At 37.3% G+C, this 72,089-nt stretch overlaps 1 protein-coding gene across 3 annotated transcripts; it reads left to right on the forward strand.

Moving 5' to 3' along the window:
* Positions 1–14,690: 14,690 nt before the first annotated feature.
* Positions 14,691–33,233, forward strand: RFC3 (replication factor C subunit 3). 3 transcript variants are annotated; one of them, XM_047723132.1, is made up of 9 exons: positions 14,691–14,857; positions 17,429–17,566; positions 20,309–20,376; positions 22,539–22,636; positions 26,029–26,210; positions 27,337–27,473; positions 27,572–27,670; positions 31,398–31,467; positions 32,932–33,233. In XM_047723132.1, the coding sequence occupies exons 1-9, from the start codon at positions 14,771–14,773 to the stop codon at positions 33,121–33,123; spliced, it is 1,071 nt and encodes a 356-aa protein (XP_047579088.1). In that variant the 5' UTR covers positions 14,691–14,770; the 3' UTR covers positions 33,124–33,233. The 3 variants fall into 3 exon arrangements, with proteins under 3 accessions (XP_047579088.1, XP_047579089.1, XP_047579090.1); XM_047723133.1 differs by having other exon boundaries at positions 32,918–33,123; XM_047723134.1 differs by lacking the exons at positions 31,398–31,467; positions 32,932–33,233 and adding an exon at positions 29,410–30,519.
* Positions 33,234–72,089: the final 38,856 nt, after the last annotated feature.

Below are 72,089 nucleotides of genomic sequence, written 5' to 3' on the forward strand. Positions count from 1 at the left end.
GAATTTGTACTGATAGTTTACAAAGTCAAAGAAAAAATAATAATTTTAAAACATGCTTTTATACCAACAAATCAATATAATACATACAGTTACAGTTAGCACCTGTAAACCTATTAATGCACAGGAATATACACACATCTGTACACACAGCATATGTGGTATGTTTACATAAGGGCATGAAATATGCAACTTTGCACACAAGAACTATAAATTCTGTATGCATAGAACAGTAATTCTGAACTAACCTATCTTAATTGAGATATAGGTTAGTGTTTCTCAAACTTTAATGTATATGAAATTTCCCTGGGGCTCTCATTAAAATGTAGACCAGAAGCACTAGAGTGGGGCCTGTGAGTCCACATTTCTAACAACTTCCCAGATGGTACAGATTGCTGCTGGTTTGGGTCCCACCCTCTGAGTTGCAAGGACAGAGTGAAGCCTGCATGTATCTTAGGAAAACGCCTCTATCTTGATACAGGTACAGTCCTCTTCTATTTCCTTTTTTTTTTTTTTTTTTGGATTATGCAATTTATACACAGTCACAAATATTTGGTGATGCAGAGGTTGGCTGTGTGTTCTTTATGTCCCTTTCTCTTACACTGGAACATGTAGCTGGGCTATTTTCCCAGTTTCCATTTATTTGAGTTAGATAAGGCTAGATCACTAAGTCTAGCCAATGGGAGTGCTATATCCTACTCCCAGTTCCAGTGCTGACATGCTTTCAGCTGTGATTCTATGTGCCCTTTTTCTTTCCATCAGCTTGATTCAGACAAGCCCGGCGACCTTGGAAGCCAGCTGGAGAAGATAGCGGAGACAAAAAATGGCAGGAGTTTGTGACCTGTATTGCTTCTTGGAGGAGTCTGTTTTGGGATCATTCATTTTTACCCTTCAATAAATGAGAAATAAAGTTGTAGAATTTTTGAACAATTATACATTTGGGGGGTTCTGTTTCTACAGTGAACTTCCTACTCTACTTAAAGCAGTGGTAATTTTGTAATCTGGTAGAAAGATACCATGATATTGGTGCAAGGTTGGTATTGTTTGGGACTGGCTCAGGGTTTTCACATTTTTTTGCAGGGGGTGTTTATAAATTCCTATTAAACTAAGTTTCTTTTTATTTATATACCCATGGTCACAGGTGAGTGAACAAGGCTAATTATATGCCATAAAAACCATGTTCTAATTTGAATAGTAAATGTTTTGTTTAGAATTTATTTAGAATTTTTTTAAAAAAACATTATTTAGAATGTGTCTAGTTTCACCAGTGAAATGCAGCACAGAAATTGCATGAACAATTTTTTGTTATAATAGTTAATAACAAAATTATAAGTAAGTTCAAGATATTAATGGTTCTTAGGAAAATACCTAAAAATAGATGTGCCCTTAAAGCCATGAGTAAACAGAACTGCTTTTTGAGACTCTGTTTCTAATGAATAATATTCAAAAGCACTATAAGAAAGGACATAGTGATTCAAAATTTCCTTTGTGGTAAGTAGTTCCTACAAAATCATTCCTAAATTTGAAGGTAGGAGGAATATAGCAGAATATTTAGCAAGAAAGCACCAGGGACATAAAAGAAGTATGAGGAATACAAGGAAAATCAATAGGGTTCTGTTAGAAGTCATTATTAATCCTTTGCATTTTCACTTGTATAATCAGTTGTTCATAATAAAAGCCATTTATATTTCATAAGATTATAACTATTGGCTACAATATATATTGTCCATCATTTAAAATAAATGAAACTAAAGAGATTTCTGAGCCTTTTCATTCCAGAAATGAAACAGAGAATTGATTTCTATATAACAGATTACTGTGTAAATAAATTACTAAATGGTCAGATGTGCTTTGCTTTCCATCTCTGAGCATGATTTGTGGATAAGCTGTTGTTTGTAGGAAAATGTGAGTAGTCTTCAAAAGTGGAAAATATAAATGAATGGTATTTTCTTATACATTGTTGTGAATGAAAACAAGCAAATCTCCTTTAACTTGTGAAACCATAGAGATAGCCTTGCAGATACCAGTTATCAGCTGCAGGCAATCCAGAAGTACCAAAAAGCAGGGAGTGTTTGCATCCGGGAAGTCAGAAAGGAATCCTCCCTTCACCTTTCATTTAACTGTTCCAAGGTTTGCCTGCCCCAAAGGTTTCCCTCCAGTATCAAACACGGGGTAATAAATCAATACATCAAGGGGGAAATAAATCAAATACGGCTTGATTTGAACTTTGGTTCTTTCTGAGAAGGTTTGAGCAAAGTGTTCCAAGGTCTAAGCCAAGTTTGCAAGGCAAGGAGTGCGGGCTGAGTCTGGCCTGCAGATGAACTCTGTAGGCGGACACTGTATCATAGCTTTTCTCAGGAGATTGGGAAAATAAAAATCTGGACTCAGACTTTTCTCAAAACGTACGGAATTCTATCTCCAGTGGGCTGGGTCCTGTTTGGGGGCTTCAAGTGATGCCAAGGGGCCACTACCCCATTTTGATGAGGACAGACTTCCTGTGTTCTCTTCTGTTTTGCTCTCCCAAAGCCTGGGATATGTATTTGCCTGTCTGCCCCCTGTTGGCATTTCTATTTGTAACTGCTGTGTAGAGAAATGCGGATGGGGCCATAGGGATATGAAGAAACAGAGCAAGTTTTGAAACCTCCACAACTTAGATCTTTATCCAAGAGGGGAAAAAAAAAACAAAAACAGGAATTGATGGTGCTAGTACCACTTCAAAACAAAGGTATTTTTATTTTTTTTTTTTATTAACATATAATGTATTATTTGCCCCAGGGGTACAGGTCTGTGAATCATCAGGCTTACACAATTCACAGCACTCACCATAGCACATACCTTTCCCAATGTCCATAACCCAGCCACTCTATCCCTACTCCCCCACCCCCAGCAACCCTCAGTTTGTTGCGTGAGATTAAGAGTCTCTTATGGTTTGTCTCCTTCCTGATTCCATCTTGTTTCATTTTTTAAAACAAAGGCATTTTTTTTTATAATGGACTGGATGGATCATTCATAGCAGCTGAACAAAAATATTTTTAAAAAACTTTAAAAAAAAAAAACCTTTTTAGTTTGCTGATATTCCTTGACATATCCATCTCCTTTGGGTTTTCTTTTAAAGTGAGCTAGATAAGGAATACTGAAACAAAGAAATAACACCTGTTAACTTAGCATAAATGTTTTTCTTTCTACCTACACTATGTGTCAAGGGCTTTCCGTCTCATTCAGTTAACAATGTACAAATTGAAGGAAGTATACTTCCATCTTTAAATTAATGAACTTGAAGTTTTTGTGATGAATCTCTAAATTCTTTTTAGGGGAAGGGACAGAGGGGGAGAGAGAGAGAATCTTAAAACAGGCTCTACACCCAGCACAGAGCCAGATGCAAGGCTCAATCTCACAACCCTGAGATCATGACCTGAGCTGAATCAAGAGTCAGATGCTATTTTTAAAAAAATATTGTATTCATTTATTTACTAGAGTGAGTGAGAGAGAGAGAGAGAGAGAGCACGCACAAGCAGGGAGAGTGGCAGACAGAGGTATAGGGAGAAGCAGACTCCCCGCTGAGCAGAGAGCTCCATGCAGGTTTCCATCCCAGGACCTTGAGATCATGACCTGACCTGAAGGCAGATGCTTAACCGACTGAGCCACCCAGCTGCCCTCCCACCCCCTGATAAATCTCTAAATTCTTAATAAAGTGTAGAAATCTTAAGAGAATGAATATCTAACAGTTTTATGACCTTTCTAAACTCTATATAATATCTTACTGTCAAAATATCTGCATTTAGGTTTACATTTCACGTATTTGAATCATCTAAGCTGTCTTCTTCCTATCTCTCTGTTTTTGTTAATGGCACTATGCCTAGTGCTTCTTAAAATGATAGTGTGGCAGCCCCAAGAAGGAAAAAAAAATTAAGTCTTCCAAATGAAAGTTAAGGTGTGGATACAGAATACATAGGTATTGAATATTTCATGTACTTTTCTTAACTCTGACCATCTAAGAACAACTGGGAACTGTTAAAGGAAGTTTTCAACTTTTAATGTTTGTGGTTTCTGCTCCTGGGCTCCCAGAGAAGCGATGCTTTAACATTTATCAAGGTCAAAATGACTCAGCAAAACCTCAAAGCAAGGGGCTCTATTTCTGTCCCAAGCACACATTGTACATCTGCTTCGTTTAAGAAAATAACCAAAAAGGAGGATTCTGAACACAGAGGACAAGAAAAAGTAAGAAACTTCTCTGGTTCCCATAAGATTAAAGTCATGCAGTGCTGCATGTAATAGGAATTTAAGGTCTGCAACTTTCTGAAATGTTCTTTGTCTAATAATTTGTACTTTTTTGTGTTAAAAAAATATATAACCTTACACCAAATATTCTCTTTCTGGAGCACTCTCTTCCTTGTGAAGATTGTGTATCCCAGGCAGCTGTCTTAACCTGGGCTTGGATGAAACTCTATTCTCTCTCTCTCTCTTTTTTTTTTTTTTTGAAATTCTGAAATATTTGTTCATTTTTTGTCAACAGAATCATGACACCTTAAAAAAGCAACAACATTTTTTTTTTGTATGGCAGGACAAATGAGATTAACCCTAAGTCACACTGGTGAGTATAGAAAAGTATGATGAAACCACTGTTTATAAATTTCTTGGCTTTTTTTACTTAGTTTTTCCTTCTCCTTGGCCTTTTATTTCAAAAGAAAAAACAAACAAAATCCCAAACAATACAAAAATGCAACAGCAATGATTTCCTTCAGTATGGCCTTTCCAGCCACAGACTCTTGGTGTTCTAGTCAAAGCCTGCTTATGACTGGTCTTCTGAGAAGATTTGATTCAATTTGAGGAAATTTCAGACTACTGTTAGCCTTAAAAACTCTGCCTCAGAAGAACAGCACCTCCTAACAGAAGTAGTGATTCCCTCCCATTTTTGAAAGAGAGGATTACCAAGATTTTATCTTATTTGTTTTTTTTTTAAATATGTTATTTATTTATTTGACACAGAGAGAGAGACAGCAAGAGAGGAACACAAGCAGGGGGAGCAGGAGAGGAAGAAGCAGGCTCCCAGCTGAGCAGGGAGCCTGATGTGGGGCTCGATCCTAGGACCCTGGGATCATGAAGCTGAGCCGAAGGCAACTGCTTAATGACTGAGCCACCCAGTCAAGCCAATTACTAAGATTTTAGATTAGCCACACTCTTGACCCTTCCAAGTGTTTACTCTCATTGTTTGCTGTTTTGTTTCTAAATGGCTGATATATTGATGATTTGTCTATTTATTTATGCACACTCTGCCATGTCTGAAAAGATTTAAGATTGTTAGACACATAACTTTTAGCAAAATAAATCTGCTTTTTAAAAGACATTATTTATTTATTTGACAGATGGGGGCAGAGAGAGAGAGAGAGAGAGAGCACAAGCAGGAGGAATGGGAGAAGGGGAAGAGCAGGGAACCTGGTACAGGACTCAATCCCAGGACCCTGGGATCATGACTAGAGCTGAAGGAAGACGCATAACTGACTGAGCCACCCAGGCACCCGATTAGCAAAATAAATCTGAAAACAGATGAAAAATGATGTAATTCGGTATCCAAAGTAGGAACGTAAGAAGAGAAAGCGTATAGCACAAGCATGCGGAAAGCTTTGATGGGCTGGCCAGAGTTGCGCAGCTCACTCACTGTTCTCTACCATCCATCAGGAGAGAGGGACACGGACAGCTATAGAACTCACTTGCCACTGTTTATTGCCACAGACAGAGGTACTACAAGAGACAGTTGGTGAACAAAATGTTAATGATTGAAATGTTGCTACCTTCAAGGAAGAGGTTGAAACAAAGGATTAGAAAGAGGTCCTGGGTTATTTCCATCTTTCAGTTATTCATGCTCTTTCTGCCCTGCGGAAACCATGGGAAACTGAAAGCAAGCTGTCCCTTTCCTAGACTGGAGCAGTCAATGACAGCAGGCTCCGCAGCAGACCCCAGAAGTTTAAACTAAAAGGTAAACCATTTCTGCTCAACCTAGCTGTTCTGGAGTTCAGGACAGGATCCTTTTCAGCCTAAATAAAGCCTAGCATTGTGTTTCCTGCATCACGGCTCTGGAGGACCCAAAATGAGGTCTTTTCCCTCTTCTATGACAGAGCCGCATTGCCCTGGGGGGTCTTCCTCCAAAGGGAAATGTGACAGTCAGGAAAAAAATCTCGCCCTATTAACATTAATGCATTAATAGCCTATATTCAAGATACTCGAATGCCACTGACTTGTTTCCAAGAACTGCAATGTTTTACAGAGTCCCTTTCCTACATCCTATACTTCTGGCTGTTGTAGACCTTGACATGTGTTGTATTTCATGTTGGTAATAAGCTGTTGTCAAGACTGAGCTAAGCTGATGAGATCTGAGCTGCCAGATGTTAGGGTCATCCATTAGGACAGTAACCCAAAAGGAAAGTAACCATTGAGGCTTTGATCATTGTGGTAGCATAAGTAAGAAACTAAACAGGAGAAAGCTCTGCCTTTCTTTTCCCCATCCACAATGTTTTATTTTCCCTTGTGAAATGCTGCTGGATGGGAGTCCTGTGGATCAGGCAGATGAGGGGGTTGTCTCCTTGCCAGGGGACCCCTATATAAGAGGTTCCTGATACGGATGATATATGGAAATCATCAAACAAATGGGGTAATGAGTTGCTGTGATTACAGGAAAAGTTTAGAATGTTGCTAAAATTATCTAGTTAATAAAAGTGTCTACAATGATGATTACTTTCTAAGAGAAAAAAACCAAGCTCTGTTTTTGAAAACAAAGTTGCCATGAAGTGATCTAGTCATAGATGGACATCAAGATCGTGCTACAGCATCATCTCTGCATCCCATTTGTGAAAAACCATTACCCACTGATATCGTTATTCCACTCTGTAGAAACATTTCAAGAAATGGGAAGTTGAGGAATTGCTAAATATCATTTCAAAAAAGAGGAGATTGACACAAAAGTGCAAGGACCTAAAGTGTTGGGGCTTGCAGAGCATGTAGAGGTTACCCCATGCAGCCTTTCACTTTGTGGATGAGTGCATTCAAGCCTGGAGAAAGCGATCTGCCCAAAGAGAAACAAGACTCCAGGTTGGGGCGGTGGTGGCGGGGGGAGGGGGGGCGGCTAGCAGAGAACTGTCCATCACAGCAAAATCCCTGGGAAAACAGCTCAGGGTTTTAGAATTGTAGAATGTTGTCCTTGGGAAGAACCAGCTTCATCCTGTTGCAGACCAGGGAGGTAACTAAAGGAAACTCAGGATATAGACCAAAAAAAAAAAAAAAAAAAAAAAGCTACAAGGGTCACTAAGCGCAGTCTCTTCATTGGCCTGTTCCGCCATACCTCCTGCCTTTCTCCTTCATGTTTATTCTTCTTGGGCCAACAAGTTTTGCAGTAGGACCCTGAAACTTGCCTATTCAGGGCCTATGCAATTTTTGATCCTTTCTTCCCTTTCTGGCTGATTCCAACTGTAGCTTCATCCTAAGTGTTACTCTTGCATAGAAACCTTTCCTGACTGATGTGCTTAGGTGGATCTCCCTAGAAAATCCTGCTTTTTAAACTTTTTTTAAAAAAAGATTTTACTTATTTATTTATGTATTTATTTATTTAGGGCATGAGCTGGGGGCTGCAGGGGGTAGAAGCAGAAGGAGAGGGAGAGAGAGGATCTCAAGCCGACTCCACACTGAGCATGGAGCCTGAGGCCGGGCTTGATCTCACAACCCTCAGATCATGACCTGAGCCAAAATCAAGAGTCAGACTCTTAACTGACTGAGCTACCCAAGTGCCCCTAGAAATCCCATTTAAAGCTAGTTTTGAAATAAACAATTTAATATGTGTGGCAGTAGAGACCAGTATATTCTTTAGGCTCACTTTGTATTAATCACTGAATTGTTTACTAATTTTTACTTTTATCAAAGGACATAGTAAGAAAAGTCAGAAGGTTCTACAAAGTTTGGTATGAAAAGTGGCATCCCCTATCCCTGGTCTCTGCCTCACCAATTGATTTCTGCTTCCTAAGGAAAACTCTTTCAACTCTTTTAGCGTGTGTGTGTGTGTGTGTGTGTGTGTATTAGTATTAACTCCATATTTTTTTTTTTAAGATTTTATTTATTTATTGGACAGAGAGAGAGAGATTACAAGTAGGCAGGGAGGCAGGCAGAGAGCAGGGGGAGGCAGTCTCCCCGCCGAGCAGAGAGCCTGATGCTGGGCTCGATCCCAGGACCCCGAGATCATGACCTGACCCGAAGGCAGAGGCTTTAACCCACTGAGCTACCCAGACATCCCTTAACTCCATATTTCTTGATAACATACTTACCCTGAATTTTTCTTGATTTTGAAAAGATAGACTTTGATTGACTACTATGGAAAATGAAGTCTGATCTCTTTTAACACCAGTCCCCTCTCTGGCACTTCCCAGTGCATTTAGAGCATAGTTTCTGGTAAGGTAAACATATGGTGCTTATGTTATTTTGATTCTATATGTGTTGTTTATAGTTCAACCGCAAGCTATAATGTTATCACATTTTCTTTCTTAGACACTATATATCTTTTTATATAATTTTTATATTTCTCACTATTAGCAATTGTCTTGCTTTCTCTTTGGCTTAGTTTTTAATGTACCTACTGCTAACTTACCCCCCAATTCTCTTGCACGTGTGTAAACCTCATTTCAATATGTGTGAGCACATCAGATATTAATTTCATATTCTGAAGATAGTTGTCCTCCTCTCCTGTTCTAGCCTAACGCACTCACTTTCCAAGCTTGTCTGTCACTGTTGCCCGGAGTTTTCCCACATGGGGACCCTGGAATGTCCCCTTGTTCTGCTCCACAATGGGATCTCCTGTTTTCAAGGTCTCTTTCTCAGAGGTTACAGATTGATCAATTTTGAAACATCACATTAAAGTATTATCAGTTACAAGAACCACAGAGCCTCAAAGGACTAAAGGTCCTTTCTTTTTATATCAGACATTTAATCATATTTTGTGTTTTTAAATTTGTAATTGGTTTCTGATGCCATTTCATGTAAAATAAATTCTCCCTTTTAACATCAATGAGTGACTATTTTCAGTTCTAATATATTACCTTTCAAGAAAGCAACAAGGACAACTGAAGAGGTGTTATATATATATATCATAGTTAAATCATGCAGAAGAAAGTGCTTTTTTGCTTTTGTGATTATTGCTGCATATATAAAGGCTTGAGTAAAATGGGTGACAGGTTTATAATGTGCTCAGGTGGAAAAAATATATTTTATGATTTCCAAGACCAAGAAGATGAATCTGCAATGTTCAAATATAGCCTTAAATGCTTGTAACTAATAATCTTAACCAAGATTTTGTGTGTGTGTGTGAAGTGAACAAGCTGATTCTAAAATGTATATGAAAATGCAGAGGATAAAGACTGGCAAAGGCAACCTTGGATAAGAACATAGACCAATCACCAGAAATAAAGACCTATTATAAAACTATAATAAGCAAAACAGTGTGGTATCTCTGCCTGGATAGACAAATAGACCAAACTAACAGAATACAGAGTTCAGAAACAAATACACACACACATGGTCACCTGGCTTACGACAAGGTGATCCTAGAGTGGAGAAAATTCTTTTCAATAAATAGTGCTGGTGTATGGCACCTGGGTGGCTCAGCTGGTGAGGCGTCCAACTCTTAATTTTGGCTTATGAGATGGAGCCCCAAGTCAGGTTCCATGCTAAATGCAGAGTCTGCTTGAAATTCTCCCTCTTCCTCTGCCCCTCCCCGACTCTTCCTCTCTAAAATAAATAAATAAATCTTTGAAAAAACTAGTTTTGATGTAATTGAATTTCCACATGGGAAAAAAATGTATCTTGAAACTTAGGTCATACACCACACACACACAATACACATACATTTCAGTGGATTTTAAATCTACATGTGAGAATGAAACAACAATAAAGCTTAAAAAAACCCGCAGGAAAACATTTTCATGAGTTTAGAGTTGACAAAGATTTTTTTAAAACCATATGCCCTGGACTACACTAAAATTAAGAATTTCTGTTTATCGGGGCGCCTGGGTGGCTCAGTGGGTTAAGCCGCTGCCTTCGGCTCAGGTCATGATCCCAGGTCCTGGGTTCGAGCCCCACATCGGGCTTTCTGCTCAGCAGGGAGCCTGCTTCCTCCTCTCTCTCTGCCTGCCTCTCTGCCTACTTGTGATTTCTCTCTGTCAAATAAATAAATAAAATCTTTAAAAAAAAAAAAAGAATTTCTGTTTATCAAAATAAACCATCAAGAGAGTTCAAAGTCAAACCACACATAGGAAAGAGATATTTACAATATATATGTTTGAAAAACAAATCAATAAGAGATTAAAAATGGCAAAAAGATTGGAATAGGAACTTTACAAGGGAATAATCTGATCACCAGTACACACATGGTAAGATTCCCAACATCATTAATTATTAGGATGGTTAAAAACATGATGAGATTTCTCTACAAACCCACCAGAATGGCTAAAATTAAAAGGCCTGTGGTTGGTGAGGATGTGGAGAAAATGTAACCCTTGTGCATCATTGGTGGGAACATGAAATTGTGAAGCTGCCATAGAAAACAGTTGTTTTCTGTTGTTACTCAAAAAAATCAAACATAGAATTACCATGGAATGCAATTACATTTTGAGTATAGAACTGAAAGCAGGAGCCTAAGCAGATATTTGTATACAAATGTTCCTGGCAGCATTATTCACAAAATCCAAAAGATGGAGACGATCCAAATATCTTTTGATGGATAAATGGAGGAATAAAATATGGTATAAACTTACAACGGAATATTATTCAGCCTTAAAAAGAATTACAGTCTGTTACATGCTACAATACAGATGAACCCTAAAGACAAGACAGTGAGTGAAATAAGCCAGATACAAAAGGACAAATATTATATGATTCCACTCTGTAAGGTACCTAGAATTGCCAAACTTATGGAGATGAGAAAGAATGGTGGTTTCCAGGGCCTGGGGGTTATCAGCATCAGGAGCTACTATTTAGGGGTGCCTGGATGGCTCAGTAGGTTGGGCCCCTGCCTTTGGCTTGGGGCCATGATCTCAGGGTCCTGGGATCGAGCCCCACATCAGGCTCTTTGCTCAGCAGGGAGCCTGCTTCCCCCTCTCTCTCTGCCTGCCTCTCTGCCTACTTGTGATCTCTCTCTCTGTCAAATAAATAAATAAAATCCTGAAAAAAAGGAGCTACTATTTAATAGGTGCAGAGTTCTAGTTTGGCAGGATGGAAAGTTCTGGAGATGGATGGTGGCAATGGTTGCACAATGATGTGAATGTGCTTAATGATAATGAACTGTACACTTAAAAAGGGCTCAAATGATACATGTTATGCCATGAATATTTACCACAATAAAAAAAAGAAACTTATTGAAGAAGATGGGAAACATCTAACTTTCAGTTTTTGATGATGGGTACGTAAATTGGTGTAAGTATTTTGGAAAACTCCTGTCAGTATTTACTAAAGCTAAATATATGCTTGCCTTATCACCTAGGAATGTCTTTCCTAGATGTGTCTTTCCAGTGGAAATTTTTACCTGTCTCAAAAATATATACAAGAAAATGGGGCTCCTGAGTGGCTCAGTTGGTTAAGATCTGCCTCTGTCTCAGGTCATGAACCCAGGGTCCTGGAATCCAGCACTGTATTGGGCTCCCTGCTCTGTGGAGAGCCTTCTTCTCCTCCTCTCTCTGTCTGCTGCTCTCCCTGCTTGTGCTTCTCTCTGTCAAATAAATAAATAAATAAATAAATAAAATCTTAAAAATGTATATATACAAGAATATTCAACAGAATTATTCTTACTAGACAAAACTTGGAAACACCCCAAATGTCCATCAACAATACAACAAATTGGAAGTTTTAAACTATATTGTTCTCAAGTTATCTCTATACTTACTTATTTTATAGAAAGATAAATTTTATATTATTGTCACAAAAAATGTGACACTATGTGAAGTTCCTGTGAGAAACCTCTGTTCAAAACTCTTTCCAGCTTACTATTGAATGCTATTTCTAAAGTGCAGAGAGGGATCTACACATTGGCCCTTCCCCAAATGGAGAAACCGAATTATAACTGGACACTATCACTGACAATTTCAAAGAATAAATTGTAAGAAAAAAGGACCAGAACACTCCCTCATCTTAAAATGTGCTGTCTGTAAAGGAAGGTCCAAATCTTCTCAGACATATGTAAGAGAAAACTCATAAAAGTTTGTGAAGTCAGTGATTTTTTTTTTTAGAGGAAGTAACATTACATACACTCTTTGACTAGTCTCTAGGCCTCTTGAGATCATGATGTATCTGCTTTGATACTTCTCTTTAAAGAAGCCAAATTAGATCCAGCCTATAGAAAGGCCTTGATTCTGGCAGGAACCAATTATAGGTTTGCCATAGAGTGGTACGTTGGGATAAACTGCCAAGGGTTAGGAGCAGCTCAATCTTTGATCTTGAGGGTCTTCAGAAATTTAGGTTGGTTCTGCTTATCCCTGGGTTACAGGGTACAAGACGACAGCTTTATCGTTTTTGTTTAGATGAGCTCAGTACAAATTTAACCTTGGTGTGTTCTTAATCATCTCTGTATTCATGCCCCCTCATCCTGTTTCACCTTAGGTATTTTTCTCATTAAAACATAAACACTAATTATTGAGTAACTTTTATGTGGTTGCTACTTACATTACCTTACTTAATCCTCAAATGAACTATGTAAAGCAGGTTTCATCAACCCCATTTTAGGGCTGAGGAAGCTGAGTCATCTAGTGATTGGGGCTATTAGCTGGCCACTGCTTAACATGCATAACCACTTCTCTGAACACTTCTTTCATTTTCTGACTCTCTCCTGAGGATCCTATTTTCCTCTGGAGCCATCTCTCACTTCCCATATATTCAAGAATCTGGAGTAGGATTGCCAGATAAAATACAGGACACCCAATTAGACTGTAATTTCAGATAAACATTGAATATTTTTTGTATAAGTATGCCCATGCAATGCTTACAGTAATATTTAGTAATATACTAATTTAGTATATTTATTACTAAATTTAGTAATATTTAGTAACATCCTAAATATTACTGTAGGTAATCCTAAAAAGTTATCGGAAATTCAAATTTAACTAGGCTTCTTATATTTTTATTTGTGGAATCCAACAACCCTAGGGGAGCTAGGGTCTTTCTTATGTTTTGTTTGTCCCCTCCACACCATTTCTCCTTCTTTAGAACCTCTGGCAACTTTGAAACACATGTCTACATGTCTTCAGACTCCACACTCTACTACCTTTCATAGTAGTAGAAGTTGTCTGTCATACTCAGGGTCATTGTCAATTCATTGATCATTTTAGTAGTTCAGTTTCTTTTTATTGGTTTTACTGGTTCACTTTCTTCCTCTGAAGAATTATTTCCATCATTATTTTTTTCAGGTTCCATTACCCACATAGATGACAATTCAATACCTTTGCTTTTGATTTCCTTTACCTTCTCATTTCAAACATTTTTCTCCCCCTCTATCCCAATTCAACAGGGGAATAGCATAGGGAATGTGGAAGGTTTTGTAGTATTAAATAGGGCTAGGGAAGCCTCATTGAAGAGAAGACTCTGAGCAAACACACTGAAAGAAGCGAGGGACCCAGCTCTATTGACACATGGACAGAAGTGGTCCAGGAAGAGGTAATGGAAGTGCAAAGGTCCTGAGATAGAAGTACCCTAAGCTTGTTTCAGAAAGTTTCTTGAGAATAAGAACTATATCTTAGAGTTCTTGGTGCTGCTGATTGTTCAGTAATATCTTGCCCATAGGAATAACTCAGAAAATATGATGACTCAAAGAGCACAATAAATTCTGGTTTAATAAAAGAATTAAAGGGGGTACTCTGATAGTTATAAAACATATTTTGAAATCAATGACTGTCTGTAATTACTTGAGATCCAATGACAGTTTTCTGAATAGTATGTAAAATAAGACCATAACTTAAATAACGAATTAATTTTATGTACAACTAGGAGAGTGCATCTAAGAGGTGCAGTTTGAGGGGCACAATTCAAGTTTTATAAAGGCAGAATATTTCCCCAAGGACTTCATATTATTCTTATTTTAATCAGAAGGGTGTTTAAACATTTTGGACTTAGAATAGCATACTAACCTCATATTGTCTCTCCTATGGGCCACATTTTTGTAGTTTTTCATGACCTTTTGGTTCTCTTGCTTTCAACACAGTAAGACTCTTGAAGAATGGAAGTAAGGAAAGATAGTGACGATTAGATTTTATTTTTAGTAGTTTATTTAAAAAGCTTTATGAGAGCCTGTCCAGTGAGAAATGCCCCAAGTCGTATATATTCTAGAGCCAAGGACAGCGCTGCGCTCAACACAGTAGATATTTTGCAGGTTTCTGCAGAACGAATGAGTGAATGAACGAATTAACAAAAGAAATTAATCGAGGAACGTGGCTTCTTTGAGGTACTTGCATTTGAAATCGGGAATATCAGAGCCAAATTTCCAATTTTGTGTAGTACTCTCTGCGCTATCATTGGAAGTGAGAGCAACAAAAATGACTACATAAACAATGAACATCAATAATTAGGTGGTGCCAACACTGCGGCTAATATTGTCCCCATCCAGCTTCCGTAGTAGACCTTAAGTCGCGTACGCGACAGGGCCGGTAGTGACGTCACGAGATTTGGAATTCGCGGGAGAACACATCTCCGCTTCCGGACCGAGAGATCGCCCGCGCGCGGGACTTTCAAGCGTCAAACCCCGGGAGTCCCAGCTGTCATGAGCCTCTGGGTGGACAAATACCGGCCCAGCTCGTTGGGACGACTGGACTATCACAAGGAGCAGGCGGCCCAGCTGCGCAACCTGGTGGGTCTGCGGGAGGGGGGCGGGGAGAGCGGGGAGAAGGTAGGCCCCAGCTCGGGAGTTTCGCTCCCCTAGGGAGAGGTGCATCGTCCACCCTCTTCGGAAGGTGCTGTGAAAAATGAAACAGAGAAGGGGGAAAGAGTGTGGAGGGCGGGGGCAGTGCTTATAAACATGGAAGGCCCTCTTGAGAACTGTCCTCTGAGAACTAAGGTCTGACAGACCCTAAGTGAGAAAACCTCCAGTAGAGAAATATGAGGGAAGAGTGGAGCAGGTAAAGAACAGCGAGTGCAAACTCCTTGAGGCAGGAGTGTGCCCGGCCGGTTCTAGGAACCTCAAGAACGCCACTGTAGCTGGATAGTAATAGGCCGGGGTTGGGGGAGCGGGGAGCGTAGTAGGAAATCTTGCGGGTGTGTAGCGGGACCAGGGAGGTGCAGATCCTGTAAATCCTCGTAGGGTGAGATAGGGAGCCATTGGAAGGTTTTGGCTAGAGAAGTGACATCATCTGACTTTACTTTTTAACAGGTTTACTTAAAATTTCTTGGTGTCATTGCCCTTATTTACAAAAAGGAAGGTATTTACTAATTTCGGAGGTAATTTCTAATTCTAAAATAGGTTGTATTAGGTCGTCCTTGTGTTTAATTCCTTATGGAACATTTTTTTTTTCTTTTCTCCAACCTGATGTGTATTTTCTTGTTGTAGTTGGTAAAAGTGTCTAATAGCAATGTTTTCCGAAACAGGGAAAATGCCTCCCTTTTTTCCAGGTGCATTGTGGTGATTTTCCTCATCTTTTAGTGTATGGACCATCAGGGGCTGGAAAAAAGACAAGAATTATGTGTATTCTACTGAATCTTTCAGGAAATGTAGAAGGAAGAAGGGTCTTGAGAAAAATCTGGTATCTGTGGAAGCTATTTATCCCGTCCTTTTAAGAATCTAATAGTACTGTATGCTAACAGAAGTGTTTTGCTCAGATCTGTTTCTTCAATACCCACCTTCTTTTAGAGTTAACTATTTTTCAAAAATGAGAAATAATAATAATTTTAAAAAACCATCCATCCTTATATGAAAGTCATTAGAAAAATGATAATGTGAGATCGAGGGGCTTTTTTTTTAATGGTATTCCATCTATACTAATTTAAAATCTATTACAGCTATATACTTCATGTTTAGACAAATTGTGTTTTCTCAAAGTAGCTTTCATTTTGATTTTCTTAGTCATAGGATACATTTTCTATTCTATGACCATCTTTTTGTTGAATTTGGAGTAAATATTTTGGACAAAAATTTAATATAATGGTCTTGTGTGTGATAGATTTGCCTTTAAAAAATGTTCACCCATTATACTGTTGAATCTGCAACTTACTGAAACTGTGAAGTCTTTATTTTGGCTAGATTGAGTTTAAAAAGCAGAGGCAGCAGTACTTGTGAAGCACCTGCTATTTTCCATGCACTGTTTGGGATGAATAGTTCCTTTCCTTGAAACTTTTCAGTGGTAGAGACAGATCAGTTTACAAAGTATTAAAATTTATTGCAATAGTCACTTCTGTTAAGGTACTTATTTTATTTTTTCTATAATGCTTACATAGAAGCTTTTGCTCCATAAGATATTATGTCCTTGAAGTTGTGGTTTGTATTTTCATCATTTTTATACCCTTCATAGCACTCATTCTCAGGCCTGACTGATCATCAAAGTCACCTGGGAAGCTGTTTAAGTGCACACAGTCTTGTAGTCTGTTGCAGTACTGTCAATGCCCTACTCCATCCCATTGCTCTTAACTTGTGAGTGCACACAGACCGACTTCCAGCTTCCTGGATCTGTGTGTCCTGAAGGCTTTTTTTTTTTTTTTTTTTTTTTGCTGACATCCCTAAGCAGACTTGAAATGCCTGGGAAATAATTGTCCTCCCTTAATCCCAACCACTTTCCCAAGCAAGCTTCATCAAGAGACTGATGAGAAATAGAATATCATGCTCCAGCTTCCCCACCTCTTGGATGGGTTAACACTGTGGTGTTTTTTTCACACTGGCTTTAAGAGTATCCCCAGCAGAAGTCAACCCGATGCCCAGAGTGGTATTTAAGCAGATGATACACTTATTGGCTGCCTTCCTGACCTTGCTTTGCTTCCCTTTTCCCCTACAAAGTTTTCCTTTACCTCTCAAATAAACCAGATACACTTAGTTCTTATAAGAGGGACTGTAGAAGCCCAAACTAAGACAGGCATCTGTCTCAGAGTTACTGAATTATAATCTCACGGATAGAGTGTGGTATTTAGTCTTTTATTTTAAAAAATTCTCTAGGAGATTTTAACAGACTTGGTTTGGAAGTTTTTGCTTTCTAGCACATGGTGTGTTATCTTGCATGTACTATGCTTAGTATTTAATTATATAAAATTAATGCCAGGGGAATAATCAACATTTCAGTTAATTTTAAAAAGTCTCAGTTTATATATACTCATACATATATATTTTTAAGTATCTCCACCTCAGAGGTGGAGACACAAAATATTTGATACCTAAAAAGTAGTTTAATTCTATCTAGAGTAGTCGTTTGACCAGGGAAAATGCCTCCCTTTTTTCCAGGTGCAGTGTGGTGATTTTCCTCATCTCTTAGTGTATGGACCATCAGGGGCTGGAAAAAAGACAAGAATTATGTGTATTCTACGTGAACTTTATGGTGTTGGAGTGGAAAAATTAAGAATTGAACATCAGACCATCACAGTAAGCATTTTACTTTGAGACCTCTAAATAACAGGGATTTTTCAGTCCTCATCATACATATTCCTGTGGCCCCAGCCATTGTTGCTCATGTGTGTTTAAGAATTTTACAGATAACCCAGGTACACAGGATTGAGAACTACTGATGTATAGACCTAATTATTAAAACCAGACCAGAGTCAGATATAATAAAGAGAAAATATGAGCAACAGGAGATTTTTGGGTAAAATGTAGGTGGTGGGATTCCTTTTAGATTATCTAGTGAATAATAGTACCTCAGCTGGAACTGGAACTCAAGTCTCTAAATTCATTGTTCTGAGAGCAGTAGTGGGTTTGGAAAGGGAGTGATTTTGAAAAAAATTTTAAATACGGAATCAGGCAACTTGGTAGAGATTGGGCAGCTGACTGTTTAGAAAAGGAGGCATGAAGCTCTGGGATGTTCAGAGAATTTCTGTGATGTTGCCCTTTGCCCTTGGCTGAGCTTTCCAGCCTCATACCATGCAGTGCATTTTCATACTCCTTATAGACAGTGTTTAAGATTTAGCTGAAATACCTCCGCTCGTTGTGCCCCCAATCCCTTTAGAATTAATTTTTCCTTCTACCATCCATAGTTTATACTTTTTAGAGTACTTACTTTGTTTGGCCTTGATTACAGTTTTTCTTTTTTATTTTGACAAGATATTATTTGTTTTGAAGTTATGTAGGGAACATGTGCGGTTCATTTTTATATCCTTCATAGGCCGTGGTGTAGCATCTTGTACATATTAGGCACTGAAAAAAAAGTATGCTGAGTGACTGGATGATAAGTAGTACTATTAATAGAATCTTTGGGAAGACAAATGGATTTTAGGCTACTGTTTATGAACTTGTATTTAGACACATTGAGTTTGAGGTGCTGGTGGTACACACTGGAGGGAATTCTTAAAAAGTGTGCAGGGACAAATTTAACAAGAAGAGTGTAGATTTGTGGGAAGAAAACTAATATTTTATAAAAGGACAAAAAACAAGAGCTAATCAAATGGAAAGTTGCAGCAAGTGCTCAGAGGCTTAATACTTTAAAATCTTTTCTATCCAAGTTACAGTATAAATTTCAATGAAATTATAGTAAATTATAGTTAAAATCCAACATTTTTTTAGTTGTAGGAAATGATCTTAAAGTACATATGGAAGAATACATTTCTGAGGCTAGCTAAAATACAAAAAAGATTTGTGAAGTGGGACTTGTATTATGAGATCTTAAATCCTATTGTAAGGCTACTGTAATCAAAACAATATTGTATTGGCTTGGGAATAGAGAATTCAATCAGTAGAACTTATTAGAGAGGCCCAAAATATGGTAGCTGCTTCAAATCAGTGTTAAAAGCATGAGTCAGCAAGATGTGCCAGCATAACTAGTTATCTACCCTGAAGAAAATAAAGTTGAATCCCTATGATTCATAATTTGTGAAAATGTGAAAATGAATTTCATATGAATTAAAGTCTTAAATGTTAAAATGAAATACTTAATTACTTAAGTGAATAGCCTATGGTCAGGAATACTTTTTTTTTTAATACCTATTAATAAAAACATGGAAGTGATAGAAAAAAATATGTGCCTTTATATATATGTATATATATATATATATATACACACACACACACATATATGTGCTTATATATATATGTGAAATTTACAAGTTTGTATGACAGAAGATAACATAAAATAAGTAGAAAAATGAAAAATGAAAAATTGTCAAAAAATATTTGAAAGGAACAAGTTAGATAAAAGATTTTACAAATTAACAATGGAAAGACAAATAACCTAGTAGAAAACTGAATGAAAGTCTCAAGAGAGAAATATAAGCAACCAATAAACATATGTAAAGATGTTTGACATTCGTGATAGTTGAAGAGAAACAAGTGAGTCTATTAGGAAAGTGGCAGAAACTGAGGACGTTATGTAAAACCTGCAGGCGGGGAATGTGGGGGGAAGAGTATTTGTTGCCAATGGAAAACTGGCATTTGTTAGTTTTTTGTTTTTTTGAAAACAGTCTGGTTATACATACACACATACACATAAAACATTAGAAAACATATCCCCTTCAATCCAGCAAATTCCTTTTTGGGAATCTGTTACACAGAAATCAAGTCAGTACATTAGACATATGTAGAAGGATATTAATTGTGGGATTGTTTGAGATGTCAAAAAGCAAGAAACAAACACTCATCGGTACGACTGTCTCTGGGACATCGAAGTTACAGGCTGATAAGCAACTACCCTATATCAGTGTCAGAGGGTAATTGCCTAGGTGTTAACTAAGAAAAGTAAAACAGATATGATTGCTTCTTTTTTTTATAACTCTTTTTTACAAGAAACATTGACACTATAGAAATATATAAAAATGTATAAAATATAAAAAGTATATATAAATATACATATATATGTTATGGTAAAGTCTGAACAGACATATGCAGACTGTTGACAGTGATGATCTGCTCATAATGGAATGGTTTGTAGATATCTGGAGGTAGAGGGAAAAAAATAATCATAGTAAGAACAGGATGTGTGATGTGATCCAGTTTATATAGAAACGTGTTTATTTGCACATTGAGAAAAGAATGAAGTTAAAATATTAGTGGTGGTTATCTAAAGTTTTTTTTTAATAAAACATAAATTGTTTATTTTTTAAAAAACAATGAAATACGGAAAAGAGGAGAAATGGCCAGTAAATAAACATTAAAAACATCTATTTTCTTTGTCTGCAGACTCCATCTAAAAAGAAAATTGAAATTAGCACTATTGCAAGCAATTATCACCTTGAAGTTAATCCCAGGTAAGGCTACTATATAGAAATGAAGCCTTTTTTTTTTTTTAAGAGTAGAACCCATTCTTGAAATAGAATCATATATGGAAGCACAGTATATACACAAAGGTAATGCTGCTCAATGTGAAATAGCCTAGAAGCTTTCTGCTTCTCCCTTTGTCTTTGATTCCTGAGTCAAATAATTTTAATAATTAAATTTTCTTGCTCTACAGACTTAAATTCTATTAAATTTTAATAATTAATATACTCTGTTTTATAAGAGTACATTTCATAGTCACTAAATTTTTGTTATATTGACTAATTCAGAACGGATGAGCAAAGTAAAGTATGTCTAAAAAGTTTGTAATGTGAGTGAATATTTCAGAATGTGAATTTGGGTTATAATTTTTTTTTTTGCCACTCCTTTGTTTCATATTCTTGATTAGAGTGTGTTATAATAGTCTAACAACCAATGTCTCTACTATTTATCATGAGTAATTAAGATTAGGATCCTGTTGGAAGGCACATTGAAAGCTCATAAAGTACTGCTTAATACTGTAGAAGTGAATGTATTAGGAACAAAGTTGGGTAAAGCTTCAGGGTTGTCCAGTGCCTGATAATGTTTTTTAAGGAGTACAGAATCAAGGACATCTTCAGGCAAAGGCAGTGTTTTTGGGCAATGGAACAGATATGAGGATGAACATCCATTTTAAAACTGAATGGATCAGGAAGAGTATAGTTAAAAGTTAATGTGTATTCAGTAGCAGGCACTGTGTGAGCAGCTTTACATGAATTATTGTATTTAGTCATTAAAACAACCCTAACAGATAGGTGTTATTATTTTCCTCATGTATGTCCAAGAAAATTAAGAGAACTGAGATTTGGTTGGAAAGGGTCTAACCTGAAAATTAGAAGAAAATGTTAATTCCATAGACAGAAAAATGTTTTGGATTCTTGACTAGGGAGTAATCATAAAAGAGACATTCCAGGTGTAGTGATCTAATAGTGAATTGAGAAAGATTTGATGGCTGTTTGGGAAAATAAACTAAAGCTGATTGTTTTGCTCTGTTTCTCATTGTGAGTTCCTCAGTAGGAAGAACAGTCAATTAGAGATGGAGCGGATTGTTTTTCAGGGGTTTGAAATCGACAGCCTAAATTAACTAGGTGACTTATGTTGGTTTGTGAGTTGCGTGACTTTAAGTGCCAAAGTAATAATGTGAGTATAAATGACAGATAATGCTTATAATTAGTAGCTTACAGAGTTCTGACTATCTTAAATTCCATTTGCTTATCCCATCCTCTTGCTAAGACCCTAAATCAGCTCCATGCTAGTGTTGGGAACAGACTTGTCTAGGCTGGTATTTTATTATTGGGGGGATGAAGAAAAGGAATGGAGATTAACATTCCTTTTCAGAGTTATTTTTACATTTTGAGTCACTGCAAGTAATTAAGAAACTTAAGGATTAGTTATTGCTCTTTTTAAGTTACAGTAAACTTGATAAAAGAACATGTTTAGTGTTTTCAGTGTCACTTACCAAATTGTAATTGAATATTAGAATATGTTGTATTTTATTTTATTTTTTTAAAGATTTTATTTATTCATTTGACAATAAAATAAAGATTTTATTTATTCATAGGCAGGCAGAGAGAAAAGAAGGGAAGCAGGCTCCCTGCTGAGCAGAAAGCCCGATGTGGGGCTCCATCCCAGGACCCTGAGATCACGACCTGAGCCGAAGGCAAAGGCTTTAACCCATTGAGCCACCCAGGCGCCCCAGAATATATTGTATTTTAATGACCCTTAAAATATTTCCCTTTGAAAGTTTTGTGAATGTAATTAGGTATGAGTGTTTTTGGGTTTTTTTTTATAAGATTTTATTTATTTATTTGACAGAGAGAGAGAGAGAGATCACAAGTAGGCAAAGAGGCAGGCAGAGAGAGAAGAAGAGAAGCAGGCTCCCTGCTGAGCAGAGAGCCTGACTCGGGGCTGCATCCCAGGACCCTGAGATCATGACCTGAGCCGAAGGCAGAGGCTTAACCCACTGAGCCACTCAGGCGCCCATGTATGAGTAGTTTTGATTAAAATTTAAATAAACTCTCTTCAGTGTTTTTCTTACAATAACAGATTAAGAATAAGAGCATAATATTTTCTAAATAGTTACATCTATATTTACAATTATTTTTGTTTTCTGTAGTGATGCTGGAAATAGTGACCGGGTAGTAATTCAGGAGATGTTGAAAACAGTGGCACAATCACAGCAACTTGAAACGAACTCTCAAAGAGATTTTAAAGGTATGTGATAAACAGATTTCTTTTAAGGCAGACAAGAAATTGTACACAGTGAGTGTAAGAGAAAATGTAGTGGGAAACATAAATTCCATCTATTTAGCAAATACATTATTAATCTCCTATTCTATGGCAAACATTATGCTTTGTTATTTTTGGATATAAAAGTGAATAAGAGAGGCATGATCTCTGCTCATGAAAGTGTGTAGCCTAATGGAATTGAATTTTGGTGGAGAGAGGATTGTTTGTACCACCTGTTTGTTATTTTAGAACTAGATGAATAATGAAAAAATACTTAAAATAAGAAATAACATTTATTTATTTATTTATTTTTTAAGATTTTATTTATTTTATTTGACAGAGATTACAAGTAGGCAGAGAGGCAGGCAGAGAGAGAGAGAGAGGAGGAAGCCGGCTCCCCACTGAGCTAAGAGCCCAATGCGGGGCTTGATCCCAGGACCCTGGGATCATGACCTGAGCCGAAGGCAGAGGCTTTAACCCACTGAGCCACCCAGGCGCCCCAAGAAATAACATTTAAAAATAACTGTTCCTAGGATCAAAGTTATATGTTCATTATCAAATATTTAGAAGAATGTAATTTTATAATTATAATTTTACTGTCCAGAGATTATCATTGACATTTTTGTCATTACCTTCCCATATTATTTATATGCATATATATGTGTACATTCTCATAGAAGATTTTGTGATGATAAAAATGCCAGCATTTAATGCTTTTGATATATTTTGTCAAATTCTTCGTCCGAAAGGTAGACTTATCCTACCACCAGAAGTATTTGGGAGTGCCCATTATTCCCTGACGTTTATCACCATTGTGTTTAATTAGTTTTAATCTTTGTCATTTTGAGTGGAGAAAATAGTTTGTGTTTATTTTTTCTTTAGTTAGTGTGATATTTTTTTCTTTTATTCATTGCTTCTTTTACTGTTTTGTGAATTGTCTGTGAATATTTCAGCCTATTTCTTACCTTTCCTCCTTAGTTCACTGTATTTCAGAATAATTTTACATGATTACAAAAATTTTACAATTTTACATTTACAAAATAATTTTACATTTTGATTTCTTTGTTTATTTGAGAGAGAGAGAGAGAAAGAGTGAGTGTGGGGAGGGGCGGAGGGAGAGAATCTCCAAGCAGACTCCCCTCTGAGCTTGGAGCCTCAGTGTGGAGCCTGTTCTCAGGGCTCAGTCCCAAGACCCTCAGATCATGATCTGAGCCGAAATCAAGAATTAGCCGCTTAACTGACTGAGTCACCTAGGTGCCCCTTGTCTGTTTGTTTTTTTGCCACTATAAATGGAGTCTTCATATATTCTTTCTAGGTTTTATGTTTGTATGTGATAGCTATTGATGTTTGTGTTTTAATTTTATACATTACTATGTTATTACATTCTTTTATTGTTTGTAATAGCCTTTCCATTGTTTCTTTTGAATTTTCAGGTGTGTGTGTGTATTTATATCAATCTGTGAGTAATAGAGATGAATTTTCCCCTTGTTTCTAGTTTGTATGGCTTTAAACACTTTTTCTCTAACCTAATTGTATTTGCCGGCACCTCCAATACAGTGTTCACTAGTACTAAAGGTAGTAGATGTCCTTGTCATGACTCTGGAAGGAGAGCCTTAGAGTTTCCCCATTTAGTCATTTAGTTGCTGGGTTTTGGCCCGAGTTGTATCTATTTGATCATAAGAAAGTAAGCATCGGTTCATATTTTGAGGGTTTCTAACATAAATGTGTGTTAAATTTTTTCAAATGCTTGCTTCTGCATCTGTGAATGAGGTTTTAAGATTTTTCTTCTTAGCTGTATTGGTATTGTAGATTATATTGGGTCTTCTAGTGAAACTGCTTTGTATTTCTAGAGTAAATCTCACTTGGTCATGATGTGTTAATTTTTTAAATATGCTGCTATTTTCTGCCTACCAAGGACTTATTTTTATATCATTTGGTTTGTAGTGCTATCTTTGGTAGATTTTGGGATCAATCTCTTATTTCTCTTTTCCCTGTTCTGTTCCATTTGGATTTCTATCTCCAGAATTTCTCCTCATTTTGAAAGATTGTCTTGGAATGGAGCTTCATTTTATTATTTTCAGTTTACTGCTCTGTCAAACCTTGTTGCATCCAGATTCCTTTGCTCTGACCCATAAATTGGACCCCATAGGTGCTGTTTATTTCACAGTGTGCTCTTGTGGGTGATTTGGGGTTCTGTACCCGAGGCTGTAAAAACCTAGTACATCCCTACCACACCCTCCCACACATAGTTCCTTGTTCTCACTTGCTCATATTCAGGGTTTTTAGGTAAAACCTCTCACTTTGTTTTGATATAAATGTTACCGATGAGTCTTTGGTCTTGAAATCTCTGTTTTTATGGGGGAGAGACAGATGTATACTGCTACCACTACCATCTTCTAGAAGTAACAGAGTATGATGAAAATTCAGGAGCACCTGGATGGCTCAGTTGCTTAAGCATCTGCCTTCCACTCAGGTCATGATCCTGGGGTACTGGGATAGAGCCCGTGTTGGGCTCCCTGCTCAGTGGGGAGTCTGCTTCTCTCTCTGCCCCTCTCCCTGAGAACATATGCACATATGCTTGTACGTATGCTCTCTCTCTCTCTCTCTCTCAAATAAATAAATAAAATCTTTAAAAAAAAGAAAAGGAAAAATACAATAGTTGGACTCAGTTCTTACCTACAACAACTTAAAGCTGGTCCTTTATTATGGCCAGGTGGAATCTTACTGTGTATGTGACCAGATATCTTTATTCCTTATTGACTATGTCTCTTTCATCAGTATTTTCCAAAGTACATTTCTAGGAATGATAAGATTTAAATTGTTCCACAAAATGGTGCTCCTGTGATAAAATATTTTGTGGAAATGCAGCACAGTATCTCCCTGTATTGGTGATTTTTAGTTCATAGAAATATAATAAATGCTGCAGTGAATTCTACAAAAAAGTAACATCTTTAACTTCATTTAGCCTAGTGTTTCTTAGGTTTGTTTTATTGAATTTAAAAAAAATTTTTTTTTTAAGATTTTATTTATTTGACAGAGAGACACAGCAAGAGAGGGAACATAAGCAGGGGGATTGGGAGAGGGAGAAAGCAGGCTTCCCACCGAACGGGGAGCCTGATGCGGGGCTCAATCCCAGGATCCTAGGACTTGAGCCGAAGGCAGATGCTTAACACTGAGCCACCCTGGCACCCTGACTGGAATTTTTAAAATAAAAATTGAATAAATTATTCCCACCATACCTGAGACTTTTATATGTCCTTGCCCAAGGAAAGAGTAGTATATCAAACTTATTATTTAGGATTTCACTCTAAATAATGAAGAGAAAGAGAAAGAGATAGATACTCAAGTTAAAGTTTGTTTTGTTTCTCCTCGACTAGTGGTATTATTGACAGAGGTTGACAAACTCACCAAAGACGCTCAACATGCCTTGCGCAGGACCATGGAAAAGTATATGTCCACTTGCAGATTGATCTTGTGTTGCAATTCTACATCTAAAGTGATACCACCGATTCGCAGTAGGTGCCTGGCGGTTCGTGTGCCTGCTCCCAGCATCGAAGATGTAAGTCAAGTGAAACTTTTCGGGAATTATTTTGGATTCTGTGAGTACTGTATGTACATCCCTGTCATGTTTGTTTTATACAAACTTAGTGAAGTGTATTAGTAATTCAAGGACAGCTGTGACCTGGATGCTAATTGTTAGTAGATATATAAACCAATATATATAGTAGTAAGTGCCAGATATCATTATATAGGAAGTGTGACGGTAAGCTCTGTTAAGAAGAATACTGTGTATATGCCATCAGTATTTAGGAAGTTCTTCTCTTTAAGTCTTTTTTTTTTTTTTTACTTTAAACCAGTAGGTATTATGAATTTTACTAAACTAGGCAAGGACTAGTTGCTTAGTGTCTTCTACTTCAAGCTGATTTAATTGGCTTTGGAAAAGACTTGAGGTTGGAGGATATAGATTTTGCAAGGAGATTAATGTGAGAATACCTTGTTCCTAGTTAGGGGACCAAAATTAGTCTGAAACAACATAATACATGTTTTTTTTCCTTTATTCTTAATATGTATAAATAAAAATGCAAATTTCTCACAATAAGCAGCTTTCCTGCTACTAATAGATTTTGGGTGATTTTATGCAAAGTAGGGATAAAAGGCGACTGACACTGTGTTAGTTGCAAAGTGGCAAAGTACCTTTATTAAATGTTTCACTTACAAACATTTTTATATAGTTAAAATTAGTTTGATGTACTTAAAATTTACTAAAGTTAAAAAGGCAAGGCTGCCAGGTTACACCACTCCTATGGGCACCATTGTCATCTTAGTGCATGCAAATAATACCCCCGAGTCATGCAGAATTCAGCCTGTGCAGCTCTACTTGGCAGCCCTGTGAGTGGTGTCCTTGTAAAAGACCTGAGGCTCTGTGTGTCTTCCTTACAGCTCCCCCAAGGGGGCTGGCAGGCTTGGAATTTCAACCAGGTCTTTCTCTGGTTGCAGAGTCCGTTGCTGCCCCTTCCTGACAGCTAGACCAGACCCCTGGCTTTCTGCTTAAAGGAACATGTGAGTTAGGATAGGGAGTGACAAAATAAATAAAATAACAGGTCTATGAAGATGTTATCAACAGAATTCTGTCCGTGCGCTGTTTGACAGATTGTCCAATTTTGTTAATAATGTTTTGTTTGTAGATTTGTCATGTATTATCTACTGTGTGCAAGAAGGAAGGTTTGAATCTTCCTTCACAACTGGCTCATAGACTTGCAGAGAAGTCCTGTAGGAATCTCCGTAAAGCCCTACTTATGTGTGAAGCCTGCAGAGTGCAACAGTAAGTGAAAGGGGCAATTACCAGAGGAAGCACTTTGGGACAGAAGCATACTCCATTTACTTTATTGTGTAATTTTTTTTTTTTTTTTTAACATGCAGATATCCTTTTAGTGCAGATCAAGAAATCCCTGAAACAGATTGGGAGGTGTATCTCAGGGAGACTGCCAATGCTATTGTCAGTCAGCAGACTCCACAAAGGTAAATAGTATCAAAGATGACCATAAAAGTTTCATCATGGCGGGTGCCTGGGTGGCTCAGTGGGTTGAGCCTCTGCCTTTGGCTCGGGTCATGATCTCGGGGTCCTGGGATCGAGCCCTGTGTTGGGCTCTCTGTTCGGTGGGGGGCCTGCTTCCTTCTCTTTCTCTACATGCCTCTCTGCCTACTTGTGATCTCTCTCTCTTTCAAATAAATAAATAAAATCTTAAAAAAAAAAAAACCAAAAGTTTCATTATGGAAATACTCCAGATGATGTGAGTTTTGGATTAGCTCGTTTATACTACCAATACGCCATTTAGAATTATAGTAAATCTTGTATCTGAATACTAAACTTTCGAAGAAAAAATATGATTTAATTTTAAATGTTTAGTGGTTCAGAATAGCTGGTATGTAGTATCAATGGCTTTTATTAAGCTATTGACAGGTATATATGGAATTTATACATGAAAGAAATCTTGGAAGTTTTAGTTTTCCTTTCAGAATCTCAGATGACTTAATATTAGTATGTAACATAATGCGCTTAGTTTTCTGATATTGAAAAGAATAGTATATAACTTTGTAATTGATGGATCACATGCCGAAAAGACAACAGCTTATGAATCAGACTTCTACTGATTTTTAGCTAAGATTCTTCAGGTAACTTCATCTTAGAGTTTGAACTTTTTCACTTGTGTTATTACCCTGCTAGGAATACTTGGGCATTGGTTGTGAAGAGCAAGATTGTGTGATAATGGTTTGAGAACTGGAAAACTGTGCTCATGTATGGTGATAAGCTCTGTTAAGAATAATACTATGTATATACCACCAGTATTTAGGAAGTGTTTTTTTGTGTCACACTTGCTGAACAGTTGTTTACATTTACTTTAGTGGGCCATACTGAAAATACTTCAGCCGTTAATTGTTTGGTTTATGATAGCTTTGATTGAGAAGGGCAGTCTGCTCTTCTCCAAATCAAGAGTGACGGTCCTAAGGCCCACTACCTTTGGGAAGCCTGGAGATTTTTAAGGCCCCTTGGTGTGCAGTCTCCTACTCTTACTTACTGCCTGTCAGAACTGAGAAACCATCTTTGGAATTAAGAGAAGGTAGTTGATTGCTTTAGGAAACAGACTGGACTGAGTTCAGCCACGCAAGTTTAAACTTTTTCGTTCATATGAAAATAATCGTGAGAAAAATATACCATGTTTCTCCTCTTGGGTGATATATCTGATGAATTCTAGTTTTTATAAATATGCTGCAAAAGGATTATAACATGAACTCTTTGGCTCCTTATGTAGATGAGTGGAGGTGGATAGTCACACATAATGGGTACTTAGTATTTCATCGGGGTTTGCTAGAATGCCTATAATTCAATTATTTTAATTGAAGAATTTAATAGTTTTTAAGAAGTGCCAAACATTGTAAGTAATCTCTTCAGAAAAGAAACCTTAACTTTAGGAAAAAGTGTACATTCCGTTTTGTAAAATGTTGATAAGCTATGATGTAATCTCAGCTTTAAAGAGATAAAATTCAAACAAAGCCTGTTTTAGGAGCCTTTTACTTTTGTTAAATATTTTCATATTGAAGATACTTTCTTGTTTTTTGATTTTAAAGAAGAAAACTTGGTGGAGTAGTTGTAGAACTTTCCTAATTTTAAGAGAGCTCCATGCAAGATGTAATATTTGACAATTGCTAGCTGTGTTTTTAATACTTTAGTTGATTATCACTTTGCTTAATTCTTCTAGATGCTGCTACCTCTTCTTCCAATTTTCTATACAAGTTTGGGAGGCTCTCAAATAAATTTGTTTAAGAAGAGGTGCTGTTATTTCTTATGTAAACTAACGGTTGTGGGAACTGATTCCATTGTGTTACATAAAAAGAAATTTCAGTTCCAAAAAGCATCCAGGTTGACCAGAAATATTGGGAGGGCTGGTGTCATTCTGATTGTTGGCTTACACATTACCAAATGACTTTATTATTTTTGACCCCTTAGTCTTGATTCTTGTCTGATTTGTTTTAGAAGAGTCATAATTTTCTAATTTAGATAGCCACTAATATTTAGCAAGCAATTAGTATGTTGGTTCTTACACATTGTGGTATCATTTAAGTTACAGAACAACCCTATGAAGAAAAGTATTATATCATTATTTTGTAGGTAAGAAAACTGCTGTTTTGGGAGATGGTTGCTTATTCACAGATATTCTGTTAAGAATCAGAGATAGTTGTATAATACCATGTTTCTCTGACAGAAGAATTTGCACTCTTAATCACTTGCAATCCCCAAGAAACAATGATACAAAGAAAATGTAGAGTATATCCATTTTTAAGAAGTTAAGTCATACTAGAAATGAAAGACTAAGCTGAGATGCATGTAGTATGCATGAGATGAGCACAGCATAGTTATAACACATTTGTAGAGGGAAATATATCCTGATTTAACTCTTCAGAAATAAACTATATGCATAATTATTAAAACAATTTCATACCATCTATTATTTGTGTCTGTTTCTTTTTAATAATCAGAGTTGCTTTTTTTTTTTTTTTTTTTTTTGAGATCTACTACCATGGCCAAGAAGGATCAAGGGCTTTGGAGTCCGACTTGAAATTAAAATTCTACCTCAACTACATGAGTTTTAATGGATGCTTAACCTCTCTGAACTTCAGTTCAGTGAAAGAGTGGTGTTGTGAGGCACATTGTAGTAAGCCTCTTACAGAGCAATGGGTTTAGTAAATGCTTTGACAGACATTGGAAGGGTATGGATTTGGGAGTAAGGCAGATCTGTTCTTAAATTATGGTTCTGCTATAGTCATCTTTGTGAGGTTACTTAAACTATCTGAGCCTTAGTTTTTTCATCGAAAAAAAAATGGAGATAATGCCCCCACTCAGAGCTGGTGTGAGGACTAAATTAAATTGGTACAGTGTCTTGCACATAGCAGGGGCTCAGAAGATGCTAGTTTCTTTTTTCACTTTATTTACTTTTATTGTGGCACAGCTTCCTACTCTTAGAGTCCCTGGAAAAGGATTCGAGCCTCCACTTTTAAGAAGTCTTAGATGAATCACTTCTCTGATCTGAAATGTGGAACATCTGTGATATTATTTTAGTAAAGATTCAAAACAGTATTTTCCCTTTAGGGTACTAAGTATATATAGGAAGATAAAGATAATTGTTTTATGTATATTTACAATTTTACTTGTCACTTTTTCCTTCCTGTTTTAAAATGTCATATGTATATTTCCCTCTTTACCCTTTTCTCTCCTGAAACTACTATAAGAAGGGCCTAGAATTAAGATCTCAGAGGTTGGAATGTTCATATTCACTTAGGCAACCTGATTCTGTGCTTAACCTGTGACCTCTTGCACTGCCCTGTGACAGGACAGTTTTGTTTCCCTGCCACACTGCTTTTTAACTTAGCAGTTGAGATAGTAACATATATTACATATCACGCTTATATTCTCTTTTCTTACTTGTATAATTAGAGATTTATCTTTTCATGACCATTTTCTAGATGTCTGAATATAAATGTCTGACTTTTAAAGAATTCTGAACATTTTTAGAAAAATGAACTGAAATTAGGAAAAGCTTAAATGTGTATGCTAAGAATGATAAGCCACTTAAGAAAATCTCTGTATTGGATTGTTTGTTTAACTCATAAAGTGAAACAGTGAGTAGGTACTTGAAAAAATTATGTCTAATTTTTCATTATAAAATATTAATTATCTTGTTTTATATAGGCTCCTTGAAGTTCGTGGAAGACTTTATGAGCTTCTAACTCATTGTATTCCTCCTGAAATAATAATGAAGGTAATCTGATTTCAGATCTTCAGCCATTTATAATCATAAAATTTGGATTTGGGGTATGTGATCACAGCACTTTTGCAGTACTGAGACACGTTGTCATCTCTTTCTATCTAGCTCATTAATTCAACAGATATTTATTGAGCCTCTCCTTATGTCAGACACCATTAATGGAGTGTTGAAGAAGACTAGGGAGGGCCTGCTTTTAGACAATTTATATTTTAGTGGTGTGAAATGGGAAACAAGAAGCAAAAGAATTTCAGAATTTTGTAAGTGCTAAAAGGAAGTAACAAGGTGAAATGATAGTAATGGAAGTTGGGCTGTGGAAAGTCAGCAACAGCTTCTATGAGGAAGGCATGTTCAAACTGAGCTTTGGAGGATTAAAAGAAGAGAACCATGTAAATAAATGGGAACAAGTACAGGTGACCCTTCCACCTTCTGGGGGGATTAATGCCCTGATCCCCAGCATAATTGAAATCCGGATAGAATTTTTAACTACACCCAAATTTAACTACTAATAGTCTACTGTTCACCAGAAGCCTTACTGACAACATAAACATTTGATTAACACATTATATGTATATATTATATACTGTATTATAATAAAGTAAGCTAGAGAAAAGAAAACTTACTAAGGAAATTGTAAGGAAAATACATTTATAGTATTGCACTTACTGAAAAAAATCCTTTTGTAAGTGGACCCTCACAGTTAAAACCCATGTTTTTTAAGAGCTGTATTTCAGATGACGATGTTAGTGCACATGGGGAATGACATTAAAAAAGTTGGCAGAGTCTGGTCTATGTAGGATATTGTGAAGCACAGCCTTAGGTTTGGTCTTTTAGCTACCTAGCCAGCTGTGTTGATTGACTTGGATGTTAGAGAATGCAGGGTTTTTGTTTGTATTTATTAAAATTACATGGCAATACCTACATGAAACAATTCAAATTATACTAAATTTAAAAGAGAAAATGAAGGTCCACCCTTCCATTTCCATAAGGGTAAGCACTTTCAACAGACCTGTATTCTAGTCACAGAAATGAGACCATATGTATGGCTGTGTGTGTGTATAGTTGCACTGTGTTTTTTTATTCGACAGTGTAGCGTGGATGATATTTCATGACAGTATGGGTTTGTTTTATCCTAGTGGATGAATGGAATGTCATTGTAGGACTATAGCATAGGTTTTTGAATATGACCCTGTTGGTGGAACCGGAGGTTTCTACAGATTATTATTATAACTAGTAATGCTGCAGTAAGCATCTTTGTATTTATATCTCTGCACCCTCAATTTGGCATTTGGAATATGATTGAGAACTGCCACATTTCTACTTTATAGAAGGGTATACAATTTTTTGTTTTTGGATGAAGACTGCCATTCCATATAAAAGAATGAAAGATTTGGGAAAACTTGTTCACCTTTTTTTTTTTTTTAAATGGTTACTTTTTAATTACTAGTTATCTTTTTTCAGGGCCTTCTCTCAGAACTTTTACATAATTGTGATGGACAACTGAAAGGGGAAGTGGCCCAGATGGCTGCTTACTATGAACATCGTCTACAGCTGGGTAGCAAAGCCATTTATCACTTGGAAGCATTTGTGGCCAAATTTATGGCACTTTATAAGAAGTTTATGGAGGATGGATTGGAAGGCATGATGTTTTGACATCTTGACGTCTATCCTTAATTCTTCCTAATATTTCTCAGTATCAGCATTTACATTCATTTTATATTGGAAGAGCTGCAGGTAAAATAAACTTACTTTACTTAATCATGTCTTATTTGTGGGTTTTTTTTTTTTTTTTTTGGTAATAATCTCCCTGTGAATTAACATTATACTCTTAAGTTAAATAATTGTTCCTTCATACTAAAGAAATATATTGAAAGGACACAACTTGAAACTTTAGAGTCCAGAAACATCATTTTAATGTACTTTGAAAATTTGCTATCCAAGTACGCAATGCTGGGCCTCTCATTTGCCATTTATTCCTTCATCTGTTGGAGGAAATTTACCACATGCAAAAGCAGAGATTATTTTCTATCCTCCAAGGGACCATTTTTGGCCACAGGCACATAACTCTTTGCTTGGCAGGTCATTACCTGTAATCATATTTCCCCTCAATCAAGACCTATATTTCTACAGGAACTATAAGGGTTGATTTTTGAAATATAATAGCATGAATATGAAGAATATTGTTGGAGCCATTTCTGTTGAAACTACAGAAATCCAACTTTTATTTCAGTGATTCAGATTTGGTATTAGGTTGGGTACTAAGAAGTATGCATGTTTTCAATAAATGCTTGAGGTTCCTGAAGAACATGTGTCTTGTGGTTCACAGCAAAGGTATATTAGTATAGAAATTACTCTTTGAGCAGGTGTATTTTTCTGTCATTGATCTATCCTTTGCAACATTTTTTTTCATTAGAAATTTGGTTCATGGAACAAAGAGTTTGCTTGACAGATTTGTATATCAGGCTCTGAACAGTTTCTTTAATTTGTGGCAACAGAAGCATGACTCTAAAATAAGCTAAACCAACAAGGTCAAATAAAAGATTTTGAATTTATATAAGTTAAATTACCTCTGTAAGGGTAACAGGGAGACCTGTTCTTTTAGTAGTGAGTGATAAAAAAAATCAAGAAATGTTTAATTGACAGATACAGCTGCACACATACAAAAAAGCCTAATACTATTTTAGGCTTGTGGGAAAGTAGGTCAAGAGAGGTGATGATTGCCTTTCTGTTGCTGGTTGTACAAGTTAGGCCCCAGTTGGCAGTCGCAGTCATTGAGGGGCTTATATGCCAGGAAGGATATACGGACATTGTAACAAAAGAACTGGGAAAGTGAGATGTGGGAGAGCTAAGAATGTTTTAATTTGGAAAAAAGAAAAGTAAAAATAGGGTGACTTTCTTTTAATGTTTAGAATAATGGACTTGGAAGTATGAGTGGTCTTATAATTTGCTTATCTCTAGAGCAGTGCTTCTCAGAGTAGAATCTCTGGACCAGCACCAGCATCACCTGGGAACTAAGAAACACAAATTCTCAATTTTCATTCCACATCTACTGAATCAGCAACTATGGGAACGGGCCTCAGCAATCTTTGTGTTGTACCACCTCTTTAGGGAATTCTGATGTAAGTTTAAGTTTGAGAACCACTGCTCTAGAGAATATATACTTAGGATCAGTGGGTGTAGGTTAAAGAGCGACAGTTGGAGGTTAAGAACAACTTTCTAACAGTGGCTACCATAATTGTTTGGCAAACTTGAGGGCTCCTTATAAACAGGAAGTGTTCAGGGGGAGAATTAATGGAGAATGCAATGCCCACATATGCTAGACATTGCACTAGAAACTTTACGTATTATTATAACCTTACATTTCTAGGAGGTAGGTATTATCTTTGTTCTATAAAAATAAAGAGGCTGAGGTTTAGAGAAATGAAGTATAATTTATATAATAAAACATACCCATTTAAAGTCTATGATTTTTGACAAACATTCAGAGTAGCCATTATCCTAATCAGGATACAGATTTCATCACCTTAAAAAGTTTCTTACACATTCCTTTACAGGCAGTCCATCCCTACCCTGGCCTAAGTGACCAGTGATCTACTTGCTGTCATTATAGGTTAGTTCTGCCTGTATGTAGAGTCAAATACTGTATAGTCTTTTTGTCAGGCTTCATTGTCTCAGAAATAAAAATGAGATTCCTCTATATTGTTGAAACTTAATGTTATACTAATTTCAATTTTTATTGGCCAGTAATGAGTAATGTTTGTATATGTTTTAAGCCTATTTACTTACTGATGGACCTTTCAGTGTCCAGGTTTTGGTTGTTATCAACAGACTTCCTCTGAATATTGTTGTGTAAGTCTTTTTATGGACTTACTGTTTTCATTGTCTTGAGTAAATATGTAGGAGTAGAATGACTGAACATAAGCTAGGTGTAAGTTTAACTTTTAAGAAGTTGCCAAACAGGCTTCCCAATGAGGTTGTAGCATTTTACATTCCTACCAACAAAATATGAGAGTCGTAGTTGGTCCTATAAAATTGGTTTCATTGATTTTTTGTACTGTTTATATTTTATTGATTACCTTTTTATCTTTATTAATCCCATCCTCCTACTTTGATTCAGTTTGCTCTTATTTTTCCAGAATCTTAACATGGAAATTTAGATGAATGATTTTAGACCATTTTTTTTCTAATATCATTTAAAATTAAAAATTTAACCCTGCATACTGATCTAGTTTCCTCTATAAACTTTGGTATCTTGTGTTTTCATTTCCATTAGTTTAAATTATTTTTTAATTTCACCTGTGATATTTTTTCTTTGATTGAATCATTACTTGGACATGTGTTAATTTCCAAATAATTAAGATTGTCCAGATACATTTTCAGGTCTTCTTTATTCTTTTTAATTTTCTGTCATTTACTGAAAGGAATATTGGAATCTCCAGCCATAATTATGGATTTGTCTGATTCTATTCTTTTGGGTTTTACCTCATGCATTTTGAGGCTATTAGGTGCAAACATATTAAGGATTATTATGTCTTGCTGATGCATTGACACCTTTGTCATTACGAAACATGCCTCTTTATTTCTGATAATACTTATTGCACTAAATCTACTGTATCTAATATTAAGATAGCTTCTCCAGCTTGCTTTTGCTGAGAGTTTGCTTGGTGGACATATTTGTAGCTAACGTCTGCTAGCAGTGAATTCTCAGTTTTGTTTATCTGGAATGTATCTTTTATCTTCATTTATAGAAATCTTGGTTGATGTTACTTTTATTTTTTTTTTTTCCCATAGCACTGTAAATATTTCTTCTACTACCTTCTGTTATTTCTCCTGAGAAGTTGATTAACATGTGTGGGGCCCCTGAGTGGCCCAGTCAGTCAAGCATCTGACTCTTGATTTTGGCTCTTCTACTACCTTCTGTTATTTCTTCTGAGAAGTTGATTAAGACGTGTTGGGGCCCCTGGGTGGCCCAGTCAGTCAAGCATCTGACTCTTGATTTTGGCTCAGGTCATGATCTCAGGGTCAAGGAATTGAGCCCTGCATGGGGCTCAGTGCTCAGTACAGAATACGCTTGTCTCTCCCTCTGGTCTTCTACTTGTTCTCTCTCTCTCTCTTTTTCTTTTTTTTTTCTTTTTAAAGATTTTATTTATTTATTTGACAGAGATCACAAGTAGGCAGAGAGTCAGGCAGAGAGAGAGAGAGAGAGGAGGAAGCAGGCTTCCTGCCAAGCAGAGAGCCCAAAGTGGGACTCGATCCCAGGACCCTGAGATCATGACCTGAGCCGAAGGCAGAGGCTTAACCCACTGAGCCACCTAGGTGCCCTCTCTCTCTTTCAAATAAACTGTTAAGATGTGTCTTGACACTATTTTTCTTAGTATTTTCCTGTTTATATTGCTTCATATTTATTGCTTCATATTTGTTGTTATTGCCATTTCTCACTGTTCTTCAGTTTGGATAGGTTCTGTTGCCTTCAAGTTCACTGATCTTTTGCAGAGTTAAACTTGCTTTTAAGACCATGCAGTGAAATTGTCATTTTAAATAATCAATTTTTCCATCTGGAAGTTAAGTTTCATTTGGTTCTTTGTTATATTTTACATTTCTCATTCTGTCCATGATTTTTAAAAAAATTCTTAAATATATTAATTAATTAATTAATATATTAATAATAACCCTTTTGAAATCTTTGATATTTCCATCATATCAGTCATTTCTAGATCTGTTTATGATCATTTTTTCTGATCATAGGCCAGGTATCCTGCCATGAATTTTTATTGGATGCTGGATATTTTGAATATTACATTGTAATGTTACATTTTTGAATGTCTGAAATCAGTTGTCTTTAAAGAGGTTTTTTTTTTTTTTTAAGATTTTATTTATTTGAGAGAGAGTGAGAGAGAGCAGTAGTGGGAGGTGGGGCAGAGAGAGAAGCAGACTCCTTACTGAGCACTGAGCAGAGAGGCCCACATAGGGCTCTATCCCAGGACCATGGGATCATGACCTCAGTTGAAGGCAGACACTTAACTGAGGTACCCAGGCACCCTTAAAGAGTTTTGTTTTTTTTTTTAATTACTAGAGTGTATAAGCGAGCATGGGGGATGGGGTGGAAGGAGAGGGAGAGACAGTCCTTTGCAGAGTGTGGCAGAGGTGGGTCTTATGACCCTGAGATCATGACTTGAGCCAAAACCAAGAGCCTGACACTCAATCGACTGAGCCACCTAGGCTCCCCTAAACAGTTTTGAACTTTGTTTTAGCAGCGGTTATTTGATTAGTAGCTTAATCCCTTTGGCTGCTTATTTTTCACCATTTCTTGGAGTAGTTTTTATCTGTAATTGAGCTTTAAAACTGAGGCATGATTTTTGGTGTTCTACTGAATGCCCTAGAGATCATTGAGGTGTCTATAACCTGAATCACCAGAGATCAAATGTCATCCAGCTCTGCGTGAGCTCTGGTAATTTTTTAGCTTTTAGTTTCCAACAGATCTTTTCCCAGTAGTTTTTTTTTTTTTTTTTTTTTTTTTTTTTTTTTTGTGGTCTGGCTTTGTGGAGTCATGCCCAATGCTTATGTGGCTTAGTAATCAGACAAAGATGCAAGAAAATCCTTATGCAGATTTTTGTATGCTTTTTCTGTATAACTCTCTTCTTTCCAGATCTCTGCTGTGCATATTCAGCCACCACAGCCTCTGAATTCTGCTCTTTTCTCCAGCTCATTGTCATTGTAGTTGTCTGCCTGCATTTACCCTTCCTACCTGCAGGAAAATGCCTCTAGGCAAAACTCATGGGTGATTTTAGAGTTTCTGTCACTGGTTTCTTTTCTCTCACACATCAGTCTTGCACTGCGTGCTGTCCAATGTCCATTATAGAGTTGCTATATATATTTTGTCTGGTTTTCTAGTTGTTTACAATGGGAGGGCAAGTCTAGTATCAGTTACTTTTTTGTAATTGGTAGTGAAAGCCTTGAATTAAGGATTTTTAACTGAAAGCCCTGATTTCTGTGTATGAATCTAACACAGTTCTTTAAAACTTTCTGATATATGTACTTTTTCCTCCAGGGTGTTGAGATATAACATTGTGTCAGTTGTATATTGTAAAATGTGTTGACATGATACACATAATTGCCAAATGATTATCACCAAAGCTTTAGCTAACACCTCTGTCACATCATGAAATTACTATTTCCTTTAATGGTGAGAACATTAAGATCTCAGCAACTTTCAAATATATAATAAAATATTACTCATTATAATCACCATCCTGCACATTAGATCCCCATAACTTACTCATTTTAAAATCTGAAGTTCATACTCTTTGACCAATATCTTCTCATTTCCCCACTTCTTAGGCCCAAAACCATAATTTTACCATCTGTTTCTGAGTTTGGCTTTTTATTTTTATTTTTCATTTAATTTTATTTTTTCAGTGTTCCAAATTCATTGTTTATGCACCACACTCAGTACTCCATGCAATACGTGCCCTCCTTAATACCCACCCCTAGGCCTTCCCAACCCCTCACCCTCCAAAACCCTTCAAACTCTCCAAAACCCTCAGTTTGTTTCTCAGAGTCCACAGTCTCTCATGGTTCATCTCCCCCTCTGCTTTCTCCCAACTCACTTCTCCTCTCCTTCATCCAATGTCCTCTGTGTTATTCCTTATGTTCCACAAGTAAGTGAAACCATATGATAATTGACTCTTTCTGCTTGACTTATTTTACTCGGCATAATCTCCTTTAGCCCCGTCCATGTTGATAAAAAAGTTGGGTATTCATCCTTTCTGATGGAGTCATAATACTCCATATTTTAGATGGACCACATCTTCCTTATCCATTCATCTGTTGAAGGGCATTTTGGCTCTTTCCATAGTTTGGTGACTGTGGCCATTGCTGCTATGAAGATTGGGGTACAGATGGCCCTTCTGTTCACTCTGTCTCTATCTTTGGGGTAAATGCCCAGTAGTGCAATTGTAGGGTCATAGGGTACCTCTATTCTTAATTTCTTTTTTTTTTTTTTTTAAGATTTTATTTATTTACTTGTCAGAGAGAGATCACAAGTAGACAGAGAGAGAGAGAGAGAGAGAGAGAAGCAGGCTCTCTGCTGAGCAGAGATCCCGATGCGGGACTTGATCCCAGGACCCTGAGATCATGACCTGAGCTGAAGGCAGCGGCTTAACCCACTGAGCCACCCAGGCGCCCCTCTATTCTTAATTTCTTAAGGAATCTCCACACTGCTTTCCAAAGTGACTGCGCCAACTTGCATTCCCACCAACAGTGTAAGAGGGTTCCCCTTTCTCCACATCTTCTCCAACACACATTGTTTACGTTGTTTACTTTGTCTTGTTAATTTTGGCCATTTTAACTGGTGTAAGGTGGTAGGTATCTCAATGTGGTTTTGATTTGAATCTCCCTGATGGCTAATGATGATGAACATTTTCTCATGTGTCTGATAGCCATTTGTGTGTCTTCTTTGGAGAAGTGTCTGTTCATGTCTTCTGCCCATTTTCTGACATGATTATCTGTTTTGTGTGTGTTGAGTTTGAGGAGTTCTTTCTAGATCCTGGATATCAGCCCTTTGTCTGTATTGTTATTTGCAAATATCTTGTCCCATTCCGTGGGCTGCCTCTTTGTTTTGTTGACTGTTTCCTTTGATGTGCAGAAGCTTTTGATCTTGATGAAGTCCCCAAAGTTCATTTTTGCTTTTGTTTCCTCTGTCTTTGGAGACATGTCTTGAAAGAAGTTGCTGTGGCTAGTGTCAAAGAGGTTACTGCCTATGTTCTCCTCTAGGATTTTGATAGATTCCTGCCTCACGTTGAGGTCTTTTATCCATTTCGAGTTTATCTTTATGTATGGTGTAAGAGAATGGTTGAGTCTCATTCTTCTACACATAGCTGTGCAATTCTCCCAGTACCATTTATTGAAGAGACTGTCTTTTTTCCACTGTATATTTTTTCCTGCTTTGTCGAAGAGTATCTGACCATAGAGTTGAGGGTCAATATCTGGGCTCTCTACTCTGTTCCACTGGTCTATGTGTCTGTTTTTATGCCAGTACCATGCTGTCTTGGTGATCACAGCTTTGTAGTAAAGCTTGAAATCAGGCAATGTGATGCCCCCAGTTCTGTTTTTCTTTTTCAACATTTCCTTAGCAATTTGGGGTCTCTTCTGGTTCCATACAAATTTTAGGATTTTTTTGTTCCAGCACTTTGAAAAATGCCAGTGGAGGGGTGCCTGGGTAGCTCAGTGGGTCGCAGGGTCCTGGGATTGAGCCCCACATTGGGGGCTTGGCAGGGAGCCTCTTCCTCTGCTTGGCAGGGAGCCTGCTTCCTCCTCTTTCTCTGCCTGTCTCTCTGCCTACTTGTGATCTCTCCCTGTCAAATAAATAAATAAAATCTTAAAAAAAAAATGCTGGTGGAATTTTGACTGGAATGCATTGAAAGTATAGATTGCTCTAGGCAGTATAGACATTTTAACAATGTTTATTCTTCCAATCCATGAACATGGAATGCTTTTCCATCTTTTTGTGTCTTCTTCAATTTGAGTTTAGCTTTTTAAAATTCCATACTAGTGATGTCATACAATCTCTCTCTTTGTCTTTTTCACTAGCATAATGCCCTCAAGGCCCAGCTGTCTTGTCACAATGGCAGTATTTACTTCTTTCTCATGGCTTAATAATAATGTCATTAATAAGTATATATATATATGTGTGTGTATATATATATATATGTATATATATATATATATCTCACATCTTTATCCATTCATCTGTTGAGGGACACTTAGGTTACTTTCATGTCTCAGCTGTTCTGAATAATGCCACAGTGAACATGGAGGTGCATATGTCTCTTCGATATCCCATTTCATTTCCTTTCGATATATACTCAAGTGAGATTACTGGATCATATGGTAGTTCTTTTAATTTTTTGAGGAATCTCCATACTGTTTTCCATGGTGGCTGTACCAATTTACATTCCCGCCAATAGTGTGCAAGGGCTTCCTTTCTCCATATCCTCACCAAAACTGTTATTTCTTGTTTTTTTGATAATAGCCATTCTAACAGATGTGAGGTGATGGCTCGTTGTGGTTTGATTGCCATTTTCCTATAAGTAATGTTGCATCTTTTTATGTGTGTGTTAGCTATCTGTATGTCCTCTTTAGAAAAATGTCTATTTAGATCTGCTTATTTTTTATTTAGAACGTTTTCTTTTTTGCTCTTAAGTTGTATGAGTGCTTTCTTTTGGGTATTTGCATATGTTTTTTGGATATTGGATATTATCAGATATATGGTCTGCAAATATTTTCTCCCATTCAGTAGGTTGCCTTTTCATTGTATTGATGATTTCCATGGTTCTGCAGAAGCTTTTTAGTTTGATGTTGATCCACTTACTTGCTTTTGTTCCTTTTGCTTTTGGTGTCAGACTCAAGATCTTTGTCAAGGAGGTTACTACCTGTATTTTCTTCTAGAAGTTAATTTATGGTTTCTGGTCTTAAGTTCAAATCTTTAATCCATTTTGAGTTAATTTTTGTGTGTGTTTGAATTTCATTATATTTGCATGTGTCTGTCCAGTTTTCATAACACCATTTACTGAAGAGACTGTCCTTTCTCCATTGTATATAGTTTTGGCTCTTTTGTCATAAATTAATTGACCGTGTACACATGGGATTATTTCTGGGCTCTCTATTCTGTTCCATTGATTTATATGTCTGTTTTTATGCCAATACCATATTGTTTTATTTACTGTGACTTTGTAATAGAGTTTGAAACCAGAGAGCACAGTGCTTCTAGCTTTGTTCTTCATTCTCAAGTTTTCTTTAGCTATTTGGGGTTATTTTGTGGTTTCATACAAATTTTGGGACTGTTTATTTCTGTGAAAGTGCCACTGGAATTTTGATACCTGTTGCATTGAATCTTTAGATTTCTTTGGGTAGTATGGGCATTTTAACAGTATTCTTCAAATTCCTAATCATGGATTATCTTTTGTATTTGTATCGTCTTCAATTTCTTTCATTAATGTAGTTTTCAATATACAGGTCTTTGGCCTCTTGGTTATTCCTGGTTATTTTATTCTTTTTGATATAATTATAAAGAGATTGTTTTCTTTATTTCTCTTTCTGGTAGTTTGTTCTTAGTGTATAGAAATGCAGCAGATTTTTGTGTATTGATTTTGTATCCTGAAACTTTCCTGAATTAGTTTTAACACTTTTTTTGCTGGAATCTTTGGCGTTTTATATATATAATATCAGGTTATCTGTAGACAGTACAGTTTTATTTTGTTCTTTCTGGTTTGGATGCTCTTTGCCTTTTTCTTGTATAATTGCTCTGACTAGGACTTCCAATATTATCTTGAGTAGAAGTGGCAAGAGTAGGCATCCTTATCTTGTTCCTGGTCTTAGAGGAAAGGTTTTTAGCTTTTTCTTGTTGAGTATGACATTAGCTCTGGGTTTGTCATATATGGCCCTTATGTTGAAGTACTCCCCTCTTTACCCACTTTGTTGAGAGTTTTTAGTCATAAATGGATGTTGAATTTTGCCAAATGTTTTTTCTGAATATTGAGATGATCATATGATTTTTATCCTTTATTTTAGTAATGTGATGTATCATATTGACTGATATGCAGATTTTCTACCATCCTTATATCCCTGGAATAAATCCTATTCAATTATGATGTATGAGCCTTTTAATGCACTTTAAATTTGTTTTGCTAATAATTTATTGAGGATTTTTATATCTATGCCATTAGGGATATTGGCCTACAGTTTTTCATTCTTGTGGTATTTTTGTAATCAGAGTAATGCTTACCTCATAAGATGAATTTGGAAGAGTTTCCTCATCTTTAATTTTTTGGAAGAGTTTGAGAAATACTGGTATTCATTCTTTGAATGTTTGATGGAATTCACCAGTGAAGCCTTCTGGTCCTAAACTTTTAATTGTTAATGGTTTTTAATTACCAGTTAAATCTCCTTACTAGTAATTGGTCTGTTCAGATTTTTCATTTCAATAATGATTGGTAGATTGGTAGATCTAGTAGATAGGTAGATTGGTAGATTGTGTTTCTTTATTGGGTAAATCACAGATCTATTTGTCTTTAGGTTTTGTTACCAGAGGTGATTATGATCCTTTGGTGGAATCATGTTCCCTTGATTTTTCAAGTTCTTTGAAGTTTTGCATTACTTTCTTCATTTCTGAAGTAGCAGTCTTCTCCTCTGGGCTTCTCTAACTGCTTTTGGGAGAGAGACCTTCCATCAGCCGTGATACAGATTCTGAAGCTATCACAGATCTCTTTTGGGTCCACGTGTTACTTCTCGCCCCCTTGGATGGCGGAGTTCTTAAGCTTTAAGCCTTTTCTTCACCTTACAATGAAGCAGGCCAAGTGCTGACAATTTCCCTTTTGTTTCCCAATGGTGGTGCTAAAGCTCGAATTTATGGTCTCTCCCTGGTCTGCAGATTTGGCCAACCTAAGTGCATGTTCACTACCCTCTTCCAAAGTTCACTCTAGCTGGGAGCACAAATAGGTGGCCATAGGATAGGGAGGTTTGTATGTGAAGTACACAGAGTGCTGGGAGTTTCTGTGGACCAGTTGGGGTGGCCCACAAGTGAGGTGTTCCCAGCAGCTCACAGGCAGATTTTTGATGGAATCTGTGATGCAGGTAGGATCTGAGTCCCTTATTATCCTCCAATAGTTGTATTTGCAACTCTCTTTGTCTCACCCTGCCCCCAGTCATGTAGCTCATGATTCTGTACTCTCATGGGACAATAGAGAAAGGGGTTTCTTTGACGGCATCAGGTACAGGTATTCACTCACACGCTCTTTCTTTCCCCCATGGGACAAATGTGGTAAAGGAAGGTGTCCTTTTGGTCCAAAGTTGTGATGTTGTGGGGAGTGGGTGACCTGGATAAAGTCAAGCTGTGACTGTTACCACTATAATGCATTAAAACTCGTGTTTTTTTCCTCCAGTGGAGGGCTAGAATTTCTTGGAAACCTGGACTTCCACAAAGGTTCTCTCCTCTCTAAGTGATTGTCTTAAGTTACTGTTTTCCAGTGTTCTCCAGGGGGACTGTTTGATTGGAGAGGGCCTGGAGCCAGTTTATAGACTACTGCAGGGTCAACAACTGGGACGAAGGACTGTTACTCCATGCACAGGTGTGTGACTCCTCTAGATTCCCTTTCCATATGTGGTTGAACCCCACAGCTTTCTCAAAGGCACTTCTGCCCATGGCTGCCGAAGTTTTGTTGTGGTGGGTAACAAAAGTAGGGAGGTCTTAAGCTACAGTGATGGCTGATATCACTCTCCTTTCATTTTATGTTTTTATAATATAAATTAAAATTTTGTTCCTAAGGCTTGAAGTTGTGCAATATACATCACAACAAAAAGTCTTGCTGTGGGTTTTACAAAGTTCTGTTTTATATCTAGATCTATCAGAGCTGAGTAATAGGAATTTAAGTGTTATTTCCAAATTATAGCACTCCAAATTGTGAAACACAGTTCTTAAAAAGTAAAAAGTCAACTCTTGGCAGCAATTTTCCGTATACCTAGTTCTCAAGAAAAACATAATCATTTCATAGTTTTCAAATCGATGAACTAGATTTCACTCGCTATTTGCCCCGGTTTCTTTCCTGTTTATAATTCCTATGGAAATTTGGAACATTAACACAAGATGCTCTATATCAATCTGATTGGGGTGTGCAAGACCTAGAATAAATTACTTTCTTCTCAGTAGCTTTGCAGAAATAGTGGTCCCCATAAACCTTCGCTCATGTCTTAAATTGCAGCCTAAGCCTGGTTATAAACACTATACGGCACCTCGGTGGCTTGGTACCTCCTGTGCCTGTTACAGCTCTTGATTCGCTGATTGCCTACTGAAGTTGCAGTCTCTCTAATTCAGCAGCATAGGAAACTTCAGCAACTTCCTGAAGAGCAGCTGTGCGAAATAAAGACTACTAGTAGGCACATAGAGAACTCCACACAGCCTTCCCAGGATAACACGAAGTACCTTCGTGTGACGTGCTGTACTAGGCTCTTCATGGGCATCCTCTCATTTAGCTTTCCTAACAGTCTCAGAACTCGGCGTTGTTAGCCCAGTTTACAAGTGAGGAGATGATCCAGGCAGCTGAGCACAGGCTCCACTCTAATAAATTCAAAGCCACCAACCAAGAAATAGGCCTTCATTAGTGCCCAGTTCTCTAATTAGGTCTCCACAGTGTCTCTTTCAAAATTTATCTCCTTATCAGCCAGCTAACAACACCAAATGTGTATGCATTCCATATTGTTATATGTTCATCTGTATGCATCCTGTATACTCCACATGTATTTTTATTTTCGGATATAAAGAGAAGCTGCTCGTCTCCTTTTAAGCCGAATCTTCATCAATTTTAGCCTGCTTCTAAAAACCTAACATCTGTCCTTTCTCCCTCTTGTATTTTCAGTCCTCTCAAAAGTAGATCCTTGCTTTGATTTTGATTTTCCTAATATTTTATTATTAAAGTTTCCAACATACAGAAAACAGAAAAAATTGACAGTGATCATTCATAAAATAATGTACAGTATAATTTAACTATTTGCTTTATCATATATCTATTCCTCCCTCCATCTTTTAGTCCTTTTAGGTTTTGCTGCATTTCAAAGCAAGCTACAGACTTAAGAGTATTTCCTCCCAAGCCTGTTAGCATGTGTATCATTAACAAGCTAGTTTAATTAAAGGAAGAAAAACATATAACAGACATAATAAGCAAACAAAAGGATGGAAGAATATTCTTTGTACTAGACAAAATCATTGTTTTCCTAGAAAAATTCTAAATAACAATTCCTTTAACAAGTGAGTGAATTTAGTAAGATCCTAAGATAAAATGTACAGAAATCAGTTTTTTAAAATTTAATAACAGTAAACTATTGAAAAATAAAGTTTAAATAATTGATTCAATTTATATACATCAGAAAACCCCCAAAATAATATGAAATAAATTTAATAAACCATCCTTAAGACCTGTATATTGACAATGTTAGAAAATTAAAGAACATGATATAAGCGGAGACATTTGTCTTGGATTTGAAGACTCCATATATCAAGCTGTCAGTTCTCTCCAAAGTGATCTATGATTTATGTTATAATTGTCATGTTGTATCTACAACTTTGTAAAACTAATAGTAAATATTATTTTTGATTTAAACCAAAACAGTTCCAAGTACTTTATTTTTTTTTAAAAGATTTTATTTGTTTATTTGGTAGAGGCAGATCACAAGTAGGCAGAGAGGCAGACAGAAAGAGAGGAGGAAGCAGGCTCCCTGCTGAGCAGAGATCCCGATGCGGGGCTGGATCCCAGGACCCTGAGATCATGACCTGAGCCGAAGGCAAAGGCTTTAACCCACTGAGCCACCAAGGCACCCCAAGTTCCAAGTAGTTTAAAAGAAGTTAAGAGTAGGGTTCCTGGCTGGCTCAGTTAAACATCTAAGAGACTGCTCAAGATTCTCTCTCCCTTTCCACCAGCCCCTCCCTGTACCCCCTACCCCCAAAAAACAATATGGTGATAAGAGGAAAAATAGACTTTAACATTTATTATTTACCTTTTCTGAAACTTTTTTTCCCTTAATATCCAGGATTCAGTCTGTTTTACTTTTCATTGAGCCAGAATAATTTTCTGTAGCATTTTTTATAGTGTAGGTCTAATGGCAGATTCTCTTAGTGTTTATTTTTGTCTTGATTTTTTTGAAGGACATTTTCACTAGATGTGAGATTCTAGGTTGAAGAGATTTTTTTCACTTTAAAATTGTTGCTCTGCTGTTTGATGGTGGTGATGATTTTAGTAGCTTATCATTTAGTTTCAGAGATCAGAAGTCTAAAATAGGTTTCACTGGGGTAAAATCAATGTGTCTGCAGGGCTGTGTTCCTTCTGGAGGTTTGAGGGGAGAATCAGTTCCTTGCCTTTCCAGGTTTTAGAAGTTGTTTGAATTATTTGGCTCATTCCTTTTTCCTTCATCTTCAAAGCCAACAACGTAGCATCTTCAAATTTTACTCTGACTATGCTTCCATCCTTACATTTTCTTTGATTATCTCCCCAGGTTTATTGAGATATAACTGACATATAACACTCTAAGTGCATAATATGATGACTTGATACACATATATATTGCTTAATGTTTACCGCAGTAAGATTAGTAAACACATCCATCATCTGCATTTTTTTTTGCAGTGAGAATATTTAAGATCTATTCTCTTAGCAATTTCCAAGTATATAATCATTGTTAACTATATTCACCATGCTGATATTAAATCCCTAGCACTTCCTCATTTTATAACTGGAAGTTTAAAGGAAGTACTTTTTTTTTTTTTTTAAAGATTTTATTTATTTATTTGACAGAGAGAGATCACAAGTAGACGGAGAGGCAGGCAGAGAGAGAGAGAGAGGGAAGCAGGCTTCTTGCTGAGCAGAGAGCCCGATGTGGGACTCGATCCCAGGACCCTGAGATCATGACCCGAGCCGAAGGCAGCGGCTTAACCCACTGAGCCACCCAGGCGCCCCAAGGAAGTACCTTTTGACCTTCATTATTTTTGACAAGTCCTTGGTCATACATGTTCTTGTCCTCATATGTGTAATTTCAGTTTTCTTTTCCTGCTTTTAAGATTTTTCCTTTTAAAATTGTTTTATTATTTTTAACTGTGGTAAATACACATAAAATTTTGCATCTTAACCATTTTTAACCGTACAGTTTAGTGGTGTTAAGTACAATCCACATTGTTGCAGCCATCACCGCCATCCATCTCCAGAACTTTTTTCATCTAGGAAAACAGGAACTCTATACCTACAAAAAACTCCTCATTCCCCCTTCTTAGCCCCTTGTAATGAATTTAACTACTTTAGGTACTTCATGTAAATAGTGTCAGACAGTATTTCTCTTTTTGTAACTGGCTTATATTACTTAGCATAATGTCCTTAATCAGGTATTTTATTTTATTTTATTTTATTGTTTAAAAGATTTTATTTATTTATTTATTTATTTGAGAGAGAGAGATTGAGAGAGAGCATGAGAGGAGGGAGAGTCAGAGGGAGAAGCAGACTCCCCACAGAGCAGGGAGCCCCATGTGGGACTTGATCCCGGGACTCTAGGATCATGACCTGAAGCGAAGGCAGTCACCTAACCAACTGAGCCACCCAGGCGCCCTTAGGTATTTTAACTTTGGATTTCAGCATCTAACTGTGACATGCCTGATTTTTTTTTTCTTTGTACTCCTCTTATTCGATGTTCATTGATCTTAAATCTGTAAAATTTATATTTTGCACCAAATTTGGGGTTATTTTCAGGCATTATTTTATGAAAGTTTTTTCCAACTCATTCTCTTACACCTCTCCTACCAGGAATCCAATTACACATATATTTGACTTGTTGCTGTTGTCTCATAGGTCCTTGTGTCTTCATTTTTTAAAACATTTTTGTCTTTTTATTTTTCAGATTGTAATTTCTTTTTTTTTTCTTTTTTTTTTTTAAGATTTTATTTATTTATTTGACAGAGAGATCACAAGTAGATGGAGAGGCAGGCAGAGAGAGATAGAGAGAGAGGGAAGCAGGCTCCCTGCTGAGCAGAGAGCCCGATGCGGGACTCGATCCCAGGACCCTGAGATCATGACCTGAGCCGAAGGCAGCGGCTTAACCCACTGAGCCACCCAGGCGCCCCCAGATTGTAATTTCTATAGAATGTCTTCGAGTTCTCCAGCTCCTTTGTCATCTTCATTCTCCAATTACAACCATCTAGTGCATTTTAGATACTGTATATTTTAGTTCCAGAATTTCTGTTTTGTTCTTATTAACAATATCTCTTTTACTACGGGTATTTTCCTTTTTATTCATTATGAGCTTATTTTCCTTTATATCCAAGAGCCTGGTTATATTCACTGCATTGAGTTCCTTTTCTGTGAGTTTCACAGTCTGGATGGATCCTTAAGAGGCTGGACTGTGTGGGTTGTCTTTTCTCTTGATCATAAGTCCTGTTTTCCTACTTCTTGGTATAGTGAGTAACTGTGAATTGTACCAGAGGTTCTGAATGATTTAGGCATTAGCCATAATGTATGCCCAAAATTGGAGCTCAGGCTGTCTTGTTCTCTCTTTTCTGAGATTGTCTCTATTAACTTTCTAGCAGTTGTCGTTACCCTAGTCTTCTCGTTCTTCAATCCAGTAAAACTAGGGTTTCCATGAGGTTTTAGGTACCCATCTTAATGCAGACCAGGGCCTGCTCTTAGTAAAAGCCCTAAAAAATAGGAAATTCCGTCAGTGCTCTACCCACATCTCAGTTGTTGACTCCCTTCCAATTTCTGCTGTTTTTCTTCTCTGCCCAGCAACTACTTTTTATATTTTGTTCAAAGTTTATCATTGTTATCTACTGGAAGTTTGGTCTGATAAGAGCAATCAGCCAAACCAAAAGCCAACCACAGATCCGGGTCCTCCCCATTTTTTTGTGAATATAGTCACGTCTCTCCTTATTAAAAAAAAAAAATTAAAACAATGCCTCTATGCCCCATCTTTCAGCCTTTTTTACTACTCTTTACAAACTTCTAAACAAACGTTTTCTGTTCCCATTGCCACAATTTTCTCATTTCTCAACCCATTTCAATCCGTTTTCCCCCCTCTCATAATTTCAAAAACCCATCTAGTCTAAAAACAGGTATGTGTGTTTTCTCTCCAGTGAATTTCTGCTCCATATCCAATGTACTTTTTTTATTTGGTGTCAGCAATATTTGTTACTCGTTGAATTCCTCTTTTTTTCATGGTTTCCCTGCGATAAATGCTGTCTTGTATTTTTTACATAATTCTTTGGCTGCTCACTTAACAGGCTATTCTTATTGAACTATCACATGTAGAATATGGCTTTATCTTTTACTCTTCTGCTCATAAAACTTCCTTGAGTGACCTTATCCAAGCTTAGGGCTTCAAACACCTCTTCTTAGTCAATGATTTCATTTATATAGGCTCAGATTTTTTCTGAATTTCAGACTTCTACATCTAAACACCTATCTGATCCTTACTCACAAATACTTCAAAGACATCTCAATTTGAGCATGACCTATACTGAGCTTTTGATCTTCTCAGCTCCCAACTAGATCGTTTCCAGTGTTCCTTTTCTCAGAGTCATCTTTTCTTTTTGTTTTTTTAATTTTTTTTTAAAATTTATTTATTTGACAGAGAAAGAGCACAAGTAGGCAGAGAGACAGGCAGAGAGAGAGAGAGGAGGAAGCAGGCCCTCCGCTGAGCAGAGAGCCCGATGCGGGACTCGATCCCAGGACCCTGAGATCATGACCTGAGCCGAAGGCAAAGGCTTAACCCACTGAGCCACCCAGGTGCCCCTCAGAGTCATCTTTTCTGATTGTTTTCCAAGTTCTACAAGTGTTGGAATTTCCTGTGGTTCTATCTAATTTTCTTTTTCAGTCACCAGTTTAGTATCTTTGTCTTATGTTCCCTAAGACAACTGAGTTTGGGGTTTATAAATGATGTATATGCTAATGATTTCCATGTCCAGACATTTGATGTGTTTTCTGATATAATCTTCACTAACTTTAGCTTATGATAAAAATAATTCACCAACTTTTCTGTTAAACCAACTGCTCCTTTTAGCTTCTTGCTTGTGTCAGGACTTTACCTGGTGTAAAACTGTGGAGAAAATTGACCTTTCCCTTTATTTTAAAACAGCCAGTTGTCAAGTTCTGGTCATTTTCTCTGATATATGTTATTTTCATCCTTCTGTACTTGCACCATTTGGTGTCTGTAATTGTACCTGCCACTAAATTGAGGGTAACAGACAGACTGTGTGCACTCATGGTTAGGCTCACTCTGATGGCACAACAGATTTCTAGAAAGCAAAACATAGTTATGTGTTAAAATACATATATATATATATATATATATGTATATATATATATAACTTTTTATATTCAGCAGCATAAGTGTTCTAGCAACTAATTTCTATGCAAGAAAGAGATACATATAAATGTTTAGATTCAGACCACTAAGTGGCAACTTCTTTCTATTCATTAGTTCAGAAAAATATTTACTGAGCACCTTATATGTGCCATGGCATTTTTTTTTTAAAGGTACTGGGGAAATAGCACAACAAAATAGATACCATGTCCCCTTGTGAAATTTACATTATACTACGAAGAGATGAATGATAAATGATAGGTAAAATAGTGTGTGTTGGATGTGCTATGAATATGGGGAATTTGTTGTTTTACGTAGGATGATCATGGAAAGACCTCTTTAATAAGGGAACTAATCAGGGATAGGAGAATTCTAAGCAGATAACAGTATATGCAAGACCTGAGGCAGGAAGTAATGTGCCCATGGAGTGGATTAGGTAAATGGGAAAGTGGTAGGAGATGTCAATGGTACATTGGTTTGGCATGGAGTAGGATAGGTCACATAAGACACTGGTGTGCTGCTAAATGTTTTAACAGCTAGCTCCTTGGGGAAAAAATGAATAAAAAGCCCTGATTTGCCCCGTTTATCAATTTCTCTGGTATAAATATCCCTGCCATGGCCAATTTCAAGCTACCAACACGAGATCAACTAGCTTTCAAAAATTCCTTAATAGATCTTGTGATCTGATATGTCCTCTCTGGCACATCAATGATGTAGAGTCTTATAAACAATAATGAAATTTTCTCTTTTTTTTCTTCCTTCCACCTTTTCCTTCCTTCCTTCTCTTCCTTTCCTCTTTCTCCCCTCCCCTTCCCTCCTTTCCTCTCTTCCCCTCTCCCCTCCCCTCCCTTTTTTTCCCTTTCTTTTGAGAAAGGAAGCCAGTGGAGGGTTTCAGAGGGATGACATGATGAGGTTTATGTTTTAACAGTCAGTTTACTGGGTTAGGAGTATTAATTACTGTTCATATAAACGTTTGACTCTAAACACATGGCTTATAAAGAATTTTATTGGCTTACATAGTGTTGGCTTACACATTGCTTTAAAATACTTTATTATCAATATTTTAAAATCTAGAGATATCCTATAAATTTCTCAAAATTTTTTCTCAAATTTTTTTGAAAATCAGAAGATTAGTATTCCTTCCTCTAATTCATCAGAGCTGAGGAATGGTAGGGTAGTCTTTAGAGTATGCATTCTCCATTTCAGCACAGGCTTTTTTTTTTTTGGCTCGCTTATTTATTTAATTTTAATTTTTATCTAGAAAAGTAGAATAACAGCAAAAAGGAGAGGTGAAATAATACTTGATCAGACATTTTTAACCATTACAATAATATTTGAGAGTGTACATAGCTATCTATCTACCTAAAGGATTTCTTTTTTTTTTTTTAATTTTTTTAAAGGCTATTGTTTGTTTTATTTATTTGCTTATTTATTTATTTATTTATTTATTGAAGGAACCTTGAATTTTTTTTTTCAGTGTTCCAAAATTCGTGGTTTGTGCACCACACCCAGTGCTCCATGCAATACGTGCCCTTCACAATACCCATCACCAGGCTCACCCCACCCTCTACCCTCCCCAAAACCCTCAGTTTGTCTCTCAGAATCCACAGTCTCCCATAGTTTGTCTCCCCCTCCGATTTCTCCCAGCTCAGTTCTCCACCTCCCGATGTCCTCCATGTTATTCCTTATGCTCCACAAGTAAGTGAAACCATATAGTAATTGACTCTCTGCTTAACTTATTTCATTCAGCATCATCTCCTCCAGTTCCATCCATGTTGATACAAAAATTGGGTATTCATCCTTTCTGATGGAGGCATAATACTCCATTGTATATATGGACCATATCTTCTTTATCCATTCGTCCATTGAAGGGTATCTTGATTCTTTTTACCACACTCTTTTTTGTCCCTGAAGTGGAGGTTTAGCTCTGCACTTTTGCAGGTTTTTTATTTGTTTATTTTTACTCGTGGAGGTGAGGAAAATGAGCTATTCTTACGATCAACTCTCTTACTAAAAGTGGCAAAATGAGAAGTGGAAGAGGGCTATATAATTCAAGAAAATTGAGCAAGCATATTTCTTTGCAGATATGAAGAGTATTTCTCTGTATAATAAAACATGTCTACTTTGAGGGATTGTACTTATTACATCCTTATGAGACAAACTGTGGTAGGAACTATGGCTAGGTATGGGATAAGATAAATACTTCCGCAATAGTTGATGTTAATTTTGAAATCTTCCCACCTCCACACACAAAATAAATTCCGTTGCAAGAATGTACAACTTAGGGGCGCCTGGGTGGCTCAGTGGGTTAAGCCTCTGCCTTCAGCTCAGGTCATGGTCTCAGGGTCCTGGGATCGAGCCCTGCATCAGGCTCTGCTCCGCGGGGAGCCTGCTTCCCTTCCTCTCTCTCTGCTTGCCTCTCTGCCTACTTGTGATTTCTGTCAAATAAATAAATAAAATCTTTAAAAAAAAAAAAGAATGTAACATCTTATATCTATCCATTACCTCATTTTTTTCTGCCTAAAAATGTCTTTAATTTTTTTTTAATTTATTTTCAGCGTAACAGTATTCCTTGTTTTTGCACCACACCCAGTGCTCCATGCAATCCGTGCCCTCTCTAATACCCACCACCTGGTTCCCCCAACCCCCCACTCCCCGCCCCTTCAGACCCCTCAGATTGTTTTTCAGAGTCCATAGTCTCTCATGGTTCACCTCCCTTTCCAATTTCCCTCAACTCCCTTCTCCTGTCTAACTCCCCTTGTCCTCCATGCTATTTGTTATGCTCCACAAATAAGTGAAACCAACCATATGATAATCGACTCTCTCTGCTTGACTTATTTCACTCAGCATAATTTCTTCCAGTCCCTCCATGTTGCTACAAAAGTTGGGTATTCATCCTCTCTTTTGTTTATTTATTTTTATTTTTTCTTTTTAAAGATAAAACCTACCTCTTTTTTTTTTTTTTTAAGATTTTATTTATTTATTTGTCAGAGAGAGAGAGCAAGATTGAGCACAGGCAGATAGAGTGGCAGGCAGAGTCAGAGGGAGAAGCAGGTTCCCTGCTGAGCAAGGAGCCCGATGTGGGACTCGATTCCAGGATGCTGGGATCATGACCTGAGCTGAAGGCAGCTGCTTAACCAACTGAGCCACCCAGGCATCCTGGGTATTCATCCTTTCTGATGGAGGCATAATACTCCATTACCTCATTTTTTGATGTGTGAAAACAAGCCAGAACCCTTCATGGAATAAGAAATTAACACCATGAACTAGATACACTTTTAAGATTTGAACCATAGATAATATAATGCTTTGTAGATACGTTGAGCACATCATTGAGGTGTCTGTTGTTTTCACATAGGTGTTAGGTAAAAATTATTTTGAATTGTTATAAGGATCTACTTTGTTTATGTAATTTAAGAGAAATTTTACTCCTAATTTTCCTAGACCTCCTCCCTCCTGCCTTGAAAAAATTGGATTCTTTAGTTAGTAATACAACATACCTAAACAGTGAATATTTTTATGTAAAGTTATTCTTATATCATTTATACATATCTATGTTCTGGTATACTTAGTCCTATTAAAGTTGGAATTTGGGAAATTATTTGGCAGGGAGAAATCTGGCTTACAGTTTTATGGGAAATCAATTTCCAGACATTTAAATAACAGACCTAACTATGAATACTATAGAGTTGAGGACTAAATTCTAGAATGGACTTTTCTGGTATCAAATTTTATGAAAATGAAATAATGTTGATATTGTGAAACACTAAAAATCCATGAAAAGGATTTATTAAATTGCAGTACAAGATGGAACTGAAAACTAAATATGAGAATATTATACTACCAAAATTGCACAAACATCTTGAGAAAAGTTACCGTCAGTATAAAAGCAAATAAACAAGGATTTTAACTGTGTTTGTAAGTTGTTAGCTGGGAATAATTCTTCCCCATTCCTGATGTTTCCTTCCTGGGAAGTGGGCTCCCTTGATGTAACTCCAGGCTTCTCTTCATCCTTTATTTATCCAGCTCCTAGAGAGAAGTGTTTTGAGTGTTAGCACTATGAAGAGTACATGAACCTACTTGACTTAGCTCCAGTTTTATCCCTGTTGGGAATGAGCTTGTGTGTTCCAAGTTGTAAATCTTAACTTGTCAGGCTTCCTTCATATGGAGAGGCCTATCCAAGTCCAGCACTGCCCCACCAAACAAACCATGGCCTGAAGGCTATTCTCTATCAGTAACAAGTGATATTTTGGCCTCCTATTTTCTGTTTGGTTGTATATCTCAGCTTGTTTTAAACTGGGTATAGGATAAGGGTGCTCTTTATTGGGGAGTGGCTCTCAGAGATTTGGTTTATTCACCAGGGACCTTGAGAAATAAAAGAGGACACCTCGAGGGAGAAAATTTCAGAAAAAGATATTTGTGCCTGGCTTATAGAATCTTATTTTAGGCCAAACATGTTTTTACACTTTTGCACGTGGCTTTGAACTTCTGTAGCCTGGGAAAGAAGCTCTAACTGTCATGAGGTATTTTGAGCTTGGCAGGTGACTGCAACTTCTGACTTATGCAGCTTATGTGAGAAAATAAAACACAGCCCATTAGCTGTGTTGGGGGCTGCAGGTAGAGACTGCTGTAGCTTACTGTTCAGGCTAGCTTTTCTTCAGCTGAGGCAAAGATTCCCTCGTAGAGAAGAGTTTTACATGCATTTTGGACATTGGTTGACACAAGAACATTTGCTACTTTTAAAACTGAAGAACAGCTGAATTCTGCATGTATCATAGAACACTAGAGAGGCCTGAGCTTTATACATTTAGTGCCAAGCCTAGTTAGGTAACCAAACTGGGATTCCAGGTTCTCTTCTCTTTCAGGATCAAGGAGGTCACTGTGGAGGGATTGACCTTGACTTCATGTGGCATTTCTGCCTATTTTTGTGACTCACTATCCCATCATAGAATCTCAAATTGGCTCTTTGTTGATAGAAGTTCTAATGCTGACTTGATATCTGAGACTCTAACTGTGACTTCACCATAAACTCATGTTAGATTTAATGAACAGGGTGACTCAGTGGCTCAGTTGTTAAGCATCTGCCTTTGGCTCAGGTCATGATCCCATGGTCTTGGGATCTAGCCGTATCAGGGTCCCTGCTCAGCAGGAAGCCTGCTTCTCCCTCTCCCACTCCTGCTTGTGTTGCCTCTTATCGCTGTCTCTCTCTGTCAAATAAATAAATAAAATCTTTAAAAAAAATAAAAGATTTAATGAACAGGTAGGAGATGTAAGCCCTTATTAGAAAGAAAATGCCATCCCCTTAAGACAGAAAATCAACTAAATGACATTATTATAAACGCAGAGTCTTAGAAGGAAACAAAAAATGCTCTATGTTTGGAATTGTTTGCCTCTAATAGTCCCATTTGCTTGGGAAAACAAGGAGAAACCAGAATGGTTTGAAAAGGTTACTTCAGTTTTACCATCAAATCTAGAAGCTCATAAAGATTAAGAAAATAAAGGAATATAGGCTGATTAAACTGGAGGAAGAGATTTTTTTAATTTATTCATTCAAGAAAGAGTAAAGGGGAAAAAGTTATCCTGAACGACAAATAGGCAAGCGGGGGAAAAGGTACCCAGATTCTAACTGCCCTTAGGAAGGAAGGATATTTTTGTTGTTACCGGATCAGAAATGGTGACTGGGATCCAAAGCAAGCTTGAGTGATTCCTCCAAGAAAGGCCATGTCACTGAGAGATGATTTCTGAAAGCCACAGGCCCTCAGTCAGAGCAATTGAAGAACCACTTCTTAGAGATTGGGACAGCTACCCCCAAGTGGTTACAGAAAGTCTGGGGAGAATTAAGAGAGGAAATCCATATGAAATACAAAGTGTTTTAAATTTTTTTAAATTAATTTTTAATTAGTTTTTAATTCAAGTATAATTAACAGTGTTATATTAGTTTCAGGTGTACAATATAACGATTCAATAATTTTATACATTACTCAGTGCAATGGCAATGCCTATTTCTCCATATGCTATGATTCTGTCTCATCTGAAAAGTACTTTTGGGAGGGAACTTAATGACTTTAACCAATAAATTTATGAAGTGAGGATCCTAAACGAAAGTAGAGGAAAGACATGAAGAAATCTAGATGTGATAAGGTGTGATAAGAGAGCAAGTCCAGGCTTTGGCTAATTGTGTGATGGAAGAATAGTTCCAGGGAGGTGGGGATTATCCATCTTGTTGAGAATAAAGCAGACAAAATTTGAACAATAAACCCAGAACTTACTGATTTTGTCATTACTATTATTATTATTATTAATGCAGGGTAGTTATAAAATAACCATCTGGCCAGAAAGTAAAGATAAACAGAAGAGAGGCAAGCAGCAAGCAGCATTAGCTCTTACATGGATTAGAGAAGGAAAGGGCCACTTTGAGAATGAGATTAATTTGTTAAGGAGCTCAAATAGGATTCCTGCAAGCTGTCAAGAACCAGCAAAAGGAAATTAAATACCAGTGCTATGTCCCAGTGTTTCAGAAAAAGACATAGCTGGGGAGGGGGGGGAACAAAGCTACTCAGATCCTGGGACATTTAAAACTGCTTTTCCTCAGCACATAAGCTTCAGAAGCATCAAAATCTCCTAGTGCAGGAATCTGTTGAGGATGATTCTTCAACTAAAACAAATTGGGAATGAAGAACTCTTCGCTAGGGGGCAGTTCTCAGGCGAGCAATCCCAAAATACCTACTCCCAGGAGATGGGTATGGTTGTGTCACCAGACAGAGCCTGTCCTCGGGGTACTGTTAGGGGCCCAAGACTCATTGGGAAAGAGATTAAGAAGTACTGGATATGCTGGGTGTGGAAAAAAGCACCTGAAGTGAGCCTCGCAGAGGTGCTGGTCCCCCCCGCACCCCCCAGTTGTTTTTGAGGAGAGGGAAATGCCTCACATGACTCTCTGTGTGAGGAGGCAGGAATCAGAGATGGATCTATTTTCTTCACAAAATGTAAATGTGAAGAAATGTAAATGAAAATGCTAAACGTGTAGTCTCAGATAACTTCTTGTCGGAAGAATTTTCGTGGTTTGGCTTAAATAAACAGGTCATGGAATCCAGACAGTTGGTCTGGAATGATAGACTTCCTGCTGAGAATGAGGCCAAGAATATTTTCCTTTCCTCTCAGATACCGTCAGATTTCTCTTGGGGTCTTGGCAGCCCTGGCTCTGGGAATGTAATTTTCCCTGCGCTAACTGATTTAATGGCAGGAGAATGTCTTTCTGTATTAGGCAGATCTGGAAAAGGCCTGTGATAATTCTGTGTGGCCTGTTAACTCTTTGGATATTTAGAAGTGAGGCTTCTGAGAAACCAGGCCTTGAATTACTATAATTTCTTAGGCTTTTGAAGCTCCAAACCCATTCTAGGGAGAGACTGCTGTAGTTGCTGAAGGGACCCCACTCTCCTCAGGCAGAAAATCTCTTGCTGAGCCTGTGTAGAATAAGGAATTCAAGGATGAGTTTTGTTTTGCAGCCGAACTTTGCACTTGGAACTTTAACACATAGGACAAGAGAATTCGATTTTAGACTTTAGTTCTTTTGGGTTTTAATGTCTTCAACTTGTAAAGGAATTTAATCTTGGGACTTTAATAATAGAAGGGAAATCGTGTTCAAATATTAAGCATCTCTTTAAAGACATTTTATTATTGAAGTATCTTCAAGGTAGTATTCAGTCTCTGCAGAACCTCTGCATGCTACATTGGACAACGTGCCTGGACATAATTTTGAACAGAAAATAGAATAAGAAATACATTTTCAGCGTGGACTGGACTGAAAGTTGTTATATATGTATATAATCTTTTTAAAGATTTTTATTTATTTGAGAGAGAGAGAGTACACGCAGGGGAAGGGCGGAGGAAAACGGAGAAGTAGACTCCTGCTAAGCAGGGATCCTGGCCCAGGGCCATATCCTAGGACCTTGGGATTATGATCTGAGCTGAAGGCAGATGCTTAACCGACTGAGCCATCCAGGTGCCCTTCAAAGTTGATATATTGAATGTGTTGTTCTGATCCACTGCAGATTCTTCTGGGGACAACATTTAAATATTTAAATATTTAGGAGCTTCAGCTTTGCCACTGGGCCCAGGAGAAAACCCCAAAGAGCAGAGATTGGTGTCGAGTGTGGTCTCATGAAGGTCAGAGGCAAAGTTCTCCTGAGGGAGAGAGCCAAAACTCTCGCTGACCAAAGCCTTCATGCTTAAGTCCAGTGAATTAAGAGAATGAAAAACTGGGAGATGTGGACCAGGTTCACCTCTTCCCCACTCTTGATGCTTTCTTCTTATGAAAGGAGCTCACTTTGTTCTAACTCTGGGCTTCCCTCTACCCTGTTAATCACTTTGACTCTGCCAAGATTCTTTAGCCTCTGAGTTCAGTTAGTAGGGCATGTTCAGTTCACTCCCATTTTCCTCCTTTCAGAAGTAAACATGCATTTCCCTCTGTTAGGACATATGGGAGGCCTCCCTGTTCCAGTGCTACCTTACTAGACCAGTAAGTCTGACTGATTCTGGAGTTCAATGTTAGTGTCAACATATAAGTCAAACCCTCCAACTCGACCTCTATTAGATATAAAAGTGATGTTTTGGGTTATCTTTTCTCTTTTCTTTTGGCCCCTGATATAAATCTTGGGTCTCTGAGGTCTTACAACCTAGTTTGATTAGTTTTTCAAAGTTCTTAATTTTCTAATTTGAAATGCCAGTCAATTCAACAAATAGTTTTTCAGTTAACTTACTAGGAAGTTATTCAACTTACTATACGTTATTGTGCTGGGCCCTAATAATATAGAATAAACAATATCTCATTAGATGGTAACTATTAACATGCTTATGTATAATATTAGAAAAATATATACACAAATATATATATACACAAAATATATACAAAATACATAAATATAAAAATATATAATACAAAATATAAATATAAAAATACAAAAATATATAACACAAAGGAGGAAGTGATCAGCCTACATGGTAATTTGGAGGTAGGCAGCTTTCAAGAGAAGGAAATTCTTGAGCAAAATGGCAAATCAGAGGAAGCTTATTTTTGGTAGAGAGAATAATACATAATAAACACATGGGGTTAGGACATGCATGTATTATTAGGATACTAAAAATAGCTGATAATTCCCAAGTACAATTTCTTCCCCTTTCTCCTTTCCTTTCCTTTCCTAGCATTATTTCTATGTTAGGAGATAAGGATGGCAAGTAGAAAGGACCAGAGCATACTATTCAGGAAACTTAAACCTAGACATTATCTTACCAATGCAGAAGACTAACAGGCTCAACCCATAGAGTGATGTGTTCAAGTTAACAAAATGAAGCAGTTAGACCAAATGACTTCTACATTTCTTTTGAGCTTTACAGTTTTCTGATTATTGTTTTAGGCCTTTGGCATAGATTTAGAATATTTCTCAGTTATCCTATATCAGCTCCTTACCACAATACATAAAGTAGGATTAGGCTTTGCTATATATTTGATATCCCTGATAAATAACATGGCTTAAACATGAGAGAAGTTTATTTCTCATGTAAAATCAATTTGGGAAGCTAGTCTAGTAATTTTACAAAACCATTGGTAACCAAGGCCCTTCTCACTCTTCACTCTACAAACCCTAGAGTACAAATTTTGTCCTCATGTTTCAGGATGGCAGCTGGAGATCTAGACATCATGCTTGCATTCTAGGATGGCAGCAGAGAGAAAGAAACTTAAGAAGATTTCCTGCAGGTACCTCCTATACTTTTACTTATATCTGGATGACCAGAATTTATTTCCCTTAGTCACATCTGAAATTGGAGAAGAGCTGAGCATGTGACTGCACTGAGCGAAATCCTTTTTTAAAATCAGAGAAAAGGGGTGCCTGGGTGTCTCAGTGGGTTAAGCCTCTCCTTTCGGCTCAGGTCATGGTCTCAGGGTCCTGGGATCGAGCCCTGCATCGGGCTCTCTGCTCAGCTTGGAGCCTGTTTCTCCCTTTCTCTCTGCCTGCCTCTCAGCCTACTTGTGATCTCTCTTTCTCTGTGTGTCAAATAAATAAATAAAATCTTTAAAAAAATCAGAGAAAAGACAGAAAATTAATATTGAGGTAGACAATTATCTGTCTCTGTTCTAGTCATAGAGAAATGAAGTATCTATTGTTTAAGTGGAAACAAAAGTGGTAGGCTATCAAATACAGAATTTATTCTGTATTTTTCACATAATTTATTTTTCTAATTCTAGCTGTTAGTCTCACCTTTTTTCTTTAAACTATAGCACCATGGCCCTGAAACTCCATTTATAAAACACACAACATTCATCCTCAAATGCAAAGTGCACGCTTGGTAATTTATGGCCATAGCATTCTTCTCCGACTCCTGACATTTTGGTAAGCTGTTTTCTTCCAAAGAGTACTAAGATACTCTTCTCTGTCTTGTCTACTAATTCTTTGGGATTCTGTGTCGCTGATGCTTTGCCTAGAAAGTTAGGTTAGGACCCCTCCCTTGTCAAAATGGCCACATTATTTTGTTATAATAACTTCTCTATTGCCAATCTTCCTAACTGGAATTCAGGGAAAACAGAGAGGAGCTACATCTGTTTTGTGCCCTGCTCTAACCTTAATGTCTAGTATAATGCCTGGAAAATGGATGCTAAAAAAGTTCATTGAAGGAATAAATGAATATAAAGGTGAATGACTAAACCCAGATGAAGAGGCATTCAAGTTCTTACTGCTGCAAAACAATGAATGGTTAAGTGTGGCATTGATTACACAGAGGTGGGGAATTTGGGTATGCAAAAATGTAATAATTTTTATTCAACTGAAATTAACGTTAATGTTGAGCCCCTTTTTCTACTTGGATATTTAATCTTAGGCAATTCAGGATAGACTTAGTCAAATTGTGGCTTTCTCAGTAAATTCAGGGTCTCCTCTTCTGATTCTGCATTTCCGTTGTGAGGAAGTTACAGTACATCAAGACATAAGGAAGAAAGTGCACCTGGGCTGCTCTCTGCCCAAGCTGAGAGCTGGTGAAATGCTCTATTCTAACTGATCCTTGGGCTCTGTGACTTCCACTGTAGCATCTACTGACGCATCTGGGTTCCCATTGGTCTTTAGTTGTTATACTCCATTGGTACACCCTTCAGCTATTGAGATGTCCCAACCTGGGGGATATGATGAATGTGTGAACTTTCCTTTAACAACCCCATGTCTCTCAAGGGGGCACTGGCAAAAATAAAGCTATTCTATTCCATAATGGGGCCAGTGGAAACTCTGAGGATCTTTCTCAGGCACCTCCCTATAGACATTCCCAAGGCATCATCTCTACCCACTGTCATCTTGCTGAGATAAATCTCTATATAAGGTTTGCCTCTTGCCTAGTCTCCAGTCAGAAAGTGGGGCACTGGTCTCCTCTTCACTCAGAGCCCCAAACCTATCTGACATTCTTTGCCTCTCACCCTCTCCCAAGAGTTTTGGCCCTGGTGATGATGGTCAGAGGGCAGGATCTCTTTTCAAAGATTCACACCATCTAATTCCATGGTTCTTCTCTCATATCTTGGACTTTTCTCTTGTACATTTTTATCCCTCCTAAACTGCTTTAGCCAATCTCATATGCTTTCAAGTTTATTGTGTATGGTACAAATGCCACCAGTAGCATCATGATTTTATTTGATACTTGAAAGTCAGGCTTTTGAAGCTCAAAAATAACCTTTTGCTTCATCTTTGTTGCAAGTTTCAGAAGTCTACTTTCAAACTCAGAAGCTGAGTGTGAACTCTTTTCACTTGCCCTTCTGTCCTTTCCCTGAGGCAAGGCCTAAATGCCCAAAAGAGAGGTCATGGAACAAAATGATAATTTTGAGGGAAAAAAAAAAAACAGATGGCTTATTAACAGATTAACCCAACATATTTACAGTAGAAACAGTTGATAATCACTCTAATGCCCCCAAACGATAAAATAGCTAAATAACTTTATAATGGAGAGGTATAAAATAGTTGAATATTTCAAAGTATTTTTAATAATATAAAATTTTTGTTTTAATGAGTGAAGAGCTGTTTATAAAAGCAGCTGTACAGGGGCGCCTGGGTGGCTCAGTGGGTTAAAGCCTCTGCCTTCGGCTCAGGTCATGATCCCAGGGTCCTGGGATTGAGCCTCACATCGGGCTCTCTGCTCAGCAGGGAGCCTGCTTCCTCCTCTCTCTCTCTCTGCTTGCCTCTCTGCCTACTTGTGATCTCTGTCTATCAAATAAATAAAAATAAAATCTTTAAAAAAATAGCAATTGTACAAACATCAGAATTTTATAAAAGTACTCAGAAAAATCATGAGGAAAAAGAGCATAATTTTAGCAGTGATAGGGTAGCAGGACTGTAGGTAATTTCTATTTTCTATATATTCTAATTTCTCCATCTAAGGAACATGAATTAAATTTATGTTTATATACATTATGTATATATGTATTTTGTATATATACTTATATATGTATATATATATTTTTTTCAGTTTGAAATAAATAATAAAATTTCCTATAGACAGGCCAGGCAAATAGCATCCTTTATATGATGATGGATGAATAAGACTTACTTTTATCTGGGTGTGTTAACATCTATTTTTTAAAAAGGGAAAAGACCCGGGGGAGAAACCTAAAGTAGCAAAGTCCCCCATAAGGAAACCAAGGGAATAATAATATGCAGGAGGAGGAGAGAAGTCCATGGCTTATTGCTGGGGCAGGTTACCGCCTTCAGATGCTTGCTCATATGTGGGTAGATCTTGTTCTCTGTCACTGCACAGTCATATTTAAAAACATATTCTATATTATAGAGCAAGAAATTATGGTATCTAGGTACAATGGAATATTATCTTGCCATAAAAAATGGAACTCTAGCTATTGTGACAACATGGATGGACCTCGAGGGCATTATGCTAAGTGAAATAAGACAGAGAAAGACAGATACCATATGTTTTCTCTTATATGTGCAATCTAAAAAACCATTTTTTTAAACCAAACCAAGATTCAAAGAACAGATTGGTATTTTCCAGAAGTGGGACTGGGAGGGGCGGGTGAAGATATGGGTGAACTGCTTTTGTTTTTAGTTTAAATCACTTGAATTTTAAAAAAATAACTCCAGATATTTGAGTTAGTTATTGTATTTCTCCCTAATTGTCCCCACTCCAAACTACACATTCCCTGTTGCTACAAACATTCATCTTGTGACTCCCAGACTCCTTGTCCCTCATCTTGCTGTCTCCGCATGTGTTTCTTCTTATCCGTCAGCTTCTTAGAGTGACACTAGACTCCATATGTGTTCCAGGCAGCTCTGAGGATAAACTCCGTGTTCTTTCCCTCTAGGCTAAAACAAGGATAGAAAAGAGAAAAATCAGATGTGTTATGTTTATGTCTGTAGCATGATCTTCTGTCTGTAGTCATGATTTTCCTCCAATTAGGGGGAGGTTACTTTGGCAACAACCATTTTATATCCCTTTAAATAACTTCCTCCTGGTTAGTGATACCTCATTTTCATACAAGTCCTGCAGTGACTTCTTAAAGTAGCCAAAACTTTTTTTCCTCTCTTATTACTTAAGAAGCATATCTGAACAGATCATATAATAGTTAAAAATGTATTAACATACAGGAAAAACATACTAGTTAAAGGCTGCATGTTGATTTCAAGATTTGTTAGAATAGTGATAATAAACTTGATTCTAATGTTTGAATTATTAATACCGATAAAGTCATTTCTTTTTTAACAAGCATACTAATTGTTGCCGATTGCAGGATGGTTTGGAAAGGGGAAGAATTTTGACATTTTCATGTTTGAAATAACATGTAGAATCATTGCAGTTCATTGCTGTAGAGGCCGTTCATCTTGTAAAGACACACACAACTTGACTTAGAAGATCCAAAAATGATTTTTCACTTAACAGTCTCTGCCAACTCCAATTGTGCCATACAAAAGTACTATAGCCAATTATAATTGGTGACCTTTGCTGTAAAACTAACCCCGAAAATGCAAGAAATTGTTTTTAGTAGAAATGCCTAGTCAGGAGACTCTAAAAAAACATTAAATTTTAGCTTTGGGTGTAGAAAGGTGACTGCAAAAATATGCTTCTTGCTATTTCATATATTATCATATGAAAAGGTACACCACAGGGTTATTGGAAAAGTGCTATCAAACAGTGTTGTAGATTTACTTAGTTCTACACGTCTCACCTTTAGATATTGTAAGATGAAGCGTTTGTCCTTTCAATTAATCAGAAATGTTGTTCCCTTCCAGTTAGCGGGGTCACTCGGGTCTCTATTCAGTCAGCATTTTCTCCCAGTTGTTTGGCTGAATTTCCATTACTGAAGAATTAGGTCTGGTAATTAAATCCAGTCTCAGCAAAATTTTCTCAGGCAGTTTATTTACGTTCTATACAAAATGGATCCCTTTGGGACAGAGAATTAACATGTTGTAAAGTATAATTTCAATGAAATCTATTTAACAGTTATTCTTGAAAGAAGAGCTTAAAGACTTCTCTTGACGCAGCTTCAATGTCTTTATGTAATTTTTTCCATTTATAGTTTCCAACCTTTTAGTTAGATGTGTTCCTGTATTTTCTGCTGGTTTTCTACCTCAGCTATTTTGTCGATGATTTTATATAAATCAGTATATCTCCCACTGATTCATATATCTATATACACATGAACACATAGCAAAATACTTAAAAAAATGAGACAAACTATAAAAGGTTAAATAAGTACTTATGTATTGTATATTCATGTATTTTTACTACTCTCTTTCTCTCTCTCTCTCTCTATATATATATCAGTGTATGTATTTTGATATGCATTTTCTATAGTTGTGTCTTAAATTCTGAGTATTTTGATCTGATCTCTTCTTGCAACTAGCAGTTTAAATGTCCTGAAATGATATAGGAAGTAGGAAAATTAGGATCCATAAATATAATGAGGGTTGCTATTTGGAAGTCACCTCTAAGGTCATTTTATTTGGTCCATTCCTCGAGTTTCCAGCTGCATGATTTCATCATAGAATGGAATTTATAAATTGCCTCCCAATGCTGTCAGATTCTATTATTTATAATAAACTCCTACTTGAGTTTCCAAGAAAGTTTAGAAAATGACTTCCTAGAAGTCCTTCAGGATAGTGTTTCCCACAGAGAACTTTGGTTTGTTTTGTCAGTTAATTGATTTTGATTTTGTATCTAGAAGTATTTAGAATGATGTTCTATAGTCACAAACTCCTTTTACTGACAGATTGTTTTTTGTCATAGTATTTATAACCACATTGTTGTGGACTGAATATTTGTGCCCACCCCACCCAATTCATATGTTGAAACCTAAGTCCCAGTGTGATAGTCTTTGGAGGTGGGGTGGTGATTAGGTCATGAGGATGGAGCCCTCAGGAATGTATTTATTCCCTAGAAGACACCTTAGAGAGTTCCCTTGCTCTTTTTGTATGTGAAGACAACAGTGAAAAAACTGTGATCTGTGAACCAGGAAGTAAGTTCACCAGATACCACCTCTGTTTGGCACCTTGATCTTGGACTTCCTAGTCTTTAGAACTGTGGGAAATAAGTTTCTATTGTGTATAAGCCATCTAGTGTATGATATTTCACTGTAGCAGCCCAAATGACTAAGACACACATTGATGATTTATGGATGAAAGAAAAAATGAATATACACATACGTATATACATAATACACATATACAGGTATGGATCTCAGACAAAATCAGGTGGCTCAGAAATGATCATTTTTACCATTTTGTAAGTGAGTCTAATTTATATTCAGAGTCCTCACTCTGCTAGGTAGCGGACATTACATCTTTATCCATTTAGCACCCCTCCCCCCCACAATCCAAGGCTCTGTTCATGGAAAAAGAGAGGGACAGAGAGAGCAGGCAGAGTGGCTTTATGATATTCAGGCATTGAGAAGGCCATATGCGGTGTGGATCTTTGCCCCTGATCCCTTTGACATCAGCTGAGATGTGCTCATTCCTGTTGGCCTTGGGTTATTTCATGTAGGTAATTCTGGTGTCTTCCTTTCCAAACTTAGGAATGCTCTCAGCCACTGAGGGGCTATCAGTGCTGAGTCACCTCTTCCACGTTAGTTGTTGCTCTGAAATGCTGTTTTGTGTAATGAAATCATTCAACTCTTATTTGACACTGAATATGTACCCAGGCCCTCTATGAGACCATGTAAGTTTCTTGTTCTGGATTTCCCAACCCACCGCTCTGTCTGCTTTTTTCTTGCATGTATGCTGAGATAAGGAACACTGGGATCTTGCCAATTTTCAGGGTTCTCCTGGGCATAGGGCACAGATTCCCTTTGCTCTTTATCTCTCAAACGTGTTTCCAGAGGTTTTTGTAACTTTCACCCCTCCTCATCCCTGTAACTTCTTCAGGAAAGGAGATGGCTCAGCACAGGATACCTTCTCAAAGACATCACATCACTTTCCCATCCTCTCCCTCTGTTTTTTTTTATATCTATCTTCCAGTTCTTGGGTTCTTCACCTAATCCATCTGAGAGGGGAGGGTTAAAAGTGGTAAGATGGAGGGGATAACATGACCAGAGATAATGAAGTGAATTCACCAAGGGTGAGTATGAGAAATAGTAGACACTTGAGATTACCTTGGGAAGTATGGTGAGAGGTCAAGGGGTGAACTGGAGATCTACTTAGAGAGTGATGGGGCTGAAAAAAGACTGAGTAGATACCTGATAGCCTGACCTTTTTTATATACATAGTTTTTTTCTTCAAGGCAGTGGGAACCCTTAGAAAAATTTTCAGCAGAAAATTATATAACCAAGGAAATGGTATGGATCTAGAGACTGTGGAAATATTTGAAAGGAACTGGCATAGATGGCATATGTGAATGAAGGAGAGCAACTCAATGATTCCTAGACCCTAACTCAGATGATGGTGAACTTGTTTTGCAAGAAGAAGGAGAGTTCAGTCCTAGGAGTATTATGTTGCATAGGCAACTTTGGGGTATCTGTCATGCAACTGGAAATGTGGGAGTGGAGTTCAGAATAGAGATAAAACCCAGGCATGCAGCTATGGATGAAAAAAATGAATAATTGATTACAGTTAGAACTGTGAGAAAAGAAGAGAAGAGATAGAGAAGATCAAAGATAGTCCTGCAGTAGTGAGGAATGGTCAGAAACTGAAGGAGAAAGAGAAAAATCGGAAAATGTAATGACATAGAAGCAGAGAAGGAGGAGCGTTTCCAAACCGGAGAATGATTACCATCATCAAATGTAGGAGAGTTTTCCAAGAATATGGTGCTTTTGCTGTCCAGAGTAGTCCTCTCCATTCAGAACACCTGAAAAGTCAGTAAAAATATGCAAAAATATTTCTGGAAGCATTGTTGGATTTCAGAGAGTTAGGCCACTTTATTTCACAGTATCTTCACTTGAGGAAGTTGACCTGGAAGAAGTACTTATTCTCTTGTACACACTCACCCTAGTGATGTCTCTAGACTTGAAACCAGAATGTGTGTTTTGAATGTGGGTGATGGAGGAGTGGGTGCTTGGAAAATTACAAAAGCAACGTAGAAGTGATGTAAGAAAATAATTAAATATCTTTGCTAATTCATGTCAGCAAAATCTGCAGGTAAATGACTTCTGGGGAAGCTGTATCAAGCAAGGAAAGACATAATTACAGATCAGACTCAGCTTATCAAGGCAGACACAGACCCCAGAGATTCTGGATCCCATGTGCTGGACCAAGCAGCTGTAAGTAGTTTTCGATGTTGACCTGGCTAGTTGAATGAAAACTGGGTTTCATAGAGCTCTGGAGTAAGGAAACTTATGTGTCAGGAAATACTCAGTGCATTGTAGCCTGTGTCTACAAAGACAGGAGTCCTTATTGCATTAATCAAGGGTGACTCCCATAACAATGCCCTCCAAGAGATCTCAGAAGAAACGGTCTTCAACAAGGGCTTGAATAATACAAGGATGAGGTGAGCACCTTTGAGAAGTAGTTCAGGGGTTCTTTTCTGTAGGCTTCAATAGCACTGGAAAGTGCTGCAGGAAAATGGACTCATCAACTCAGTGGGGATGGGAAGCACCTAGATGCCTAGGCCAAGTAATGGTGTTTATTGACAGAGAGACACTGGTGAGGTTACTTTGAAAGGCAGCTGGGATAATGGCTGACTAGAAGAGTGTGACCCACGTAGATTTTGGAGGTGGTTAATTGATCCTGGGTTACCTAATTACAGCTCTCTACTGTCCTTCTTGATGTATTTAAATAAAAAACAAAAACATCCATAGGTGTGGTGAAAGAGGCCCAATGAACTTTTATGATAGAGTAGTAGCTCCTGACCCAATACCCAACCCTGAGCCACATCACAGACCTGGAGCCCCTTGAACAAAGGGGGGTCTGGGACCCCTCAGAAAGGACATACTAGAAAGTCATGAATGTGTACTCTATACACTTTAGGCACTAGTAGTTCCTTAAAGGCCCTATAGCCATTTACCATGGTAAATAGCTTCTGGAGAAAGGGAAATACCCAGTTATTCCAGGAAAGATGTCACAGGGGTTCTAACTCAGGCTAATTTCTGGTGACCCCAAATTCTACTGATGCCTACCAGGAAAAATGGGGGTTTAAAAAATCCAGATAATAGAGTTTTGACTCAGATCTGCCTCACCGTGGGTTCATTGGGTTATTTACCTAGTTCCTGTAAGTTTGGATTATATATGTGTGTATATAAATATATGTAAAGATAAGTATACATATTACATCAGTCAGAATAGGTATCCTGACCTATATTCTTCATTAGTTTTCTGATTCATGAAGTAAGAACTATATGGTAGGAAGGGCCAAGTGGAAGTTAAGCTACAGTATGGGAAACAAGGCATGGTTGATGTCTATGGAATTCACTAAATTTATATCTTTATCACAGTTAGCAGTTAGCTTTATGGAATGGTGCAATGAACTATGCAATACTCATTTTAGTGCCAATGCCTAGTGAAGTTGGATACTGTCTTACAGAATTCAGAATGTGTTCTAAACTGACAACTGAAACATGGTGCTCTTTCTCCCATAGCCAGAATGTGCATGTCCAAGATTAATGAACTGGAAGTGGGGTGGATCCTCTACCTAGCATAGCTAATGACCCACTTATAAAACTTGCTTTCTGTCCTGTGACTCTGGTTCTGTTAGTTTAGTGATTTTAGTACTCCAAGAGAAATACTTCTTCCCAAGGGTATCACAGTAATTTTCAACCAAACTGGAAGCTATTATTGACCATTTCAGACCACTCAACCTTCTGGGAAAACAGAGGAAAAGGAGGACCATAGTGGTAACTGGGGTAATGGATTCTGACTATTGAGAAGAAATATAGTTTCATTTATTCCAAAGAGATGGAGATGAGTACAGGTAATTTATTCCCTGGGCAGTATCCTATTATCACTCTATCAAACAAAGTAAGTTATTGAAACCTCAAAGTAGCCCCTTCTAGGTTAATCCACAGGACTAAGATACCCCAGTTGGGAAAGGTTTGTGTCATCCATGTAGCTAAAGACCCCATAGCAGTTACAGTGCTGGCTGAAGATGAAGGGAAAACAAAATGTGCGATAGAGAAATTCTATCAACTCCATCCCATGGCCACGGTGTCCTTCCTTGCCATGTCATATGTAGACATGTATATTTTCACAAATTTTCTTTTTCTTTCCTACCTCTTTCCCATACCATTTCTAAATAAATTTTGTTGACTAATTTTACATTTCAGGTCATATGCTGCAGAATATTAAGTAGGCGTTCAACAGAAATGGAGGAAAAAAGATTTCTCGGTAATCTTAGACTTTGATCTAAAGGCAGTAACTTTAAGGCTGAAGGTTGCCTTCCTTTGTTGGGAAAGGCTGAAAATGTCTTGATTGTTTGAGGAGCATTATGAAACAGGAGTATTTTTGAGTGAGGACTATATGCAGAAATCAGGGAAGAAGAGTAGTGGACTATGCTGGACATCTGCCATTGCTTGGCTACCCAGCATCCAAACACGCTTGTATTTATGGAAAATACTCCCAGATGGGAACCTTGGTGGAAGGGAAGTCTTACCTCCCATTATAGAAGTTAAAAGAGCCAGACATTCCTCTTGGTGCTAGGTTATAACTCCATAACCTAGCCTGGAGCATTCCAGCATTCCTGGGATAGTGATAAAAAATTACAAACAGGGGCGCCTGGGTGGCTCAGTGGGTTAAAGCCTCTGCCTTCGGCTCAGGTCATGATCCCAGAGTCCTGGGATCGAGCCCCGCATTGGGCTCTCTGCTCAGCAGGGAGCCTGCTTCCTCTCTCTCTGTCTGCCTCTCTGCCTACTTGTGATCTCTGTCTGTCAAATAAATAAATGAAATCTTAAAAAAAAAAAAATTACAAACAGAGCTAGTGAAAAATACTTCCTGGTGCTAGTTTGGTGATTTCATGGAGCTCAGCAATGGCAGTGGTTAGTGTCAAAATTCTAGAGGAAAGGACTGAAGTGTCTGGTGGTGGCAACATTGAGCTATTGGTGGTAGTAGTAACTGGTGGTGGCATCCTGACAGAATGTTCCTGATTCCCTGCTGTTCACTGTACTCTGGCCCTGCCCGTTTTCTCAGCCTGGGCTCTCTAGCCTTCCTGTTGATTGAGTCAGCAACACAATATTCTTTTAATAAATGCCTTACTGCTTCATTATGTTAGTGATATATGGTCTCCATTGCTTGCAACCAAGAGCCATGACCTTTACAAGAGTGATTCATGGATAACATTTG

This window comes from Lutra lutra, chromosome 3 (genome assembly GCF_902655055.1).
Source record: "Lutra lutra chromosome 3, mLutLut1.2, whole genome shotgun sequence".
In the NCBI taxonomy this organism is placed as follows: Eukaryota; Metazoa; Chordata; class Mammalia; order Carnivora; family Mustelidae; genus Lutra; species Lutra lutra.

What these genes read in the sequence shown, in the direction of transcription:
- RFC3 (XM_047723132.1), top strand. Translation starts at nt 14,771, where the DNA reads ATGAGCCTCTGGGTGGACAAATACCGGCCCAGCTCGTTGGGACGACTG. An exon ending in CACCTTGAAGTTAATCCCAG is followed by an intron (nt 20,377 to 22,538) that starts GTAAGGCTACTA and finishes TGTTTTCTGTAG; the next exon opens with TGATGCTGGAAATAGTGACC. An exon ending in CTCCTGAAATAATAATGAAG is followed by an intron (nt 31,468 to 32,931) that starts GTAATCTGATTT and finishes ATCTTTTTTCAG; the next exon opens with GGCCTTCTCTCAGAACTTTT.